Source organism: Cydia pomonella, chromosome 16 (assembly GCF_033807575.1).
Source record: "Cydia pomonella isolate Wapato2018A chromosome 16, ilCydPomo1, whole genome shotgun sequence".
NCBI lineage: Eukaryota > Metazoa > Arthropoda > Insecta > Lepidoptera > Tortricidae > Cydia > Cydia pomonella.
The window spans coordinates 10,910,074-10,982,162 of record NC_084718.1 but is presented as its reverse complement, the minus strand read 5'-3'; the positions used below and the strand labels follow the sequence as shown (position 1 = coordinate 10,982,162).

The following is a 72,089-nucleotide window of genomic DNA, read 5'->3' as shown; positions in this document are numbered from 1 at the left end:
TTTCTAAGTACGTTTTTAGGGTTCCGTAGCCAAATGGCAAAAAACGGAACCATTATAGATTCGTCATGTCCGTCTGTCTGTCCGATTATGTCACAGCCACTTTTTTTCTTATTTTTTTAATAAGCAATTCCAATTTTGGTTTGAAATGGGTTTGTTTTACAATCGATCAGAATGAATCTCATAATTAACTGCCCATTCCATAAAAAAACGATATTTTCAGCTAAATGTTTATAAAGGATTATATTCATTACCTAACGTTTTTTTTAATGCACATGTATTTTACTTTCCTCGTATTTGAAATGAAAAGTAGAGTGTTTAACTCGAGTGAAAGCCACCATTTTAGTCTCGAACTATTGGCGCTCTCATTGTGTTCGAGCACCAAACTACCTTGACAGGAATGGGTGATTTTAATCCCTTGGTTAACAAGCTACAATTTTACTTACGGTGTAAAGATCTACGCAGTCCTCAATCTTGAAGTTTTTGGCTATATCAACGATTTCTTTGTACATGCAGGGTTCCGTAACATGGTTCAGTAGCTTGAGAATCAACTTCTGTTTTTCTTTAATGTCGAATTTAACTGTGAAATACAATGATTGAAGATTAACTATATGCGTAAAAATGAGATGAAGTCTTATGTCATAAAATAAAAATAACTGAATCGCTCGCTGGCTAGTTGTTACCAACATTTATTTAGTAGTCCTTTCTCTACTACCGCTCGCTCAAACTAAGACCATAATATATAATCATGTACCAAGTTAGGAGTTGTAAAATAGAAGACAATATTGATAAATATCTGCATTAGTGAAGTTAACAGCAAAACATAATTAAAGAAAAAACATGGATTATTATCTGCGTAAACGCTGTACAAATATTGATGGTCATAGTTGTTTACATGTCACTTTCAATCGGTGTTAAAAATCGGCCAAGAGTATGTCGGGCCATGCACAGTGTAGAGTTTCGTAGTTGCCATTCTGTCTGAACAGGACAAACGGGGGCTATTAATTAATAAGTATCATGTGTACATAAACACAAGCATAAAGCTTTACCTTCGTAGCGCTTTGTACGTTTTTTATTAAAAGAGAACGTTTTTTACAAAAACGGCTGGACCAATTATGTTCGTTATAATTTTCATTGAATGTATTTACTAAGCTTTTGTTTCACGATTTTTTTTCATATTTTTCGGTTCCATGGTTCAAAAGTTAGACGAGGGGACACATTTTTTTTCTTTCGTACCAATTATTTGTAAAAATATTAACTTTATCACAAAACAGTATTAGGAGACCCTTATTCGTGAAAGACCTATCCAACGATACCCCACACTATTTGGTCAAAGCAAAAAATATCATTTTGTATGGGAGGTACCCTAAAATATATTTTTTTAAGTTTTCATTTTACCGTTCTGTCGCCATGTATGATTTATGTATCCATGCCAAATTGCAGCTTTCTAGCACTAACGATCACGGAGCAAAGCAGCGGACGGACGGACATGGCGAAACTATAAGGGTTTCTAGGTGACTACGAAACCCTAAAAAGGGACACTTATTTTATCACATGGATAAAGCCATCCATAATACGCATGCTGGTCTAGACGAACTGCATCCCGGCAACAATTTGTACGGAAGCTGTTCAATTAGAACGCAGTAAGCGTGGAGTTCCTATTAAATTTGCAGCCCTGATCCATTCGAGTCAAAACAATTAGCCCTATGCTAAAGAAATCTTATACATACAAATAATTAAGACGGAGGTGGAGGTGCCCTTCTACATACAAACGTAGTCCCCATTTTCCTCCCTGGATATTGACTTTATGAAAAATATTTTTACATAATTCATTATTCATCAGGCGGGCTGTATACTTATTTGCCATCTTGGAATATTTTATTATTATCATAGCTATTTTTAGGTTTTTTCTAGATATTAATTCATAAGACAAATTCCATATAAATAGTTAAAAGCTCGTAACTCTTAAATTAATTGAAAACCCGATAAAAATCGAACGTTGGGATAAGTATACACCAAATTTAGTAATAATATTTTCTATGATATTAATACCCAGAGAGGAAACGTTTTTATGGCGAAGCGATCACGTGACTCCGTCCTCTTTCCTCTTAAATTGAATTGTTTGAAGTGCTTACCCATCTTATGGTCGTCCTCTATCTCTCTAGCCATGGCCATAGCGGCCAGGCCGAGAACCAATAGTACGGTCGCCTTCATCGTACAGCCGACCCAGTGGGAACTCAACTGTGCTTTCTCTTAATGTTTCACCCCTTTTATACCGAGATAAAAGGTATTTCACTTTAGATAAGCAACAAAGTATTCTTTGACTGCCTACTTTTTAATATCTTTAGTTGTCAATAGAAGATATTCAAAGCAATAACGATGTACACCGTGTTTTTTTTATTTCCGTTAATTTCAACGGTGCAGTTCTGAGCTTATAAGTATTAAGTAACTTTCTCAAAGACACCGGTATTCCAATTACCTCCATTTCGGAGATAATCAATAATTTATTTATTTCTTAAGGGCCTTCCCTTACGAGCGTGTAAACTTGCTTTAGGGCCTGTGTACATATTGATTAGTGTTTAATACGAGTTTATTCATTTGCAACTAAAATTATGTTCTATCTCGGACGATTGATGTTCGAAATGACATCGATATGTTACAATGTTCAATTGTTTGGTTGAATTAAATGTAATGCCCGTGTTATAAATATTTGTTGTATTTTTTTTTAATTAACTATGCCATTTAGGTTCCTTAAACGTACTTACCCATACCCCGGAGTTAACGGAATTCAATAAAAAACACGGTGTATATTATCGATTCACCGTACATGTCGATAAGGTTATGTATTTTTTAAACACAAGTATAACAGTTTATGGTTATTGTAGAATCGATAATTATTGACGATAAACGTGTAGGTACTCGAACGTACATGTACAGTGGCGTAATACTCTTGTGTTAGAATGCAGGGCACTTTTCATATTAAAAATATTAAAATATTAAGGGTAAGGGATTAGTTAAGTATGTTAGTTTAGATGAGTCACTTGATAAAGAAATATCCACACAAGGTGACCCGTTTTCATAGTGTTTGGGCATATTAATTAGGTTAGACGGTATATGTAAGTATAAATTGGGTGTATTTCATTCGCCAACAAACTGTTTCGCAGTTTGACGATGTTTTGTAATAGTTATGTGTTTTTTGTTTATTAGCAACAAATTAAAAAACAAAAAACGAATAGTCCGGAGTCTCTTATTTTGTTATGGAACTCTTGTTGTGTCGACAAAGGGATTACGTGTTGCCTTTAGCGTATTATCATATTAGTTAGTTTGCCTGTCCCATACTTAGCACCCTTTCAGATACCATTGGATACTTCGATTGGATCTTAACAGAAATAGAACTTGGCCTATAAATACGAGTATGTCTTAACTTGGGCGGGTAAAAGATAACTTACCAAAAAATAAAGTGTTTTAAAACTAATAAAAGTTCTCAGGTATCGTTAATTTATGGCTTCAATTCAGTACTTTCAGATTTTTTTTGTAATGTACATAGGTATAACTCGTAGCAGAGTCAAGTAAATAAGGAAGACTGACAACCCCCATAGAACGCCGCGAGAACGGTTGTCGATAGATTTATACATGTCTGTAAAAAAATACACTTTAGTTATTTTCGTAGTCATAGTCACGAAAGTTGATTTAAATCATAATAAAGTATTAGATAAAGACTGTCTACGATAAAAAGTGGTCATGATCATGAATGATATGGTATATCTTTTCTAGCGAATATTATTTTTTAAGCAGTAGGTATGTTATTGTTTTTAATCATCTGTAGATATAAAACTATATACTAAAAATACAATCGTATTATCATGGGCCGAATATATTCATACCTCGAATTTCTTGTACAGCTAAAAAAAACAAAAAATATTATCTCTACGTTAAATATATACTCTACGACAAAGAAAAATCTTTTGCGGATTAGCAAAGTACTATTTTTTGTTTTAATTAGTATGGATTTCCGAGAAGTAACGCCTGATTCTATTCATCATTCTTGAACAGCGTTTTCTAATAAACTTACTCGCTTAGTGTTACGTTTTCACAATTGTATTTATATTTTTACAAGCGGTTTTACGCATATTAGAATGACATATTATCAAAAAAATACATTTTGAAACTCTTCTATTTGTGGTAGTTAGGAAGACTTTCTACACCAAGCACTCAAAGTTGTTTTTGTATAGATTTTTTTTGTCAAAAAGTCAAGTTGACCAAAGTTAAATAACCTCGGAAGAATCTCAATCTAAATACAATCAGAAAAATGTTTGCTATTGTGAAAAGAGAACGTAATAAGGGATATATTGGATTATCTAATTAAAAATTAAAAATATTTTTTTAACAGGAAAACTTGGTAATTTGGCAGGAAAACTTGGCAGTACCTACCTGCCAGAAGTTGCTGTACCTACAAAAAATTATGTTTGTATTTTTATTGTGTTTTAACACAAATTATTTAAAAAAGGGCTGCTTAAAAATTCACAGCGATCTAAAATATTTACCATATTAAGTGTGACCACTTATTTATCAATCATGGACAGTCTTTATGTTCTTATTTATTGACGCCTTGCAGTGTTCACTAGATGACGTAATTTAATAAGAAATATCTGAGAGACTGAGCTTTGCTCAGAAAAAGTATAAAAAATAAAAAAATCCCAGAGATAAGACCTAACCAGATCGATTTTTCGTCCCCGAAATCCCCACATAGCAAAAAATCACCGAAATCGTTAGAGCCGTTTCCGAGATCCCCGAAATATATAAGTATATCCAAGAATTGCTCGTTCAAAGATATAAAATATGTTTAAAATGATTTTGTTGCGATTTATTTGTATTTACGAACATAGTACAGCGTCCTAGAAAATCAGAGTTCACCATTTAGAAGTCAAAAATAGTGGTAGGTTTTACACCCGTAAATCTAAAATAGAATAAAAACCGTCACCTACAATGATGTAACAGGCGGGGGACGCTGCGTTGTATGGAGATCGCGCGTCTTAAATATTTTCTAGTCTCTGCGTAACATTACATTCATTCATGGTACACATTTTAACAAACAGCATGAAATCAACATTATTTTAATATTTCTTAATTTCTTGTTTATTTTCGTATTGCAAACGCCATCTAGCGTACAGTATAACAACAAACCAAGCGAGCTTTACCAAGCTTCCATCTTCTATCTTTTCTTTCTCATGGCTATACACTAGTTATACTTAAACTACTTGTCACTAGATGGCGTTTTTACGACACGTATTGTTACATTTACTTGCATTCGTATGATTTTGTTTGTCTTTCTCTATCAAGGAAAAATGGTGTTCCGGGCATTTGGGTGGAGTGCGCGGAGCCGAAGCCAAAACATAGATGTTATTTTACTATGAATCGTGATTTCATTGTTGAAAGTATTATGTCAATATTGTCAATTATTTATTATTTATATTATGTTTGGATTTGATTTGAATGTAGCCCTAGCTATAACGATGGTACTAACAATGTTTTATGAAATTTTGAAGGTTCTGAAATATTTTTATTTTTTATAGATAACTTTTCGATTCTTTCATTAAATGTACGTGAGACGCTAGCAGAGAGAGGCAGCATCCGACACCCTGGCGGATTTGAGATTAATGGAGTCTAAAATTAACTGGGCTATTGGGTGAAAGCGATGGACAAAATACTGGGCTATTAGACACCTGACTAATAAAATGGTGTGCAATTTAATTTATGTGTGGGTTAAATCTGGAAAACTTAATTACCCATAGAACCACTTCCTGTGTTTGAATAAAACATTATTATGTTCTAGTATACTCATGATCCCATGAAATAGCGGTAACAATGCAATAATATGAGGATATCGAGCTGATCGAAAGCAATATATACGATCCGAAAGTTGCCGCAGGAACTTGGTGATTCATAAAACAACACAAACCGACCGAGGAAACGCCAAGCGCTCCTAGGTGCATTCCTTTAAAAACTGCTTTTTTCACAATTTTGTGAGCAGGTTTTAAATAAATAATATGGATTTTTTTTCTCGACTCTGTTTTTGTCACTTTTTTAATGGCGATGGCATCAAGGTTTTCAAACCACAAAATCATTAGAGGCCCAGGTAGATTTATTGTATTTTCTAATCAACTGTCTCTAGAAGGAACGATATAAGTAGCTCATTATTTAAGTTTTAAATGTTTTGAGACTATTCTGATTAATCAAGCCTTTGTTGTTAAATATCTGAATTCCTCAATAGACCAATTAAAGTTGTCTCCGTTTCAGAAATTGAACTACCTACTAAATGTTTGACAAGCCCGGAGAACTATTCAAAAACATAAAAGTGATATGAGAACCAAGTTCAATATGAAGTACGAGTAAAATATGCGTTTCATTCAAGTTGTGAAGGGGTCAAAAGTAGCTCGAAATGGTTCGTTTAATATTGCACACGGTTGCTGTGTCGCCAGTTCCTTTTTCTTTGAACTTGGCTGGACTCGCTACCGTGTGTCTAGATGATGTCAGTCGCCCGTGTGTCTCGCTCGCGCCAATACATATATGGACAAGTACAAGCGAAATGCACACGCGACTGACATCATTTAGATATCATTTTGAGGTCACAATATGGGTACCTATTGAATTGGCCTCCGGCTTTGAGAAAGATTCACTGATATTCAAGATGACTTTTGACATTACATTTTAAATATTATTAAGTTATCTCTAGGTTAACGTTGCAGCGTCCACTGACTGCGTTAAATTGAAAATAATTAGATTTCTAATGGAAGGGACAAAGGGATACAACCGCAATCTGCTTTAATGCGTAAAATTTGAGGACGGTGGTTCCCGGTATTATGAAATTTATGAGGACTACAAATTGTACCAACCTATACATTTGCTGCTTCTTGCATTTTTATCCCTATTCACACACATCATGTCAGGAGGATGGAGCAACATATTCAAAGGTAAATAACAAACATGTTCTTGATCCGCCTAAATGGGGCTAAATATAAATTTGAAATTGATTCAGTTTGAACGACTATTTTGAGTTCTTGTAATAAAACACCTCTTTAATTGCTAATTATTTTAGGGTAATGGTGAACAATAGTAAGTATTGTCAATCTGGCAATATCCATGTGAACAAATCAAACACGATTGATAAGCTCAAGATATCATTACTTGTGTAATTCGGACAGAAACAGTGGAAGTAATTTAACTCTTAACCGTGCCTGAGTCAACTTAACAGCGATGTAATTTGTTTTTTTTTTTTTTTAATATTATTTCCACTTTGTTTTTCTTAATAATAAGCTCCCAGGGCAGCTTGTGGCGAGCTGAATGGGAAGTGACGTCCCTTGAGTCCCATATCCCCTAGAGTCGGTCAGGCCCCTCTCTCAGGGCACAGGAGCACTGAGCAGGGGCCGTAGGACTCCCACCTCTGGCTTGCCGTCCAGAGTGGGGTGTCAGAGCTATATGCTCGCAGGGTGGAAGTAAAATATGCATAAGACGACCGGTTTGGCCTAGTGGGAAGTGACCCTGCCTACGAAGCTGATGGTCCCGGGTTCAAATCCTGGTAAGGGCATTTATTCGTCTGATGAGCATGAAATTTGTTCCTGAGTCATGGGTGTTTTCTATGTATTTAAGTATTTATAAATATTTATATATTATATATATCGTTGTATAAGTACCCTCAACACAAGCCTTATTTAGCTTAATTTGTGTAATAATGTAGTATAATATTTATTTATTTATTTATTTATAAGACGCGAGTTGGTACAATGGTTATTGCGAGATGGTTGCTCTAAAAAATGGAATGCGCTCCCGCCATTTGTATTGATAAATATGACCTCTGTCTCTTTAAAGCAAGAGTGAATAGGCTACTACTGAACTGTTGAGCTCCATCTTAGGCCCTGTCTTCACTTTCCATAAGATGTGACTAGGGCCAATGGCCGATCAGTTTATTAAAAAAAAATACAATATTGTTACACTAGCTTCTGCCTGCAACTTCGTCTGAGTGGAATGATAATGATTATTAATAAAAACTATCCAATGTCCTTCCTCGGGCCTCACACTATCTCCATAGGTACCAAATTACAACTAAATCGTATTAGCGGTTTTGGCATGAAGAAGTAATAGACAGAAACACTTTCGCATTTATAATATTAAGTGTGGAGTGTGGATAAGTAGGGATACGCCCCCTGTTACTTTGGTAGGTACAATATAAGTGCTAGTATATCAGTTGGCAAACAAACACACGTATCTCTAGTCTCATTACACAATAAACATGTTTATAGGTACAGAGAAATTGTTTTGCATACCAATTTTTTATTTATCAAAACATTCTCTTATGACATTGACAGTGAATGTCATGTACGAAACTTTGCCTGACACAAGCCGTTGCCACGGCGGCTTATCCTGTGGGCTTATCGTTAGGTCAACGAATGTCAACTTTAGTGCACAATATTGTAAACACAGCAAGTAATTGGTATTTAAATAATTTGATTTTTTCTTGACAGCTAACAAAACTACGTTTATAGTTGGATGGTAGTAATGAAAACTTTAGACTTTGAAGTCAAAGCTTTTTTTGAACATGTGTAATGTATGTACCTACAGTATGTATAATAACTAAAACCATTTAATCAAACCCGTCAATGTTTAGATTAGAAATACCTGATAGTGGCACCTAATTTAAATAAATAAATAAATATTTGGGGACAATCTTACACAGATCGATCAACGGCCCGATTCCAAGAATGATTAAGACACGTTTAAGATCTTGGAAAGATCGATAACTAAACGACATGTCAAAATTGACGTTTATTTCGATTCCGCTGTTATCCCAATAAGATCTATCTATGATATTTCTAAGTAACATTCATGTCAAAGTGACATTGGTTGCCCGAATCGAGCTGCTTCTTTCAATTATACGACATACAAACGATATCTAAATGAAAACTTATCTAAACCAGAACTTATCGGTATCGTATCTCATTCTTTGAATCGGGCCGCTATTCCCAAACTAAGCAAAGCTTGTACTATGGGGACTAGGCGACGATTAACATACGTATATAGATAAATATAAACTTACTTATATACATAGAAAACACCCATGAACTCAAGAACAAATATCTCTGTTCATCACATAAATAAATGCCCTTACCGGGATACGAACCCCGGATCATCGGCTTCATATTTCAATCATTTAAATATTAGTTTGAAACAGCCCTCTGTTGTTTATTTACAATCTTATTACTTAATTACACGCGTGTCATTTCATGTCTAAGTGGGAATTTTCGCTTACTTAGAGTCTGTTCGGAAAGAGAAGAGTCGTGAAATGTATTGGGCTCTATAATATATTCCACGACTCTTCTCTTTCCGCGCAGACTATACAAATAAACAATAGGTACACTAAACGTATGCGCGTTGATTGACACTGGCCATTATTTAAATAATGGCCTAGGTTACTTATAAACAGTAGGTAGTCAAATCGCATGAACGTTATCAATAACAACGTAAGTAAATATTGATCAAGTGCCCCTAGTTACATATCAAAAGTTCACAGTAGGTGCGCATGCACTGTCACCAATCAAAAACGTAAACAAGCTTTACAGGTTGATACAAAGATCGATAGCTGTCAGGCCAATTCGAACGCGCGCTGATATCAAACCAATATTAGAATGATATTTGACTCATGTCAGTTAGCTGTCATTCGCGCGTTCATTTCTCTCAGACTTGTCCGCACTAGTATTAAAGCGAACGAGACGCCCGCCCGAATGACAGGTAGGTAGATATGCTTCTAATATCAGTTTAATATCAATGTACGTTCGAATTGGCCGTTGACTGGAAAAAGAAGCCATTTAAGAGGAAACATTAGTGGTAATTTTCCATATAAACGTTATCGACATTTTTCTTTTTGGATTTCGGCCCTAGATTTTTTTTTTTATAATTAGGTAATTACCATTACCTGTCTGTACGTTTTGCCTTTTTTGATATTCTGCTGCGACGGAGTCATTTTCCTAAAATTGTCAAATCTGGGAAGAGGCTCAGCTGGTATTTCCTCTTTAGAAATTTATAAATCGGTACATATTCTTAAAACCTTGCAAAGAGCATGTCATTACAATATAGGTCACTCCAAATTTTCCGTCAACCCATTTTAACCTTAGGTATGCTTAGGAGCAGATCTGCTCCACATATATTCAACCAAATTCAACTTAAATATGAAGATGTCATGGTTGCTGAATAAAATTGCAATTTTTTTACAGGCGCATACGAAAGGTAAAGAAATGGTTTTCGTAGATTGTATGAAGGTGACAGAGAGAAGGTACCTTATTTGAAAATGATTAGGTAATGCAATATGATTAAAATGTACATATATATGCTAGACTTCTGGTTTTGAATTTTGAATTCCGCTAGCTCAAGGTTGTCTGGAAAAGATCTCTTTTAAGCGATAAGACCGCCTGTTGTTTACATCTTCTTAATGTGTCGTATTATTTGTATTGTTTCTGTAATGAGGTGTGCAATAAAGAGCATTTGTATTGTATTGTATATGTGTTATATTACATATAATTAATATTCTATGTACTACGTAAAATAGTACGTAAGCGATTCGACAAGTTATAATAATATTAGTAGTAGTACCACAGCAATATCTACTACTGAGGTACTGCGAATAAATGAAATAACAACACCCTAACAACTTAGTTAATAAACCAATGAAATCACCAATAAACCAAATTACCATAAAAGGATATGAGTCACATGCTACGACAGTTACTTCCGGAGTCCCACAGGGATCCATTCTGGGTCCACTGCTGTTCGCAATATTTATAAATGACATAAGTTCCTGCTTTAACTATTGTAATATCTTACTCTATGGAGATGACCTCAAAATATATCATACTGTTAGTGATAACAATGACTGTGAGAAATTTCAGCAACACTTGGATCGCTTTTCGGACTATTGTTATGCCAATAAACTTAAACTCAATATGGATAAATGTAAACTCATCAAATTTACAAAAAAAAAGATTAACCCTAGATGACTCATATTACTTATGTAACACTAAACTAGCCATAGTCCATTCAATAAGAGATCTTGGAATCACATTTGATTCTAAGTTACACCTTGATCATCATGTAAATACAATAATCAATAAAGCGTTCAAGATGTATGGTTTTGTGATGCGCTCCAGTACCGAATTTCGTCATCCGAGCACATATTTGCACCTATTAAAATCACTAATTCGCTCTCAATTAGAACATAATGTATCTATTTGGAACCCTTATTACAATAAATATAACGAGGCCCTCGAGACCGTTCAGAAAATTTTTCTTAATACAATGTATTTTCGTTGTCATCGCAGTAGATTATCTTATCCAGAGTTATTAAAGAAATATTGTATGTTAGATCTTAGCTCTAGGCGCTCATTACTTGAAGCATTAGTATTACACGGCATTTGTAATAATCAGTTTGACTGTATTGCTCTTAACAATAAACTTAGTTATAGAGTACCCAGCCGCAGTAGACAGCGAGAGGCGCGCCCGCACCAACTGTTCGTAACCGGCCGCTGCCGCACGCACGCTGGTGAGCGCGCTCCTCTGCGCAGACTTGTCAGCACTTGCAATAAAAAATTTAATCACGTAGATATTTTTGATTGTAGTTTAAATGTTTATAAAAAACGTATTATTGATGTTTTAACACACCCTATAAACTAAGTACTTCTTCTAGTTTCTTGTACTGTATTTCATGTACCTACCAAATACATAACCAACCATTCTATGTTGTTGTTGACACCAAGAGTCCTTAAGACTGTCGGTGTTTAGCTTTCGCTCTGAATTAATATTATTTATATTAATTAGTGGTAATCGCTGTGGGCCACACATATTGTAAACAATATAGTAATTATTTTTGTAAGTATTACTTGTAGTGGCTGTTTGTTTACCCTAATAAAGAGAAAAAAAAGCAAAGTGAAAACATATATTTATCTGGAAGTCTCAGCTGACAAGTAACGTTTTGCATGTAGAAAGTATTTTTTTTTTAGATTAAGATACCATCCACAATCAACCGGAAAAGTGCATGGCGACTTTATCAATTAATTCATTCAAAATTTCTCCATGCAATTTAGCAGCTCACTGTACATAAAGCCTTTGCTCATTCGCTGCTCGTTTCAGTTTAATCAACGTCCAAAATCTGCTACAAAGCAGTGTATTACAATACTCGCACACTGTACCTATAGGTACATATTTACTTTGCATCGACATGTTAATTGTAGCTCGTTTCCAAAAACCCCACGTGCTACAATTGGCAGGTTTGAATCCCGACACCGGTGATTTAAAGTATCGTTTAAGTCCTCCCCTTCGTTGGCACCTCATTTAAAAGATATAAGACGGCTTTACTGCCAAGTGTGTGAAAAGTCAGTAAATAAACAAGATTTACGTACCTACCGTTACTATTACCTACCGTTAAACCTCTGCTCACAATAGTTATTTGCCAACCGCCAAAGATAAACAACTCTCCAATGATTTCGTTTGATAGGAATTTGTCAGACTAGGAAGCCAATTCGTACTTGCATTTTGATGTCTAAATGACGTCATTTTTTAGTTATTATTCAGTTGAATACAAGTATGTTAATAAAATTACATCTTTTTGATATTTAAACGTAAGGTCAATACGGTCTACGGGAAATTCCGTAGATATACGAGCGTATTTTTTTTTTCAGATTTAGAAAAACACCAATTTGCTTGGGACTGTTGAAACTAAAAGCAATCGCTGCTTTTTCGATGAGTTGACAATCGTGTACTATTGTTTTAAAAAAACGCTCGTGTATGTCCCGTAGACGGATTTGGCCATATTGACTTTCCATTTTGATGTGTTATTATCAAGCTTAAAAGCTGTCGATTTGCCTAATTTGTTCTGTTAACGTTATGATTTATGTAACTATACGTAAACACGTTTTATCCTTACGTCATTTAAATGAATAAAAACACATATTTTATGACCATGAGCGTATACTTATATTTCTGGATGAAGACATCATTACACATAACAGCATATTTTTTAATCATCTATTTTAATTTTATAAAACCATACTGCTATCGGGTTCTTCCTTACGGGTAAGTCTTTAACGTTAGGCCGAAGCCCACGTGTAATTATTTTGTACGTAATGATTTCATATGTTTATCTTATATATAAAATCTAGTCACTAGGTGTGGAGCAATGTCAATCGAAAACAAAAAAAAAATGACATTGAACGTTGAGTGTGTAAATTCCGTTCTGGCATGCACGTAATAATTATGTGCGGGATTAAATCCCAATTGGCGACGTGACTCATAACTAGATCCCATAACTCAAATAGATTTCAGCTTTGTTCAGACAGCTTAATGTATATTAGAGAGCTTAAACACTAGCCTATATGCGTCCTAGTAGCTGGGCAGTGGCCGCTTCCAGTGCTACAGGAGAGAGGGCTACAATTCAACGCTAATCCAATGCGGATTATACAGACACATCAAAATTTCCTAGAAATCGTCGGTATGCAGATTTCGTAACGATGTTTTCCTTCACCAAAAAGCATTTAGTAGGTACATGTCACATGAGTAGTAAGAAATATTTTTGTACAAACAGAGATCCAAAACAACATTTTTAGAATTGGAAATCGTATGACTTGTTTATTAGACTTATTAGTGCTATTAGACCTAAATATTAGTTAGAGATCGTGCTAAATTTATTGTTAAAAGAGCAAAATTGCATTTAACGGCTTTAATGATTTAAATTATGTGCCTTGTTTTATTAGGCCGAGTATATATTGTTCATGTTGTCTCATATTAATAACTATGTTCAACAAAACAAAAACACGTACAAAAAAATGACATTTTTCCTTTTTTGTGGTTAATGTCCTAAATGCATTAAAGACAGGTACAAGTGTCAAATTCACAAAGTCTACTTGATTGCTTCATCCTGTTCTAAATAAATACGACCATGAGACGTAGAGACTAATGGAGCTGACTCTTTTCAATTTATTTACCTGGCAATATAATATATTAAGGTGACGTTAGGTTTACTGATTGCTGAGTTGCGTTCTCGCGTGCGACTCTATACATCTTGCGCGACTTCAAGTATGGACATGGACTCGCGCGCGAGAACGCAACTCATGCTAGACGGTCAGGAGTTAGCGCGTTATTTTAACGAAACGTTCAACAATATACGAGTATACAAGTTTTATCTGTCCTGACGTGACAAACATCATGTAACATTCTTGATTGATTAAAGAATGACCTGCGTTCAGCGTAACAAAATACAATATAAGAACAAATAAATAAATGTACGTACTTAAGTGTCATTTCGTTACAATAATATGTTAAATACTGTAAAACATTTCTCTTTTATTAATACAATGTCGGTGGGAAACATGCATATGGCCCGCCTGATGGGTAGTTAGTTGCCTATAATTATATAGACGCTTGCAATCCGAACATTCAAATTTTGTAAACAGTTATTTATCCAATTTGTAAACTATTTTTATTCAATATTCAACAAATTTTCTACAATTATTAAAGAAAGAATTTTTGTTTCTGTTTTTTTTTTAATACAAATTGACTGTCTCACGGTATGCCAAGAAGGCTTTTGTTGTGGGTACTCAGACAACGATATATATCATATACAATTATTTCAATACCTACATTGAAAGCATCCAAGACTCAGGAACAAACATCTATACTCATCACACAAATAAATGCCCTTGCCGGGATTCGAACCCAGAACCATCGGCTTCATAAGCAGAGTCACTACCCCTAGGCCAGACTGGTCGCCAAGCAATAAAACGTCATATTATAAAACAGGCCAATTCGAACGTACACTGACATCTGAATGATGTTATTTAGTTATCGTACGTCTCGCCCGCGCCAATACATGTACGGACAAGTACGAGCGAAATGCACGATAAATGCAGATAAAAAATGTAAACATCGATCAAATCACGGTTTAGTCATAATAACGAATGATAAGAATGGAATCCTCGACCACCCGAGTTTTGTTATTAAGCTGACCTTATTGTTGCCGTTGTTGACTTCTACTGGTTATATTTTAGGTAATATATGTCTGAAAACTTCCATCAGAATAGTATAAAAATAGTAATTTTAAAATGTTTGAAAAACTTTAACCCAACTGTTTTTAGTTGGTATAGTTATTTCCTTTAAAAGTAGGTTAAATGCAACAAAAACATATGGTTTTGAAAATTATTAGAAAATATTGTCTTAGTACTTTTGACTCCAGGGTGGAACATTCGAAATAAATAAAAGAACCCAACCCCATACTAGGTATGTACATATATACGAGTACTAAATGAATTTCGGAAATTACGAGTTTTGGCTTTGCCGTAGTTGGTTAAATATAAAACTTTTTTGAAAGAAATACATACACTATAAAAAATATACAATAATAATTATGACAATAAGTTCATCTGATTTCATATATATATATATATATATATTGTGTTTATGTTTGTGTATTTATTATGATTGTATTGTGTTCGTACTGTACCTAATTGTATCACCTAGAGGTACCTCATGTTTTTGCACCGCCTACAACTTGTCTGCTTTGCCTAAAGGTTGACTGGTAGAGAATGCCTTACGGCATTAAGTTCGCCTATTGTACAGTGTGTTTTCTTATGTGCAATAAAGATTAAATAGCGAATTCGAAGCGAAGCGATTCGAACCCGAGACCTCCAGCTTCGCGGGGAGGGTCACTCCCGACTAGGCTAAGTACGTATGTATTGCAACCCTGCAAACTTGTTATTCGCATAATATTAAAAATTAATTAAATAGCGTTATAAACGCGAATAATTGGGTTATTATCCAATAACGAATCCAATTTTGCAATAGTTAACTAACCTCATGTCACAAACGACCGTCCATTCAACTATTCAATTATCTTCAAATTGAGTCTATGAACTTTTAGAAATAACCCTATAAATATAGAGGAGTAGCTTAAAAATTTAACAGTGTTCTAGCGAAAATGAAGGAGTTCACAGTAATATTAGTGATGGCGTTAGCCGCGGGAAGTTTAGGGTTCCTTATAAAGGTTCCGGATATACAAAAACCAACAACAGGGACAAGTAAGTATTTACATGTATTTTTTTATATATTTATAGATAGATAGATAGATAAAATCTTTATTCAACCACAACTTACATGCTTTTACACAATGCAATATACTGTTTGTATCGGCCCGATTCGAACTTTAAGATACGTCAAACATTTGCTAAATGACACGGTATGGATTAAAGGTCAGTGCCAAAAGTGACGTTTCTTCAAACGAAAACGTCACTTTTGACAATAACATATCCAATCAGCAGGTATACATGTAGATACAGTCAGCAAAATTATTATACTTTTTTAATACTACTTCGGTGGCAAACAAGCATACGGCCCAGATGGTAAGTCAGCCTATTCGTTGTGAACCTTGTGTTAAAAATTTTAATACGTGCAAAAACATATAATGAGCATAAGAGTACTTAATATCTAGCAATTAATTTGGCTGAAATTACGTCATCATATATGAGGTTTATCTCTGTCGTAGATACACGTAACAAACACACACGACACGTGTGTGTCACGATATATTTGGCCGCGTTGACCGCCACTATCTATTTGATTCTGACTGTACTTAATCTTTTCTGAACTGAAAGCTTTCTCTTCTTAGTGATTGATTAATAACATTTTAAAGTATAATTGTATAAACATTTACAGGTTCTATGGGATGGATTCATATGCAAAAGTTATTACTGCCATTATTTGACAATGTCTGCGAAGGAAGCACTGACCCAACCATTGTCCGCTTGGCTCAGGAGTTTACTTTAGATTCCATTGCTGATAAATATACGGTAAGCATAAATAGGTATCATTTATACTAACATACCTGTGTTTTTTTTAAATTTTCTATAAATAACTATTGAATTAGAGACCGAGTTAGCATACCAAAATTAGCTTGATCTTACATACGGCCCGATTCGAAGAATGATTAAGACATGTTTAAGATCTTGGAAAGATCTTTATAAGATCGATAACTAAACGACATGTCAAAATTGACGTTTATTTGCATTCCGCTGTGATCCCAATAAGATCTATCTACGATATTTCTAACGTCGAAGTGTCATTGGTTGCCGGAATCGAGCTGCTTCTGTCAATTATACGACATATCTAAATGAGAACTTATCAAAACCAGAACTTATCGTTGTTGTATTTCATTATTCGAATCGGGCCGATATTCTGTTAATAAAGTAATTGCTATTATTTAATAAAAAAATACATCCGATTCTCAATGTTTCTGCGTCCTTGCCTAGTCGATAGTGACCCTACCTAAGAAGAACGAGGTCCCCGTGTTAGAATCCTGGTAAGGGTAATTAATTTTGTGTTATAACAAATTTTTGTTCCCGAGTTAAAATAAAAGGGCCGTTTCTCCATGCAAACGTAGTCCCCATGTTGCTCCCTGGATATTAAAAATATTTTTACATAATTTGATGTACATGTATTAATCATTGCTATGCCTCTACGTTTGACTTATTTGGATTTTTTGATTATTGTAAAAATTAGGAGCGAATAACAGATTTCATACAAATTTTGAAATGCTCCTAACTCTTATAATAATTGAAAATTCGAAAAACATCAAACGTAAGATCATAGCTGTGGTTGATATTCAACAAATTGTGTCAATTTTTATTATTTACAAGCTTTTATACAGTCTCACCTTTCCCGTTGTCTGTCGGTTTGTAATCAAATCTTGCAAGTTACATTTAATCCAATTCCCGGTTTCCTATTGAGCTGAAATTTTGCATGCATATGTAAGTCGGGTGACAATGCAATATTATGGTACCATCGAGCTGATCTGATGATGGAGACAGGAGGGGGCCAGAGGCACTGTGATAAAACAACGCAACCTAATTGTGTTTGGGGTTTTTAGATGATTTTTTTGCCAAAAACTTTTTTTTATCGTTTTAATAGCCAGAGAGGAAAATGAGGAGTACGTTTGTATGAAAAGGCGATTTCGCACGGGTCCTCCACTTTCGTCTTAAGAATGTTTTCTATGTAGATACATATTTATATATAACTATACAATAAATATTTATATCGTCGTCTAAAACCCACAACATAAGTCGAACTGTGGGTCTAGGTCGACATGTGTAATATGGTCATATAAAAAAATCTTTGGACCCCAGGGCTCAAAAATATTACTCTCTATGGAGCATTTCACTATAATTTCAAACAATTTCTAAATTTAATTATTTTAAAAGAGTTACAAATTTAGTGTATATTGTTTTTCAGGATCCTGAAATGGTAATTAATCTTAAAAAACTTTATGCTGCTAATGGCCAGCTGCAGAAAGGTGTAATATTTACAGAACTGAATCAAGATCACATGTTTGAGTTCCAGTTACTTTACGATGTTCTATACAACGCTCAAACTTTTGACACTTTCTATAAGACAGCGGCATGGGCCCGCCAAAACGTGAACTGTGGACTCTTTGTAAATGCTATATACTTAGCAATTTTGAAAAGACGTGACACTGAAAAAATAACAGTTCCAGCTCCATATGAATTGTTGCCACACTACTTTATACGTCAGGATATTATTATCAAAGCGTCGTCTCTATTAGCTGGTGGAGATGTAGCAGTTACAGAGAGCATTGTTAATGAAGGCAACTCATATATATTAGATGCTAATTATACATGTAACATTGATGCTAGTGGTGAATCTAAACTAGCCTATTTCCACGAAGATGTCGGATTGAATACATATTATTTCTTGAGAAAGCTTCAATACGCTCCATGGTTTAACACTGAAGATGTGAATAGTAATCATGCAGAGTTCTTGTACCATGTCCTGAAACAATTAAGCGCTCGTTATAATTTGGAGCGGTATTCAAATGGACTGACGCTACTAGAGAGATTTGATTGGACAACATGCAATGTCGATTCTTATGATCCGATGCTTGTGTTTTCTGATGGACAAGGATTTACCCCGAGACTCAGTGGTTTAGATATAACAGGCCTAAATACATTACAGAACATTGAAGACAACATAATGAAAATGATTCCAACACTGGTACAATAATATAAATAGACTTTGCAATATTTTAACCTTTCAATTCTGCAAGAATACTTACTGACACCTCTTTTTATAGGTTCAAAATGGTTACACTAAATCGCAAATTATCAGCAACCTGATGAACCATCTGGTGACAAATTCAGAAAACTACGAATTGGATGCTCGCAGATTATTTGGAGGTGTTGCCACCGAAAATAGGTAGGTACCTAAAACAATTGTCATTAATTATACTCAATTAATTCTTAAAACGAATATAGCCACCATTGTTTAACTTGGATAGTTGTATTTTATTTACAATACTTTATATTTAAAGGTGTCGAACTGTGTTGGCGCACTATATGACGTCGCTGCGGGACCCAGTATCTTGGAAGATAAATAAAAAAATTGTGGACATTGTAGATGAAGCTCTTAAGTCCCTTCCTGGGTACACAAGGAATGAGTTATACTTCCCCGGGGTACAAGTTGTAAATGTAGAAGTCAAAAAACTCACAACTATGTTTGAACCATTCAAGTTTGACGTAACAGATGCCTTGAGAATATCGACAGATCGTCCAATGTTCGACGTTAATGTAGTTGAAAGCAGATTGAATCATAAACCATTTACTCTTAAGCTCAACATCTCTTCATTAGTGAGTCAGAAAGGATTAGTCAAAATTTATTTGGGACCAAAAATTTTACCCGGTGAATTTGCTACGAAAAAAGATTTATATATGTTACTAGATAACTTTGAATGTAATTTAAAAATTGGAAGTAACATGATATCTCGAACATCTAATGCAATCGAGAGAACATCTGATGATTTCGTTTCGCTTAAAGTCCTTCGCAAATTAGTAGAAGACGCAGAATTTGGATTAGACGTCCAACCACTAAACTCTCTTGAGAGTTTATCCGGTTTTCCATCACGTCTAGTACTTCCAAAAGGTACTCCAGAAGGTCTACCAATGCAATTACTTGTCTTCGTAGCACCTTTTATAAAAGTAACATCTGTAGGAATAAACGTTATGCCAAAAACAGAATATAATTCTGCAACCTTGTCTCCTGGGTATCCATTTGACTTAGATTTTGATGATAAACAATTTTTTTCATTACCAAATGTGTTAGTAAAAGATATCATTATAACACACAAAGATAGTAGTGGAGCAAACAAAAGCGAATATGACGGTTCAAAGAAATGGGGTGGAAGTGATAAAACAAATACTTACGGTCCAAAAAGAGAACCCTATGATTATAATTTGAAAAAGACTCAATATGGTAAACCCCAGGACTATGAAGTGAAAAAAGACGACCACGCTACTATTTCTCCGAAAGTAAATGATGAAGTTGTTACTGACAATATTCAAGTAATAAAGGATTATGAAGTTGATGGGCAAAGCAACCTTGACCCAGAAGCAGATTCCGGCTCATATTTTTCAGGCAAGGAACCTCATGTTCTCCTTTTAAGGAATAGTCCATACGAAAAATATGACTACGAGGCAAGGAGACAGAAGTATGATTACGAGGCAAAAAGAAACAAGTATAATAATGAAGCCAAAAGAACCAAGTACTATAACAAATATATAATTAAAGACAGAACTTCAAAACCAGAAAATAGTAAATTGGAAGATAAAATGCGTACTACTAACATTAAAGATGAGAAAAATAATATTGACGACATGGAAGAAATAGACGTGGAGATCATACCCAAAAATGGAGCTACATCTACTACTGAATTTTTAACGCCTGCAATTAAAACACTCCAGCGTGATGATTACATCTATGAGTGAAATGTACTCTTTTTGTAAGTCACAATATTATTTTACTGTTGTTATGTGTACTTAAGCTTTTTTATCAATAATAAAAAAAAATTGTATTTCTGTTTGGTATTTAAGATCCTAATTATAGATCCTCTGATATTAATAACAACATATTTGTGAGGTTTTCTTTTAAAATGCATTTGTCAACTAAGAACCAACACTTTTACCTAACACAAAAAAAAACTTCATAAAATAAAATATTTCTGAGACACAACTCATAAAAAATAGGTCAAGTTTGTGACAGACACATATTCCTTAGATATTTCGATACACATGGCACCAACAGAGGCAACAAAGACTAGAGTTTTACAACATATAAAGCACGGATTATTGTAGACGATCAACGGTAATTACCATATAGAATTTCATTAATCCGCTTACATAAACACAAGTCATCGTTAATGCACATTATTGCTATTTTACGCGGTTTTATGTCATTATATTTGGAAAGGATCCAAGTATTCTTCAACACCGTTTCGCTTTCCCTATTTTCATCTCTGAAAATTTAAAAACCATCGCTCACTAGAGTGACACGAGCTCACATACAAATAGAAATACATTTACAGTCGATTACAAGGTTTCGAAAAAGAAGTAAAATATTTTTGACGTGTTATTATGATAAGTTACTGGGAAGTCTCTGTGAAGTTGTTTTAAATAACGACATAAATATTTATTTTTATTTCGTAAATCCTCATCAAAGGAAAAAGGAAAAATATTATGAAAACAGTAAATAAAATTAACCCGCTTTTTTATGGACATACAGATACACTTAATGTTATGCCTTCTTTTAAACAATTTAAAGGCCGGCACACACCAGATGCGTTATGCAGCAATGCTCCTCTCTAAGTGTCTTTGTAAATATGCAAGACGTTGTGTTGTTGTTGTGTTGGATCTTAAAATATAAAAAACAAGTTTCTTTTGTCTATTACAATATTTCGTAACCGATGGATTTACTTCCAAATTCGCTACTAATTGAATCATATTTTTCTATTATGAGTATGACCTAACTAGGTACATAATTTTTTTGTAAATATTTTCGCTGAAAAAGCTCTATTCTTCACAAAAATTAAATACTTAGACCTGACTAACAAAATCAATTATAGTAATGGTATAAAATATTGCGATTATAATTGAGCGTTTCAAAGTAATCAAGGTGAGAGTACTTTATGTGCAAATATACAATGCAACAACATATAGGTACAACAAATACAAAAAACAATAATTATATAATAGGAATTAAAACGTAATAATTATAAGAAATGTAAATATGCAAGCACGACGACCAGTTTGGCCTAGTGGGTAGTGACCCTGCCTACGATGCCGATGGTTCTGGGTTCAAATCCTGGTAAGGGCATCTATTCGTGTGATGAGCATGGATATTTGTTCCTGAGTCATGGGTGTTTTCTATGTATTTAAATATTTATATATTATATACCTATATCGTTGTCTAAGTATCCTCAACACAAGCCTTATTGAGCTTACTGTGGGACTTAGTCAATTTGTGTAATAATGTCCTAATAATATTTATTTATTTATTATTTATTTATTTAAGCAATTATTAAGATATTATAAAAGATCAAAATATTATTTACTTATGTAAAATTTCTTTTGTTCGAGGATAAACGTTTGGTTACGTAGCTAATCATAAAAAAAATAGTAAATCATTTTAGTTCACGTGTACAACACATCAGTACTGCTAGCGTAATAAAATAAAATGAATGAAAGGTTATTATTATAATAAAACTTTAGTTATAAATTACACGTGTCAAATTTTATTCAAACATCGTTCGTTGTTTGAATTGTATAGTTTATTACTTGGTATATAAATCATCGTTAAATTTACCAAGCATCTGCCAAAATGCTATGCAACTAAATCTGACCAATGGAAGATCACGTGGGAATTCTAGAACGCCTTTGCAAGGTAATTATGGCATATTTGTTTTCAGATTTGACCGTTAATTTTAGATCAATGATTAGCATATCTTCGCAGCATTTGTATTACATCTGGCGTCTAGATATCACCATTGAATTCTGCAAGGAAAATAGTCCGTTCCGTGCCAAAATGAAGTTATATTTCCACTCCATTGACACCGATGATTCAGGGTCCAGTACCGATGTTGTGGGCATCTAAACGTTGCTTTTGGCTATGATAGCCAATTATTTTTGGTCAGGGAATGCTAAATCACAGTAAATTGCTCACACGTCAGTTACGGATCGACTAGCAAATTAATGAGAACCCGTTAGTGTCTGAGACTGCAGAATTACTAACGGGTTATAAGCTAAACAAGATTACTCCAATGAGCCGATTTAAAAAGCACGAAAGGATATTTTAAAACAATATGAGAACAATACAGTGCTTACATAAATAATGTCATTATCAATAAACATGCGAAGTATATAGAGGGAGTTACTTGAATCAGGCAAGCTCGACCTAATTCCTTTACAAATCCATGTCATCAATTCTTGTAATATGTGCCGGCGACACGAGACCGCAAATAGGAATGCAGAAGTGCCGACAAGCGGAAACGTAGGAAACTAAACAGCGTCAGTTTGCAGTGTTTGAGAGAGTAGCCAATGAAAATAGACAATTGTAGTGATTGAATGATCCCACAACTAGGTATGCGAGTTCATTCAGGAAGCGGCGAATCGGCTTTACCAGATTTCACTTTGATTCCCCAGTATTTTAGGAGACGATTTATTAATTTTATTGCCGAGTAAAAGATTTTTAAACTGTTATATTACAAACATAAACTGTTCTCGTGCACATTTACAGTGTTTCTGATTGAGACAAATGTTTGTACTAGATTATATAATGTTTAAATTAGAAAATAACTATGCAAAAAATTACCACTTGTTTTTTTTTTAAATACGTTATAACTATTATGATAGGTCCGTTCTTAAAAGTAGTATCGTCCTAGCGTGATCCCGGTCTTTCCTTAGGTAAAGAAGCAGACACTAGAAACTTAAGTGCGACCGTACCTTCCAAACTAGAGGAGCAAGTAGCCTTTATCGGGATTAGTCCAATTTCACGATATTTCATTAACCGAAAGTGACTGGCACTGTACTGGTACTTCGTGCCTTAACTCAATAGTTGTAAACATTTAAATATAAATAAAACTTAATATCACATCGTTAGCGCATAATTACCATCCGGTCATTAAATCAAACGCTGACCTAATTCTATTTCCGCGTCACACTGACGAATTCAGACTGGTATAGTTTTTCTCGTTGTGGTATTCGGTAGAGAATACAAAAATTATAGTCGATCACCGACATTCTATATCTGCGCCGTCTCGCCGTATAACCCGTTTCACGCGCCAGTGGTGGCCAATCGATGACGCATTCACTCACCATTGTGCGGATTTTGAATGCTGACTGAACGTTCGTTAAACGTTCATTAAGCATTCTTGTACTACTAGGTACGATACACGAAAACAAATAAACAAATTTATTACGACCCTCAATACAAAATGGGTTATTGAGGGTTACTAGTCTGAAAATTCTAAGAGAGACCTATAAAATGCTATGTAACTTGGACTTTTAAGCTTACTTACTTTAGAAACCTGATTTATAATTTTGACTTTGTGGGCACCAGATATAAGAATTTACTTTGCTGCAATTTGTAAAGGAATACTTTACCTCAAATACGATTCAACAAAAATACTTATTTTTATGGATAATGCCGTAAGATGATTAACCAGACATTAATAAAAAATAAAAATAAATCATTTATTTCAGACCGATAAGATCCATAAATTTTGTTAGTAACAGCAAAAAAATTCTTACACCCTACGTTAGTACCAATTAATTTACATAAAACTAAATTAAAATTAAATCATCCAGTTCATTTAGCCTTGCCTATCAACACGTCTACCCAGTAGCTCGCGAGATGGCAATCAAGGCGTTCAGCCAACGTCCTTAGGAGGCTGTTGCTACTGCCGCGCACGCGTGTCAGCAGAGACGCTATTCTTTTGCGCCTGATGGCATAAAAGTCATCCGTTCGCGCCTCCGCGAACATACCGATGCGCTACAGTACCTCGGCAGCTTCAACAGCATCCTCAGGACGTTATTATACTGAACCCTTAGTGTATTATAGGCTCGCTGCGTAAATGTTGCCCACAGACTGCACGTGTAAAAAGTTTGGCAGTATAAGAGGACAGTTTTATTTAAATTATTTTCTACATCAATAGAACCATTTACATCGGTATATTACGTCCACTGTAATAGAAAATAACTAACTCAATTAAAACTTCCTCCTTTTGTTGCACTAATTTTTATTTCACTAAAATTCGTATTGTGTGGAGCATTGTTTTCTGAAAAGAAATGATTTATGATTATTTTGAATTAAGAACTAATTTATCCATTTTTATTTATGATTCGTTTAATAAGTATTATATGAACTTAGCTACCTATATAGTTACAGGTAACATACAGCAAAGGTTTCAAATGTCTGGAAATCCCTTCCGTAGCCCGTGGCGGCGCGCACGCAATATTTTCACTGAGCTTGTTTTGTATCGCCACTCGCATCAAAGGAATTTCCTAACTAAGGAAACGAAATGTTGGAATATATTAGCGCTACGTATCGCTTCTGGAATGCTTTAGACTTGGCGTGGACGTTCGTATCTGTTACGATCAAGGACTGGGTGGTTTACGCGTGAAATGATTGTGTGTTGATTCAGTAAATATCACACTTCAGTTTACCTGGCAGAGTATATGAAATATGAATTCGTCAAGTAGAAGTTAAAGACTTTGCTTACAGCCTATGTTTTAGTAGCGATTAATAGCACACAATTTTGTTTATTTCAAAAATAAATCCAATAAGAATAGGAAATAATTATTTAATGGCGCCTTTCTTTTAGGTACCTAAACATAGTTCATACAACACATTATGTATTTCCTACTTACAAAAACCAAAAAGTCGAGCGAGGTAATTTTTGGCATGGCTGCCTGTGCCGGGAGCACTCCCTAATGACAAGATGAACAATCGAAAGAGTTTACCATTGGCTGTTGTTTAAGGAGATACTTATACAGGGTAAAAGTAGAATGGACTCCTTGGCGATATTTTCACAAGAGACTACAGTGTGGGGGGTACTTCAAAACAGGAGTGCACAGGTGCGCAAGTGATAGGTACTCCTGCCCGCGTATCCAATATGCCAATCCTTAACACTCCGTAGCGAACGAAATGCAACTGTCAATGTCGCATTAATATGGAAGAGTGATAGAGAGAAATACGGAGTGTTAACGATTGGTATGTTGGCAATGCGGGCTGAAGTTGCACCAACTTTTAGTGTTTCTGTATAGCCCTATGTTTGACTGGTAGAGAATTGCCTTTTGGCATTAAGTCCACCATTTGCACATAATTGTGCAATAAAGTTTAAATCAATAAATAAATAAGTTGCACGCTATCATGGGCTTGGGTGTCCGCTTACAATTAGTCTGGCCATACGATATTTTGATATTGTAAACCTAATTACTTTTTTTTAAAGCCTGGAAGCGAATAAACATATTTGTTGTAACTAATTATTTACATATATTTGTTAAATTGGTAATTAACGCAAATAACACTTACACTGTATCCATGAGATAAACATAGTGATATCTTATAAAAATACATGTTCCACCTTTCACTCAGTAACGTGGTTTCGTTCGTATTAGGTGCTTTTACAGATAAAACAATAATAGAACTCTGTTACCAATGACCAATATGAAGGTAAGTTTTTCTTACCAGGACTTGAACCAACCCCGGGACCATCAGCTTCATAGGCAGGGTCACTACCCAATAGGCCAGACAGGTCGTGCAGTTTGTTTATAAGTGTTGTTTGTTAATATATTGTTTAATTGTCTATAATATAACACTGCCTTTGCCTAGCCTCTCACTTATGGAAAAAAAGGGATCGGTTTTAATTCTCATACTCGTATCATCCCAATACAGTCTGTATACTTTATAACACTTTCATGGTATTTCATCTACAGGTAGCTATTTGAATATAAATAATAGGAAAACTTACATGACTATGAACTTAGTTAAGAAAACTTTATCCTAGATTTTAGCTATCTTATCATGAAAACTTTTATCCTTACCAATTATTGAATTACCAAAAAAAATGTTGAATTTACCATTTTACGGTTAACCTTAAGATCTTTTGATCTGAATAGAATTAAATTGCAATAATTCTATGAATCATTAAACAGTTAACAAAGTGAACCTAAAAACGCAGTTAGTAGTTAAAAACATTTTATAACAATCGTTCCATCAGGAACCTAGTTCAAGAGATATAAGTACTTCGGAATATTATTAGCTCTTACTAGGTACTCAAAATTACGTCAAATTTGGAAATACCATTTTTCCCTTACACCGAGTAAGTACGCTATAAGGAACTATAAAGTTGTTTTCATAGATCTCTACGTAAATTTACACTGCAACGAGTCAATAAACACGTCATAATCCCGCGTTGGATAGTGACAGAAGCGGATTAGTTTTTCACTTATTTTCGTATTCCAGAGTTTCTACGTTTGAGGGGATTTTCTATAAATAGGGGTACCACGCGGCCGAGAAATCCAGTGTAACAACACTCGCACTCGGATTCGGTTCTTGTTACATAAAGCTACCAACCCTACTGCCATGGTGAGGACGCATTTTGATACGCTTATAGTGATGTGAAGTTAGTGATGTGATTGAAAGTTGTGTCAAGTGTACAATTGCGCTGGGACTGCGATTGCCAATTACCAATACACCACAAAAGGCTCTCCTTTGTACAAAATAATACTATTTTCTTTAATATAGTGTTCCTCAGTCGGTAGAATGTCTTCTCTTTCTTTTTCTTCTTTTCTTCTTAACTTTACCTTCTTCGATAGGACACCGACGACGATCAGAAGATGGCGATGCTTCGCAAAGCCTTCCAGATGTTCGACACCACCAAGTCTGGCTACATCGACGTCCTCAAGATCTCCACCATCCTGAACACTATGGGTCAGCTGTTCGATGACTCTGAACTGCAGGCTCTCATTGATGAGAATGATCCAGAAAGTAAGTTATAGCCCGATAATAGTCCATTTCACTACATTGTTCCTTACCTAACGAGATTATTTTGATACGTTTAAAATTGATAAGTATATGTATGTAATTAAAAGCCGATTTTTGGCCTAGTATCGAAAACCAAGCTAACTTACCAAATACCACAATTTCTGGAATTTTCAAAAATAATTAATATGAAATTATAGAAACGGGACTTAATCCCGTTTTTATAATTTAATACTTATTGTGTAAAAATTGTGAACGTTAAATTCAGTGTTTTACTAAATATGAAGTACAAATATTAGTAAAAGAGTAGCGTTAGGAAAGCGACACTAGTGGAATGCTTTTGGCATTCGTACCCAGTGGCTTAAGTTATAGGTTCAAGCTTCATCGTGTCTTTAATTTCATTTCATTATTTTATTTAAATATAACTGTAAGTATATTTCTGCTGAAAACAATAGAATGTAATAATCTTAAGATGAAGTGATACATAATGTTAATCGATTAATTGAACTTGTTTGACTTGTAAATACGTTATATTTATAAATAAAAAAGAAAGAAAGAAGTGGTAACACTTCAGTGATTACAGGTTAAAGGCCCGTTAAACTTTTGGTAAAAAAAAATACTCGTATTTTACTTATGTTTTTACCATTTGTACGTATTTAACACTGGTAATCAATAATGTTTATTATTGATATTTTTTTATTAAAAATTTAAAATTTGACTTATAAATAAAATGCCATGAGTATGATTAATTAATCGTCATTTTTTTATATTTCTATTTATATGTCATATTATATTAATATATTATACATAATTATAATATTAAGAATGCAAAAGTAGCACTGTCTGTCTATCTGTTACCTCTTCACTAGCGACGACCGGTCTGGCCTCGTGGGTAGTGACCCTGCCTATGAAGCCGATGGTCACGGGTTCAAATCCTGGTAAGGGCATTTATTCGTATGATGAGCATGGATATTTGTCCCTGAGTCATGGGTGTTTTCTATGTATTTAAGTATTTATATATTATATATATCGTTGTCTAAGTACCCTCAACACAAGCCTTATTGAGCTTACTGTGGAACTTAGTCAATTTGTGAAATAATGTCCTATAATATTTATTTATTTATTTTAAAAATTTCACGCTTAAACCGTTGAACTGATCTAGATCAAATTTGGTATAGAGATCGTTTAAGGTCCAGGGCATAGGCGGGGGAACGATATAGGATAGTTTTGCAAACAAATGTTACAAATTGAAACCTTTAAAAATGTGACCAAAGAATGACACAGCGACATATACTGGAGCTATATTTTTAAAAATATTTGGTTTGATAGGAAAGTTACAAACCTTTAAAATGTATTAGGTATAAATATTTTTTTATAAATTTTAAATACCTACGATATGTTAATGCGCATGATATGCGTTTACCATGAAATCAAGCATCATGTTTCTCTCAAAACAATGTAGCAGTTCTCAATTTTAATTAACATGACACGAGAAATTATAGGCAAGGTGCTATTCTGTTATTTATTAATATGCAATATATTTTAAATAATTTTGAAAACTTAAATTCGAACACATTTGTGATAAAGTATAACGGCCAGTATTTTTAGATGTCGGACGCAACGTTTCCTATAAGCACGTGTAGCGTTGACGGTCGCACCTCTGCGCTACGAAATATTTTTACTCGTCGCCTCAACTCAACTGACGATGCTATTTCCGGATGACTCCTCAAGATCTTCGTTCCTTTGGTCGCCTCGGTTTACTTTTTACGCTGGAATCGTTAAGTGATGAAAGAAATTTATATTTGGCACTAGTAATTAAAAACGTACTACAAATAAACTTGGAGCTCAAAAATGTTATGAAACGCTAGAATGTTTAGTTTAATATTTTGTTGATGTGAACGAAAATTCGTATTTACATATAGCGATGTTTATTTAATATAACGATAAAAGATACGATAGTTAGTATAGATGAACAAGATTTGGTATCTATAGGCAAATCTCTATGTAAAGTAAATAATTTTGCTGCGATCTAGTTGTTGGGATATTAGTGAAGTTAAAAAGGAGCTAACGACGTATTGTTTATTTTTCTAGGCTCTGGCAAAATCAACTTTGATGGCTTCTGCAACATCGCATCTCACTTCTTGGAGGAGGAAGATGCTGAAGCTATGCAACAGGAACTGAAGGAAGCCTTCAGGTAAATAAACAAACAGTAACATTACTTGCAAAGACTTCTAAAAATTACGAGTTGAACCTCTTATTATGTTTTTGTATTGTATAAATATTTAAACAAGATATAAATCAACCAGGCTCCAGTTACATCCAGTAATATCATACCAATCCCTTTGAAATGTTTATTAGCAATTATTTTTTCATTTCCAGATTATACGATCGCGAAGGCAACGGCTACATCACCACGTCTACACTCAAGGAAATCCTGGCCGCCCTCGACGACAAGCTGAGCAACTCTGACCTCGACGGCATCATCGCTGAGATCGACACTGACGGCTCCGGAACCGTCGATTTCGATGGTACGTCGTTGTAATATTAAATTAATGAAATACTTACAGCAACGCGCCGAACGGCTGACCATCGGTGGGCCTTATATCTTTGCAATAAGGTTTATGAATTGACAGTTAATAGTGTTGACGATGGCAAGAAGTATAGATCCCACCGCCGACGATAAGCAACGAGCGTGTTTATTAATGGAACAAGGCTCTGCTTGCGGCTTGATAGACGCTTATATTTACACAAATTTTACGGTTTAGACTCGATTTTAAACACTCGCGCAACACAAAGACAACAACAACACACTTGTTTTGGAGAACCTAGGTCTCCTTTCTCAAGCACTAACAGTGCGAGCAGTGTTGAGTGTAAACCGTAAAATTAGTTTGATATTAGTATGTCTGACGACAGTTTAATATCGATTAAATGCTATACTCCGTTTTTTTAAGACTACAATTTTACTGACCTCAAAAGTATAGGTAATTATTTTAATATTCCGAAATGCTAGGGTTCCTAAGTATAATATCTAATATTGCGGTACAATAATATGTAAACGACACTGTAATTCAGACCATAGTTACTCAGATTTAATTTTGGTGGGATCTGATTGAGATCTACTTTTATTAATTACAATTTTTCTTCCTTTTCAGAATTCATGGAGATGATGACTGGCGACTAGGCGGATCAGCAATATTCCCATAGTATTATTATATTTAGTTACTATTTATACATAACTTAGAAGTTATATAGACTTCGATATTAGTACAAAACTTACTAATGCGGTATTAGCATGGTTCGTGACAAAAACAACTTTACATCATCTATCTTATAGATAGTGCGTTTTATTAGACAGTCTACATTGAGTAGGCCAAGTATCAGAGAGCGTTCTAAAGAATTATTTCCGGAATAATTTATATGAGATGTTCTTTCAGTTAAGAGACATTATATTATAATATTTATGGTTATATTTTTACACCTTGATTACAAGAGGAAACTATTTAATTTATTACATCTAAATAAATTCCTTTGTTAATAAATTAGTTTCGAATTTTTATTTATTAAAAAACCCTTAAAAGGAATTCCTAGTTGCGATTTTTCCATACAAACGCTCTCGACTGCTTCCTCACTGGATTTTTAACCTAGAGCAATGATCTTTTTCAGATAAGATCAATATCATCAATATCTGTGGCGCTATGTTTTGCTTATTTGGATTATTTTATTTTGAAGAAACATACAGCGCTTCGAAAATCGCAAAAACGGCTCGATTGAATTGGCTGCAAAAAAAGGCGCAGTATACAAATATGACAACAAATATCCAAAAAATCAAAACATAGCGGCATAGATTATTTCTTCCTTATGCAGTTTCTAATATTTCATAGTGATTGTATGCGGTTTGGAGGAGGAAACAGTCGAGAGCGAAACCTCGATTTTTGAGTTTTTTGCGTGGGAATTTTAGTCCGAGCTGCAGTTGTCCTTATCGCACGCATGCACTCCCCGCCCAGCGCAGCGCGACAGAAACATAGCTTCAAAAATCCGAGTTTTGAAAAGTTGCTCAGCTAGGAATTGCTCTTAACCATCATCTCAATTACTGTGAACTAAAAGTACACACTACCTATGCTTAGTATGTTTTTATATAAATGTGATAAACGTACACAATTTATACTCTATTTTACTTCCGTCTTTTACTAAATTCGACATTGAACTCATTCAAATATAACATGGCGCACATGAAAATATATTATGGTTTTCACTTAAAGGATACATTTTACACGCAGTCATATTTTAAAGCCAAGAATAAAGCTCCAAAGCCCTAACATTAAAACATAAGCGATCGATTTTCTATACAACCAAAGTATAAATCTTAATATTAGTGTGCACGTGTTTCTACAACATAATTTGCCTTGTTTCCGGTTTCTCGACTCCCATTTTGGATTCATCGCAATTCAAGTACATATTTAGCATTCAATTCCCAGGTCAGGTGTTATATTGTTTATATAAAAGCATTCTAAAACTTCCACTCCCCCCGTAATGGGCGTTTGAAAGTGAAGAATTGTCCCTTGTTTGACTAAAATTAGCCATCTTCCCACCGCTACAATTGGTCAATTTTCCAATTGCACTTAGTTTCCTGAGATGCGCGTATAGTTGGGTGCGTGAATGATTATTTTATATTCTCACCTGTCCTGTATATCCCACAAAATTGTAAAAGAAGATTTATAAATATGCTAATTCCTTCTGCTATAATCATCGCTGTATCTAATTATAATTTGCACGAATGTCGTAAAATAATTATTTGGGTATAGGTTTTCGAAATGTATTTCTGCAAATAAAATTACAAAATAATATGTTGAAAAAACAATTATTGTTTGTGTACTTGCCAATTTTAAGACACACGTAGTTGAATTCCTGCAGTTTGCATATTCAATTAAATCATCACTACAAGTAAATAGTGGCAATCCGTCTCTAGAGACTTTGTACAAAGTTGGCTAGCCTATTTTTGAAACAATGTAGAAAAATTGAAACAATTTAGGAAAATTGTTCTAAAGAAAATTTGTAGCCTGGCTAGCTTCTTGTGATGCGATAACACTGGATGATTACTATGAGTCACATAATAATTGACACCAGAAATCACATGTTACTTACACATTCATACGTACCTATTCCAAATTTCTAGATGGTTACATAACCAATAACTCACGTCGACTGTACAAAATTATGCCTATTAAAATGACCGCAAGTATCTCAATTGGATCAGCAGAAAGAGTTACGTGGTTCCAGCTACATATAGTCCATGTCTCTATCGAAGTGCTTAGTTGGGCTCAATGGTTCGCCGTGAATTCAATCAACAAGAGAAAATGTTTCTTTGGATTCTGTTTCTCGTGACTACCACTGCATCTGCTCCGGCGGAAGAATATCGAGCTATAGTCAACGAAGGAGGTATTAAAGCAAATAGAATATCGATTTCTTTACAAATATATTTGTATTCAATCCATTACTGCTACCTATCTTGATTTAAAAGCATGTCATGTATATGTAGATCCATTTTGTCATTTCATTGTGGCAATTTTAGTAATACAACAAGTTAGGTGTCATTATAAGATTTTTAGGTTAAATTCTAATTGCGACTCCTGCAGCGTTGCAGTAGTGGGCAATGGGAAAGTCGAACGTTCGTTTATTTAAGATTAGAAAAAAAGGTGAACAATCTTGACATGTCTTTTTAATGAAAAACGCTGTTTAAAAATCAAAAATTATTAGTTATGAAAGAAAAAGAATGTAAATTATCGTATAAGATTTATAATTCTTACATATTTGCTGTTACTTATTTTTCAAAAGTGTTTTTCTAGAAAAAGACACATCAAAATCGCTTGCCTTCTTTCTAATGCTAAAAAAAAACAAATATATTCATGAGAGAAATGCAGCAAGTTGTTGCCATCGAGAAACGCATATCAAGTTCATTCAAGGTACAAACGATTTTAGAGTTTATCCTTTCGGTTGCTTTCGTTATTTAATTACTCTAATCTAAAATAGTGCGATTATAAACAAACGACCATATTATAATTGTATTATAAAAAACTTTATAAACCGGAATGTTTGTTGACAACTCATTGGCTATTTATGTGTAGTACGTAGAGCGAGGATAGACTAGCTAAAAACTCCTTAATTTGTCTACGTAAACAATCCGATGCCCAAATAAAAGTAATGTCAATTTACAGAATTCGTTGATGATGCTTCAGTTATGAAGATCGTACCTTCGGGCTTTTCGCCTCAGAAGAATGATTATTTTATTAAACCTGCTTTGGCTGAAGTTGTAAATAAGGTGAGCTTTAGGTATAAGTAATATTTTAATATTTAGATCACTTGATATACATTTTGTACAAGTTAACCCGTTTTGATTGCCTTTAAAATATATAACAGATAAAAAGTTATGTACGAGTTTCATGTATAACATACAATATTATTTTTCGGTCTCATTTATAGGATAAATCAAGCTACAAGCGTATGCTCGACATTTTGAAAAAAGGTCATACAAAACTTGGGTTGACCTTCAATATTTATGATGATAACATGAGAGAGGCTACCGTTGCATTATATCGCCTGCTGCTGGATGTAGATGATGACAAGTTTGACGCCATTGAACGATGGGCCAGAGTTAACATCAATAAAGACATGTTTGACTACGCTTGGCGATTAGCATCTCTCTACGGTAACAAATTTAAGAAAGAAGAAATGTTACCTCCATTTATTAAGAAACCTAACTATTTTATTAACAGTGAAGCAATGTGGAAAGCAATGCACTTAAAACTAGGCAACGGTATGTTTAACGATGAAGACGCCAAACTTAACCAATACTATAGAACTGATGATGTACTATCGATTAATACTAACTATTCCGGTTGGAACTTGCCGCAAAATGGTTGTGATCGAGAAATAAATTATTTCAAGGAAGATATTGCTCTTAATAGCTACTATTACGGAGTACATTTATTGCATCCATTTTGGATGAGCAACGATGAATTAGATTTGCTTAACCCACGCCACGCTGAACATTATTATTTTACACACAAACAACTGATGGCACGTTACCAACTTGAAAAGGAGCATCTCAATAAGGATTGTAATGAAACGTGCGATATAAACTTAAATAGTTACGATTCCTACCTCATGCATGACTATGGCCTACCATTCCCTATTAAATCATCTACTAAGGTATGGAATGACGGCAGAGCTCGCCTGAAGTCGATTGACATTGCGATAAGAGAATGCATTTCTCGAGGACTATTAGTGGTATGTTTTTTACGTAATTATATTCATAAACATAAATCATTTATATATTCCTGTTGAAATTGTCATTATAAATAAAACCTTGTAAAGTAGTTCTAATGCGAACTTGATCTTTACAGGATAGTAATGGTACAAGCGTTTCCATAGCGGGAGAGTACAACATAGATCTATTATCCAAATTGGTTCGTGCTAATCTAGATAGCCTCAAATCTGTGAAGATCATCCGATCGATTTATGGTTACGGCGGCAATGGATACCCCATCGACTGGTAAATTTTAATATAAGCCAACATACTTATGTAGAAATTTAGTGTGCTAGATTTTGCTATTATTTTAATTATTTATTATAAAAAATGGAAATTCTTGTTTTAAACTGGTTTTATGGAAACTAATTAAATAAAATGCTTAAAATACTTTAAGGGAATATGAATTTTGGTTTGTTTGCACGAACTTACATTTAATGGGCCTATTAAGGTGACTGTACTGCTCAGTTGACTTAACAATGAAACTTCCCTTATCGTATAATTTTAACAAATGTAATACCTAACGCTTAAGTGCTAGGGGCAAAACGCTCTTAAATTTTTTTTAACTAGATCTTTTGACGGTAAACTTTAAACTTACGGTAAACTTAATATTTGTATTTCAGGTATAACCCAGCCCCGTCAGTGATGCACTTTCCCCATACCTCACTGAGAGACCACACGTACTGGCATCTTATTAAAAGCCTGTTGGAATATTTTACGGAATACAGGAAAACGTTAGACAACTTCGACTTAGCTCAATACCAGAACAAAAATTTAGCTATAATTGATAATCATTTCACAAACATTACAACATACTTCGATTACTACAAATTCAGTTTAAATAGGGGATTAGGAGGTGGCAATTTACAATCACCCCTAGTAATTACCGCGAGGCAAAGGAGATTGAATCATTTGCCATTCATGCTCAACTTTACGCTTGACTCAACAATCGAATCGGAAGTTATTGTACGGCTTTTCCTAGGTCCTTTGTGTAACGCTAAAGATTGCTGGCAAATTTATGACAGATTTTTTGAGTTAGACGCTTATAGAACACTAGTTAAACAAGGACTTAATACTTTAAGTTGGTCCTCTGACGCGTCGAATAGATTTTCTTCTGATGAATATTATAATATGGAAACATCAGACAGCAAAACTAATAAGTTTAACCTATTCAAATTTCCTAAAAACCTTGTAATACCTAAAGGGTTAGAACAAGGTCTCAATTTAACTCTTTTTATTATGGTAACACAAACTAAAAAGAATTCGTATGATGAAGTGCCGCCTATAAGCAATTATTACAACCAAGTTTCAAATGAAGTTGATAAGGAACCTTTAGGATTCCCCTTCCATAGACAAGTAACAGTTCAAGATGAATGTTTTGAAAACTGTAAATTTTATAATTTATCGATTTATCACGAAGCACGACCAGTTGATTCTAGCGGTTACTTTTCATCAAATTTATATTAAGTACATTAGCTTTTAGTAATAGGTTCGACAAAATTTGCAAAATAAAATACAATTGTGAATGAGACTCGGTTTCATTCGGATGCTGAATATCCTCATATATATTTCGGGTTCAAATTAGGGCAAGGGTAAGGCCATTTATTTGTATGATGGGCACGGATATTTGTATCTGAGTCATGGATGTTTTTTATTTACCTATTAGAGTATTTTATATAATATTTATTTGGTTGTATCTCCTTGGATTTTACGGGCCTATAAATCCCGGTATGTTTTATAGAATTGCGTGGGAATATAGATCCGACACGTAGAGGACCCTTGGAGAGCTTTAATGGCATGTAGAACGCCTGCTGGAACCTGTTCACAGGCGCAAAAATAGATACCCATTAACCGGTCGTAGCAGGCATTGGGACTATTGTAAAAGAAGTGAACAATGTCTTCACTAGTTATTGAGGTAGGCGGTGACGCCGCCCACTAGATGGGCCCCTAAAAGTGCCATTGTGAAGACGACCAGGAGCAACACTGATGTGAGCGCCTAGAGGTGGCGTGAGGTGTACGCTGCTTTTTACCAAGTGCATGCCAACGCCAGACGCGTCTTATGCATGTTGCACTTCCACCCATGGAGCATATAGCACTAACCTTTAACACTCCTTCCTGAACGGGCAATGAAGGCAAGTCAGAGTTGAGCCTTGTGGGTCTCTAAGGATCCAATCCGATCGACAAAGATACGCTGGAGACGGAGAACCTGACCGACTCTCCCGGTCCGTGAGGTCATTACTCCCCAACAGCTCGCCGCAAGCTGCGCTGCGGTTGCTCGCCAAAAGCTATATTTATTTATTTATTAGTATTATATGTGACATAGTTTTACCCTCGTATTGCTGTTATGTAAATCAATTGGGTTACGTTTTTGTTATTAGCAAGTAGCAAAATAAATATATTTTTATAATACGTATAAGTTTTATTTTGATAGCAGTACTTTTGATATAATATATATATATATTTACAAACATTATCTAAAATATTATCTAATAAAAAAACATGTATCAATAATAACTCATTTATTTGAAAATAAACTTCTATGAGTATAAACGAGTTCTAAGTAACATTATAGCCTGGACACCTTAATAACCTTCCTTTTCAGTCGGGTGTCAGGTGGCTATAGAAGCTATTTTTCAACGGACATAACTACAGTGCTACCTTCAGGTGTGACTCTCTGAATGGACCAGTCTAGTTCGACGAAGTTCACCCAGTTGTCTTCAATTGACTGAGGATCACCATTGCTGTCGTATTTGGGGTCCAAGAAAAATCTAAAGACGGCTGAGGGGATTGCGGGTCGCTTCAGCTTGTCGGACGTTGAATACCGCAGTTTCAAGGTTCTCAAATATGAGCTTGGGGCTGTCAGAGTTGTAGAATAGCAAAATGGAGCTCATTTCTTCCACCCGGATATCGATGATCTAGATCCTGAAAATAAACGGGATACTCGTATTATAATTCTAAGATGGTGATCAACGATATAAATACATACTACATCACTCAAACCTTAACAACATATGGCATTACACATCATTTATCAAAATGTCCTGAGTAGTTTTGACAGTACTGTCCAATACGAAACTTTAGTTTTACTATGCTATAAAAAAAAATAGAAAAAAAATATATTTTCAGACACTTAATCCAGTCCATATTTATTAGTATCATTATTTTTATTTATTATTATTGTAATATATTATTATTTAATATAATTTCTAGAGTAAGTCAAACTAACACTGTATGGACCAAGGTCTGAAATAAATGATTTTTATTTTATTTTATTTTATTTTTATTTTATTAGTAGTATTATGCTTTACTGTTAAATCATTTGTATAACCGCGTCTATCGCGAATTTATTTTGTTACTATTACTTTTATTTAAAACCAAATAAAAAAAAAGATAAAGGTAGCAAAATAAATTCACTATACCCCCGTTTATAAAATATGCCTAATATGTGTTGAAACCGCGAAAGTTTTAAATATCGTATGCTTTACTATGCTTAGAAAATGGTTTCCCATTTTCACGGTCTTGGGTGAGACCAGAACTCGTGACTCCGGGATACCAGCCCACCGCTCTACCAACTGAGCTACCGAGACTTACCCGTTGACGGCGAATATAACTACTTTTACTTTTCTTATAGTAGAGCCAAAATAGTTACATAATCTGGGCAGCACCTGAGGGACTCTTGTCGCCGTCTTGGCTGACGTCAACATAACAAGAGATATTACAATAGTATTCATTGTTCTTCCAAACGATCACAACTGTGCCGGATCTTCAACTAATGTGGTAATTTATAGTATGTAATCCCTTTGTCTCAGCCATATCCTACAAGGATATCAATAATAATTAGGTAATAAGATGTATTTATTTATTTAATCTTTATTGCACATAAGAAACACACTGTACAATAGGCGAACTTAATTCCGTAAGGCATTCTCTACCAGTCAACCTTTAGGCTAAGCAGATAAGTTGTAAGTGGTGCAAAAACATGAGGTATAGGTGATAGAATTGGGTACATGTACGAACACAATACAATCATAAGAAATACACAAACAGACATACATGTATAAAAATAATATTAAAATAAAATAATAAAGATTAAGATTAACCGATAATTGAAAAAAAAATAAAACAAAGAACGCATAAATAAAAAATAAACAGATTAAGACTCAGATTGTGGTAGCTACAAATGTGCATCCAATGAATGCAGACTAGACTCTAGAGTTGATTGTAAATTAGAACTATGGGTAGTTTAAGAGGCTAATAAGCATTTTAGATAACCCCTCTTGTAAGAAAAACTATCCTATAAAAACCTGTACAAGAAAAGGTAAAATAATAATTCCTACCTAGTCATATTCTTAAATATATATTAGGCGTATGCCTAGTTTAATAATTTGGAGAGATAATTGGCTTGTGTTCTTACAAGAACAGTTGTCAACAATGTTGTTAGCGCCCTCTATGAGAGAGTAGCGTAGCTTAATGCTGGACCGAATACCGTGCGCTGTTCTAGCAAAGACACGTGCAGCGCCATCTATACTTTTTTTGCTAAACTCGTTTTAGTAAGTATGTGCGCTAAGAGATGTCACCAAGTGCCAAACAGGCTGAAATATTTTTACAGGGAGTAAGAAGTTGCACATTTTGGTATATTTTAATATTATTTATATACTTAAAATTGGGAAAGGTGCCACTACCGCTACATAATATGTATTAGGTACGTACCTATACCATCGCAAGTTAAATTCACAAAATTGATAAAGAAAGGTTTGTTTCTAGAAAAGTACGTAACTATTTTTAGTTTTTGAATCCTCATTGGGCATTTTTATCTCCTTCTAACTTTCAATTTGTCCATTTAGACTCTCTTAGCGTTTTTTTTTATTCTGAACGTTTCAAAGATAAGCCTTAGAGTCAGACCAAGCTAAACTTAGCTTGGTCAATGATTTTGATAGGCCAGACTGTGAAAGTGTTATTTAAGACGTCAAACTTCTATGAAATTATGACGTTTACTTAACACTTGCACAGTCTAGGGTATCAAAATCGATACCAACTTAGCTTAGTCTGACTCTACCTACCTAAAACTGCTCTTAATTTACTATTATTTATTAGATACTAATATTACTCAGCACTATTATTATGAGCCTCAAATAAAATATTTACTCAAAATTAATAAATGTTTAACTACAAGTACTTATTATGTACAACAGGTTATCATATAGAATAGACGCATAATTTATTTAAATATTTGCTTCATGTGCAGAAGGACCCTTCCCTGATTGAAAGCCACATATGTATATGTACCTGGAAAGCTAATATAGTACTAACTACATCATTAAGCTTGTGTCTGTGCTTAGCTCTTTAATAAGTCGTATTAGACAAATCCGAAATTAGGATGAGTTCACAAATCCTCATTAGATGCTGTTTTTTTCGTAAAAATAGTAATAATGATATCAGAGCATAGAGTATTATTGGAGTTGTTAAAGTGAATAGTTTACAATAGAACTAGGTATTTTGTTGTATTTATATTACCCAGTCTACTATTTAATCCAAGTAATCACCCAGTTGAATATTTTTCTGTATTCTGAATAATAAATTAAGTTGAACAATATATTTTTTTCTACTTATGTCATTATTTCCTGCTTTTTCTCTTTCGCATTAGTAAATCTTTAGGGTCTCCCCAAACTAGTCGACGCCGTTTCGGCAAATCGCGTACGGAAAAAGCTTTATGTCAACGCAATAAGAGCGAATAAGTCGTAAATCGGCTCGGCCCACGCGAAACGACGTCTTTCGACGGGAAAACAGCGTTTTGCCGTAAAGCTGCTCGCATTCGTACGACGCTGTTTGCAGCCTACCGCACACGTTCGCATTCATAAATCTCCTTATACCGCCGTACGGTGCCGGAAAGAGTTGAACGGCTCCGATCACGGCCGAGTACCTACGATAAGGACCGGTCAGAGCTGGCGGAAGTCGTTCAGCGTCTTCGACGGCCGAACATAGCTGACGACGGCCGAACAGAGCCGATGACGGCCGAAGTAGCTACTGATGCGTTTGTATTTGTTCATTTGAATTATTACAAAATATTTTTGGATCGAGTCTCAAACGAGGATATCGTAAATTAAATTCACCTTCACTTAATCTATATTGCCACAAAGAATCAACCCACGGTCGCCTCCGCTTTTGCTGCTGTTCTAGCTCTTCCAACAAGTAGGCTACGATAAAAATGCTGGTAAGCCTTTTTTTTCCATGCCCGTCTACGTAAAATATCCATCATCACAGGTTATTATATAATATGTAACAATTACCAAGGAAAATAATCTTACAGGTCTGTTCAATTTCAAACTCAGGTTGTTACTAACAACCAGTCTCCAAAAATGAGATTTACGATTGCCGATCACACGCTGTCCTACATCTGTTCGTCGGACTCAACGGCTGTACGTGTGCTGTCTGACGTCTCGACGGCAGGACGGAGCACGGGAGAGCCGACCGTCGCTTTACAACTGTTGCGATAGCAAGTCGCAGGCGATCGGGCGTCTCTACGGCCGCAAGGAGGATGAGACTGCTAAACGCAGGTGTCCAACCGCGGAGACGGTCGATCGGCTAAATGCGAATAGTGTGGTGTAAAACACTCGGCGAAAGCCGACTCCGCGTCGACTGGTTTGGGGAGACCCTAAGATAGCTATAAAGCTGCGTGCGAAGTTTGTGGTTGTCCGTAAAAACATAACTTATTAGCTCTTAGCTTATTCCATATCTGAACTTTCGTCGTTATAATAAATGAAAAAAAAACATAGTATTCATTTGTTTATTTAATGGTTTAAATATAAATGCAATGTGAATTATATGAGAGATCGTGAAGCTAATAGATATATTATATAACATTTATAAACAAAATTACTATTTAGAATATCGACATGGTGGGTCATTTTATACATACTATTACGATACCTATTAGTAATTAGATACTAAATATTATTAAATAACAAAATACGTAAACCACCTAAATATAAATAATCGATAGATTGGTAACTATATTGCTTTAACAGCCTACAGGCATTTATTAATAAAATAAATGTAACATAAATATATATTGACTCGTATAATTCATCTATATTTATACTATTATATATACAATTAACGGTTTCTATATAAATCATCACAAAATAAGGTAACAAATAAATATTATAAATATATAACACAACACATATTCACGCGCACAAAACTATTTACATCAGATTAGTGATATTCGCTACTCAACAATACAATGTTTCTTGACTAAAATCATTAAAGACTAAACTGTAACAGTCACAGTCGATAAATCCGATACAACAGTTGATTAATGGTTTAAACCATAGTAATATAGGTACGTTTAGTTAGCGGTGTCGGTGTGAGGCACGTAAACCTCGGGGGTGGGCTTATGGTAGATCAAGACATCCTGCACCATGATGTTGTGCAGGTTCTCGATCTGCCACTGGTGCAGAGGGCGGTCGAGGGGGAAGCCGATCGGGTCATCGCTCATGCGGCGAGCTCCGCTGCCATAGCCAGGAGACACCACGTGGTCGAACCCAGTGCCCTGTTGGACCCTGGGCGCGCGGTACTCGGAGATGTAAGTCAGCAGGACGAAGGGCATACCACCGACGCGACCTGGAAAATAGCACAGTTTAGTTACACATCCCTAAGAACCAGTAATAAGGATAAAATGCCTACATATAATATGGCAAATATTATGATGCTTATTTCAATAGAATTTTATCCCACTTCGGAAAGGGTTTTTTTTTTAAAGATAATAAGCTGTTTATTACAATTATAACGATGTAAATAATAATTATTCAATTTAATTCAGCATAACCATACCCTTCGGAAGCAGCAGACGCTCAGGGAATCCTTCAATCATCTGAGCCTGGCTCAAGACGAATTGTCCCTTGCCATGCAGGGCGTTCTCAGCCCTCTCGTAGACCTCACGAGCGCTGGTCCAATCGTCAATGGTCCATGTGTTCTGGGTGGAATCGCGCCTGATGACGTGCTCACCAACAGGCACTGTACAAATAAATGTAAATGAATAAATATCGCAAATATTAAGGGAGCCAAGTTTGTAATTATGCATTATGTTATACATTTTACTTACAGTCGTAAGTGAACTGGTCGATTTGGAAGAAATTTTCGGTGTTGAGGTGAAGAGGGATTTCGTAGCCGTGACTGTCGTATTTGGGAGCCAAGAATAACCTCACGAGAACAGTCTTGGCGACTTCACTCCTGACGTTCATGCGAACCTGGAAGACCTTATGGTTCAGGCGAGGGATCTGAACGAGGACACTGACGTCATCAACGACCATCTTCCCTGTTAATTAAATATTGAATTAGTGAGTATCATATGTATATTAAATAGCAGCACTAAAACAAACGTAGTTTTTTACTTTAACGTACTTTCAAAATCGTTCATGTGCAGGTGGTTGGTAACGTTCACGTAGGTGTTTTCGAAGTAGGTGACCAACTTGTCGGTCTCAATTTTCTGGATAGTAACAGCAGGGAAAGCAAGTTCTTCAGGCCTGTAGAGAGGCAGCTGCTGGTGCCACAGGTTGAAGAGGTTCAACACACGCTTCCAGATCATGTAGAATGCGGGGTCACGGAGAGCGGTCTGGTAGTGCTCCAGAGCGGAAGGCAGGACCAGGGGCACAGTACTGGAAAATATAAAAAATACATAAAATGCTATTGCTTATGTAATAAGTACCTACTGTAGTAAATTATTTCATAAAAGCATTTCATATTTACTTCTGGTTGTAGGCGTGCTCGTGAACAATAGAGTTTCCGAGGAGTTCTTTCCACAGGCTAATGAAGTCCCTGTAGTAACCGGTGTTCGGAGAGTCAGCGTTGGCTTCAATCAGGCGTCCGAGAACATCGATGGATTCAGGAGTGCGCAGGCTGACGTGCTCACCCAAGTTCTGAGAAAGTAATGAAACATTTTAAGTAAAAAAAATGCAAACTTATACAATAGGAATAATAGAGAACGATTTATAGAAAGTCTTACGTTAATGTAGTATCCAGCGTCGATAGCGTCACGAATACGACGCTCATAGTCCTCAATAGCCCTAATTTCATTAATGAAGTCTTCTTGATAAATATGGAAGTGGTTAGGCCTAACCGGGAATGGGATTCCATTGTGGTACAGAAGACCAGGGGTATAACCTTCCATAACAGTACCGTGTAGTTCAAGATCAGGGATCTCACCAAGACCATTCGACAGTCTCTCCATGTAGTAGCGAGACAGGAGCTGCTTGTGCCAGTACCAGAACCATTCACCACGGTAGTCCTTCACCAAGGGGCAGGTTTCGCTTCCGAGCCACTGTGGGTAAGCCACTTGGAGGTTATAGTACCATGTGTTAAGAGCATAATCGTGAGTCCAGTAGAAGACAGGGGAATCGACAGAAAAGTAAGGCCAGACGGTCTCGTTCCACCTAATTACTACATTGTCGTTCCAGATGTAAGTCGTCGGGTAGTGCTCGACTAAGTGCATGCCGTGAGTATTGATCCTCTGGGCAGTGGTCATAACTTCGCCATTATGGAAGTAAGAGGGGAAGATTTCGTAGAGCGGTGGGACCACAAATCCTTGAGTGTCGTGGCGGTGAACAATGGCGGTGGTGAGCACGTAGACGTACAGGCCCTCGTTAACACGGTCTCTCAGGTACACGGCAGTTCTGTAGAACGTATCGTAGTCCTTAGCGGAGAACAGAACGTGGAAGAGAGTCTCAGCCTCGAACTGATGATATTCTTCAAGAATAGAGAAAGGTACCGCACGTGGCAGAAGACCATACTCCATAAGATCCACGTAAATCTTCACAGCAGTTACATTCTGAAAAGAAAACGTACCATTGAATAATAATATTATAATACATTCATTTATTTCGCCCAACTTAGAACCATCCTTTTAATCATTCATACTAAAGGAGTGTACAGGTTTTTAAAGGGTCGGCAACGTGCATGTAATACCTCTGATGTTGCAGGCGTCCATAGGCTATGGTGACTGCTTACCATCAGGCGGGCCGTGTGCTTGTTTGCCACCGTCGTGGTATTAAAAAAACATTTTATCCATACTAGTTGACCCGTTTTATTAGTCTTGAGTGAAATTATGAGTAGGTATGTATTTAGTTCATGACTTACGCTGTAGTGCTCGATGTTTTTCTCGATTTCCCAAGTACTGGCAATGGTCATAAGTGGCTCGTCGTGAAGGGGCTCATGGATATGGTAGAAGAGGGATGACAGGTCAACCTGACGCCTGAGGGAAGCCTGGTCAGCTAGAACATATGTTTAGTGTTATTACTCTGAGATATATCGACTTATTACACAGAAAAATCACAAATTCCAAGAAGCGGGACGGATAGCTAATGGAACTATTAACAGTTTAGTTCAAGTTTCAGCTAAATGTATTAGCCAGGTAGACCTAATCAACTTTTAGCAAAGTTAAATTATTAATTTTAAATTTAAAAGAAAAATGAGCTTTCGACTGATTCAATTACGCTGATTTATTCACGCCTATGTAATGTCATTATTATATAGCAATGCCAAATCATCTCACTAAAATCTAAATAAATCACTGATGAGAGAATGGTGGTGACTTACCAGGCTTCTGGGGCCAGATCTTCATGAGGGGGTCGCAAGACCCGCCGGCCATTAGGAGCGCCAAAGCACACAACACGAGACGAGCCATGTTTGCCTGTGATGAATTGACTACCAGTACCCCCTTTTATACTACCACTGGACTGATAACGAAGAAACGAAATGAATGCATTTTGTTATCATATAGGTCAGACACCTTCATAAAAACTATGAATTACATCACTTTAGATCCGCGTTTTTCAGCGACATTGTTATCTTTTGACAAATATTGATGCTTTCAAATCCGCATGCTATCTGTTAAGGGTCAAAGGCGCTAGGATTGAGAGCAAAAATATAATATGTAGACTAATATAAAATGTGTAGCTATACCGTCTTATATCTAACATACAAGCACAAAATGTTGTGTCTCACAGCTACATGTTATTAATATTTAAATATTAATATACACCGTTAGCTTGAACATGTCATGCTCGCTTAAAAGTCTTTGCTTACAGTGCCGTCGTTGATCGGGTCGCCACTTTCCCAAATGAAGGTTGAGGGAGGCGATGGCTAAGATACGCGTCATACTCGTGAACGGGTGCTGTTTGTGGAGACTGATCTGTTTAAGTTAACTTTATTTTTGAGTATAATTACAGTGAGACACCTCATTCGGTTCTCGTATGTTTCTTGTATCTTAATGAATGTTCTAATTATACAGAATTTTGACTCTTACAAACTCTATACATCTCTGAGGATAATTTGATAAAAATCATTTAGTTCTGACAGAGATATTTACAACTCTAAATAATTTTAGATTTTTTTTTGTCTGTTTGTGTTTTTTTTTTACATTTAGAGACTTTATACATCTCTAAGTAATAGGACATTATCACACAAATTGACCAAGTCCCACAGTAAGCTTAATAAGGCTTGTGTTAAGGGTACCCAGACAACGATATACACAACACATAAATACTTAAATACATAGAAAACGCCCATGACTCAGGAACAAATATCCATGCTCATCACACGAATACATGCCCTTACCAGGATTTGAACCCGGGACCATCAGCTTCGTAGGCAGGGTCACAGCCCACTAGACCAAACCGGTCGTCCAAAAATACATAAGTAGTAATAATAATACATTACTTACTTTTACTTTAAATAATAATACTTTTAGCACAATCGGATTAGGACCAACCTCGAAATCTCTGGAACAGTTATAAAATTTGGTATGTATAAGTCCCCTTTTTCATGCCCACACCATTTGACATTTGGGGACATCGAGGAATCGCAGCCATCTTGGAAAATGTGTACCATCCAGAAGAAAACTCGCGTTTTACTCTAAATTTACACTCTTTATGAAAATATCGTGTAAGGCAACATTCAAGCTTATTAAATTCTACACAAAATAGTCCGAAACATCTTTGCAGAAAAAATACATCTTGCTATAAAAATACTTGCTGAACCCAGATTTAGCGCTTATACCCTTTCAGGGGATATTCTCTTAATAGGAAACTCGGAGGAATATGAATTCCACTTTTAACTATACATTTGTACGTGATCTACCCCAATATTAACATTTTACTCGACTGTAACCTAATGAGAAAGTGGGGTTATGGGTTTAAGTACTGATGATTCAGTACACCCTGTAGCTTAGGATATTGGACGGATATTTTAAAATTACATATCGGTAGATTCCTCTTATCCTTCACAACTTGTTTACACTTGTATTATTGCAGAAATATTAACCAATCCCCTTGAGAGGACTCCGAATATTAAATCATATTTTTTCTTCTGGCATCTAAACTATTAAGCGGATTTCAATAAAATAGACATCAGTAGATCCATAATTAGTACACAAGTGCTATGCAATACAAAGTTACTAAAAAATCCGTCCAGTATCCTAAGCTACAGGGTGTGCTGAATCATCAGTACTTAAACCCATAACCCTACTTTCTGATTAAGTCATAGTCAAGTAAAATGTTAATATTGGGGTAGATCACGTACAAATGTATAGTTAAAAATGGAATTCATATTCCTCCGAGTTTCTTATTAAGAGAATGTCTCCTGGAAGTATAATTATAAACGTTAAACTTAGATTCTGCAAGTATATTCTATGTATGTATTTTTTCCGCAATGATATTGAGGACTTTTTTTGTATAATTTAATAAGATTTAATGTTGCCTTACACTATATTTTCATAAAGAATGTAGATTTAAAGTAAAACGCGAATTTCTCCTGGATGGTACACATTTTCCAAGATGGCTGCGATTCCTCGAGGTCCTCAAATGTACTTATAGGATCAATATTTTGCGAAATATGTATGGTTTTTGTTAATATATATATTTATATATTCAAGACAAAAGTAGGTTTTAAACATCAAAAACAATTGAAAAACTTATATTTATTCATTTAATCTTTATTGCTTAAAGGAAATTACCATCGTACAAAAGATGGAGCATAAGGCATTCTTCGGCATGCATGCATGGCTGAGATACGCGTCATACTCGTGACCGGGTGCTGTTTGTGGAGGGAGACTGGTCTGTTTAAGCTAACTTTATTTTTGAGTATAATTACCGTGAGACACCTCATTTGGTTCTCGTATATTTCTTTTATCTTAATGAATGTTTTAATTATACAGATTTTGACTCTTAGAGACTCTATACAACTCTAAGGATAATTTGATAAAAATCATTTACATTATAAATGACATTTAGAGATATTTACACCTCTAACTAATTTTAGTTTTTTTTTTTTGTTTGTGTTTTTTTTTTATTTATTTTTTTAAATTTTTTTTTTAATTCGACATTTAGAGACTTTATACATCGTTACGTAATAAAAATATTTGACTTATTTTTTCTTTAAACAATAATACTTTAGTTTGCATTAATATTTTCAATGAATTGTATTTTATAATTGTTGATGTGCTTGTTTTTGCTTGTATGTAAATTCCTTGTTTCCATGTTGACATGTAAAAGTACCCTTGTGGCATATTTGCTGAATAAATGTTGAAGTTGAAGTTCACCAATCACCCTTTGGACGAAGCAGATAGTTAGTAGGCGGTGCAATATCATGCTGTAATAACAAATCAAAAACATACTTTAATTACACTAGTCATTTATTTGTAGCATGAGCACGAATATTTGTTGCCGAGTAATGGGTGTTTTCTATGTATTTAAGTACCTTTGTATTATATATATATATATATATATATATATATATATTTTTTTTTATAACTGCTTCCATAACTATTATTTCGGTATCAAATGAGTTAAATCAGCCCCCTTTGTCGCACTGGAAGTGGCCTTGTTTTTTTAACTTTCGGCAAGTTCCGCCGTGGCAGACTATTAAATTCGGACTTAGCATCACGTTTATAGGTAACCATTGTGCATTTCATCACGGTATCAAGTCGGTACCAAATTTTGCAGTCAGCTCTTCTACCATTACCATTCACGCATTCGTTCATGTCAGTATCTATATAAAGGCGGTTTCACTGCATTTCTTGTGCTAAATGGCACGAGGATCCTAACCCTAATGATTACTTATTTCGTACAACAGATTATTTTATAAAACAGACGCATTATTTATTAAATATATGCTTCATGTGCATATAAGGACCCTTCTCTGATAAAAAGCCACATATATCAACCTGGCAAGCTACATTTATTATGTACCTATGTATATAAGATCTAAATATAGTACTAATCAGATCACTAAGCGTTTGTCTGTGCTAAGCTCCTAAATAAGTCATATAAGACGAATCCGAAATTAGGATGAGTTCGCCAATCATCATTAGAAGCTTGCTTTTTTTTTTGTAAAAACAGAAATAATGGTATCAAAGTTATTAAAGTGATTAGTTTACAATAGTAGTAGTAGTAGAATATTTTTCATCACACTTGCTCGAAAAAGATCTTACTTCATGCGGGTGTACTGAAGGACAAATACCCATATTGTTCCCTCGGGAGTTATGGATTGTAAAAAAAAAGCTTTTTTTTTTTTAATTTTGCTAGGTACTACTTCATACGAATTAACTAGGTATAAATGAGTTTTACTTTTAAAATATTTACGTGTATAATTAAGTATTTTAGTTCATATTTTAAAATTTTACTTTGATTAATTTAATAGCCGTTTAAATATTTTTACACAATTTTCAATTGTGGCTGAACGTCGGATAGAAACATGACATAATGGCGGACGAATGCTTGAAATGTCACCGTATTTAAGAATAATTTCGCTTAAAATGTAGTTTTTTCTTCGCAAGAGTGATGAAAAACATTGTGTGTAACTCCGGGGGTAAGAATATTGTTACTCAAGTCTTTAATTCACTCCAGCCTGCGGCTGTCGATATTTTACTTACCGCCCCGCCCTTGTTACAATGTGGTATTTCTGTATTAGTAATTAATATCTTTTTCGCCTATATTTTGACAAAAATAAATGAAGTGGAACATTCTTTTTCTTCAGGTATGTCATTTTTTTTAGCTTTTTTTTCTTTTTCATTAGTAAATCTAACTAAACACTACTGGTAACCATACAGCTGGGTGAGAATTTTCCGGTTGTCCGTGTTAACGTCTATCGCTGGCCACTTTGTAAAAAAACATTACTTATTAGCTAGCTATTTCTATATTTGAATTTTTGTCGTAATAATAAAAGAAAAAACATACTATTAATTTGTTTATTTAATGGTTTAAACATAAATGCAATATGAATTATATGAGAGATCGTGAAGCTAATAGATATACTATATAACATTTATAACAAAAAATACTATTTAGAATATCAGCATGGTGGGTCAATTGTATACATACTATTACGATACCTATTGGTAATTATATACTAAATATAATTAAGTAACAAAATTCGTAAACCAACAAAATGTAAATATTCCGTAGACTCGTAACTATTGCTTTACCAGCCAACAGGCATTTATTAATAAAATAAATGTAACATATATATTGACTCGTATAATTCATCTATATTCATATTATTATACATACAATCATCGGTTTCTACATGAATAAACACGAAATAGGTAATAAATAAATATTATAAATATATAAAACAACACCTATTCACGCGCACAAACTATTTACATCAGATTAGCGATATTCGTTACTCAACAATACCTGTAATGTTTCTTGACTAAAATCACTAAAGACTAAACTGTAACAGTCACAGTCGATACATCCGATGCAACAGTTGATCAATGGTTTAAGCCATAGTAATATATGTAGGTACGTTTAGTTAGCGGTGTCGGTGTGAGGCACGTAAACCTCGGGGGTGGGCTTATGGTGGATCAAGACATCCTGCACCATGATGTTGTGCAGGTTCTCGATCTGCCACTGGTGCAGAGGGCGGTCGAGGGGGAAGCCGATCGGGTCATCGCTCATGCGGCGAGCTCCGCTGCCATAGCCAGGAGACACCACGTGGTCGAACCCAGTGCCCTGTTGGACCCTGGGCGCGCGGTACTCGGAGATGTAAGTCAGCAGGACGAAGGGCATACCACCGACGCGACCTGGAAAATAGCACAGTTTAGTTACACATTCCTAAGAACCAGTAATAAGGATAAAATTCCTACATATAATATGGCAAATATAATGATGCTTACTTCAATAGGATTTTATCCCACTTCGGAAAGGGTTTTTTTTTACAGATAATAAGCTGTTTATTAAAATTATAACGATGTAAATAATAATTATTCAATTTAATTCAGCATAACTATACCCTTCGGAAGCAGCAGACGCTCAGGGAATCCTTCAATCATCTGAGCCTGGCTCAAGACAAATTGTCCCTTGCCATGCAGGGCGTTCTCAGCCCTCTCGTAAACCTCATGAGCGCTGGTCCAGTCGTCAATGGTCCATATGTTCTGTGTGGAATCGCGCTTGATGACGTGCTCACCAACGGGCACTACAAATAAATGTAGATGAATGAATATTGCAAATATTAATGGAGCCAAATATGTATTTCTGCATTATGTTATACATTTTACTTACAGTCGTAAGTGAATTGGTCGATTTGGAAGAAGTTTTCGGTGTTGAGGTGAAGAGGGATTTCGTAGCCGTGGCTGTCGTATTTGGGAGCCAAGAAGAACTTCACGAGAACAGTCTTGGCGACTTCACTCTTGACGTTCACGCGAACCTGGAAGACCTTGTGGTTCAGACGAGGGATCTGTACGAGGACACTGACGTCATCAGCGACCACCTTCCCTGTTAATTAAATATTGAGTTAGTAAGTAACATATATAGCAGCACTAAATTAAAAGTGTTTTTTTTTATTCTAACGTACTTTCCAAATCGTTCATGTGCAGATGGTTGGTAACGTTCACGTAGGTATTCTCGAAGTAGGTGACCAATTTGTCAGTCTCAACATTCTGGATAGTAACAGCAGGGAAAGCAAGTTCTTCGGGCTTGTAGAGAGGCAGCTGCTGATGCCACAGGTCGAAGAGGTTCAACACACGCTTCCAGATCATGTAGAATGCGGGGTCGCGGAGAGCGGTCTGGTAATGCTCCAGAGCGGAAGGCAGGACCAGGGGCACAGTACTGGAAAATATAAAAAATACATAAAATGCTATTGCTTATGTAATAAGTACCTACTGTAGTAAATAATTTCATAAAAGGATTTCATATTTACTTCTGGTTATAGGCGTGCTCGTGAACAATAGAGTTTCCGAGGAGTTCTTTCCAGAGGCTAATGAAGTCCCTGTAGTAACCGTTGTTGGGAGAGTCAGCGTTGGCTTCAATCAGGCGTCCGAGAACATCGATCGATTCAGGATTGCGTAGGCTGACGTGCTCGCCTAAGTTCTGAGAAAGTAATGATACATTTTAAGTAAAAATTTTACCTTATACAAAATAAATAATAGAGAACGATTTCTAGAAATACTAACGTTAATGTAGTATCCGGCGTCGATAGCGTCACGAATACGACGCTCATAGTCCTCAATAGCCTTAATTTCATGAATGAAGTCTTCTTGATAAAGGTGGAAGTGGTTAGGCCTAACCGGGAATGGGATTCCGTTGTGGTACAGGAGACCAGGGGTATAACCTTCCTCAACAGTGCCATGCAGTTCAAGATCAGGGATCTCACCAAGACCGTTTGACAGTCTCTCCATGTAGTAACGAGACAGGAGCTGCTTGTGCCAGTACCAGAACCATTCACCACGGTAGTCCTTCACCAAGGGGCAGGTTTCGCTTCCGAGCCACTGTGGGTAAGCCACTTGGAGGTTATAGTACCATGTGTTGAGAGCATAATCGTGAGTCCAGTAGAAGACAGGGGAATCGACAGAGAAGTAAGGCCAAACGGTCTCGTTCCACCTAATTACTACATTGTCGTTCCAGATGTAAGTCGTCGGGTAGTGCTCGACTAAGTGCATGCCGTGAGTGTTGATCCTCTGGGCAGTGGTCATAACTTCTCCATTATGGAAGTAAGAGGGGAAGATTTCGTAGAGGGGCGGGACAACGAATCCTTGAGTGTCGTGGCGGTGAACAATGGCGGTTGTGAGCACGTAGACGTACAGGCCCTCGTTAACACGGTCTCTCAGGTACACGGCAGTCTTATAGAACGTATCGTAGTCCTTAGCAGAGAACAGAACGTGGAAGAGAGTCTCAGCCTCGAACTGATGATGTTCTTCAAGAATAGAGAAAGGCATCGCACGTGGCAGAAGACCATACTCCATGAGGTCCACGTAAATCTTGACAGCAGTTACATTCTGAAAAGGCAAGGTACTATTTAACACTAACAGCATGGTTATCCTTTTAATAGTTCATACTCAAGGGCTATCATCAAATGTCTTAGTATGGGCCACTTTATAGTGAGCAGTAGTTGACCCACACTATAACATTTTATCCATACTAGGTGACCCGTTTCATTTTTCTTGAGTGAAATTATGGGTATTTGGTTGATGACTTACGCTGTAGTGCTCAATGTTCTTCTCTATTTCCCAAGTACTGGCAATGATCTTAAGTGGCTCGTAGTGAAGGGGCTCATGGATATGGTAGAAGAGGGATGACAGGTCAACCTGACGCCGAAGGGAAGCCTGGTCAGCTAGAACAAATAATTATTGTTAATACTCAGATATATAACTAGGTACTTATTATACACAATAATGCCCTACCTAGGGGATATGGGACTTTTAGTCGCACACCATAATTTAACACTATAATTTTGAAATCACTAATTCATATGCAAGAAGTGGAACGGATAGTTTATGGAACTATTAAATTAACAGTTAAACGTAATAGCCAGGTAAACCTAATGAGCTTTTAGCAAAGTAAAATTATTTATTTAAAATGTAAATTCGGTTCTTGTCTGTTTTAATTTTTTGTCTTTTAATTATTTATATAAGAATTCAAGCCTTGGAGACCCTCTACATCTCTAAGGATATATCTTTTTTTATATTTTATCTCTGACACTTAGAGACTTAGACATCTCTAAAAAAATTTAGTAATTGTTGGTTTTATTTTTTTATCATAGTTTTTTTTTATTTGACATTTAGAGACAGTATCCATCTCTAATAAAGTATTTATTATTTCATCGATTCCATATTTGTAATTGTTTTTTTTGTAATTTTTATTGTTTGTAAAAATGGACTTGTAAAAGTGCCCCTGTGGCCTATTTGCTGAATAAATGTTTGATATTTAATATTTGTTTGAAAAGAAAATTGAGCTTTCGACTGATTTAATTAATCCATGCTTAAGTAAAGTCATTATGGTATATCAATGCCAAATCATTTCACGAAAAACTGAATAAATCGCTGATGAGAAAATAGTGGTGACTTACCAGGTTTCTGGGGCCAGATCTTCTTGAGGGGGTCGCAAGACCCGCCGGCCATTAGGAGCGCCAAAGCACACAACACGAGACGAGCCATGTTTGCCAGTGATGAATTGACTACCAGTTCCCCCTTTTATACTGCCACTGAACTGATAACGGAGACACCAAATGAATGCAATTCGTTATCATAGGTCAGGCACCGGTAATGTCACCTTGATAAAAACTATGAATTACACTTTAGAACCGCGTGTCAGCAACATTGTCACCTTTTGATAAATATTGATTCAATCAAATCAACGTGCTATCTGTCAAGGGTCAAAGAAGCTAGTATTCAGTGCAAAAATATAATTTTAACAGCCGTTAAGGGTCGACTACCAAAACCAACCGACGGCATCGTTGCCACTTCTTGTTTTCGACAAAGCGTCACCGACTTGCACACGGTGCAGATGGATCGCAGTCCGTCTGTGATCAACCGATTATGGGGGCCTAGCCAAGATGACAATCATACATCAACAAGCGTCAGGTGAAAAGAAAAATATATCAGGATGACTGACAAAAGTTACGAGACTACTTGCACACATTATTTAAGTTTAGAATTGCGTTTTCTATCATCGATAGTCATCTTCGCTAAGCCCCCGGAGTATTAATTGCGTCGCACTCTCACATACCTATACAGAACTAGGAAGCACTTCAACACACAATTTAAATCTGATATCAATACGCTTTTTAGCGACTATTCCTTGTTGACCAAGCGATCTCGAAGTAAGAGCGAAGCAACTCCGTTTCACCTTGAGCAGAAATTATTTTTGCATGTCTGTTCTGTTTGTCCTTTATAGGTCGCTTTTCGTGGGATTTTGTGAACTGGTTCGTTTATAATTATTATAATTACGGATTTTTTGTCGGTACACAGTGTTTGGAAAATTTTGAATTAGCTAAGAGGTTCACGAGTTCTATAGCTCACAGAGCCACTATTTAAATACAGAGCTCATTCATCAAATCCATCCTTCATGATTTGCTCCTCTTCACTTGCATACTTTTGTTTGTTTTACTGCGATGTTGTCCGTTATAGCCGTACATAAGGGGGTTTCTTATGTAAGGCCATAATTGGGAATACCCTATAACCAAACATGTAATATCTCTGGTGTTGTAGGCGTCCATAGGCTACGGTGACTACTTACCATCAGGCGGGTCGTATGTTTGTTTGCCACCGACGTGGTATTAAAAAAAACTAGACTATTTGTCATATTATATGTTGTATTCTGATGTGGCTTAAAAATACAATAGAGTAGAATCGTTTACTGCGAACCATGGTGCATATAGTTGTTACAGTCATTTTTGTAAAAACACAACGCCATATCATGGCGTCTATATAGAGCATGGCAATTAAATCTTATATCAATCTTAAGGCTCCTCTACATGATGGCACAGCGTAGGCCAGTCCTAGGGACGCATTTATGCGTTAGAGGGAGCAAGTGATATTGCTATCTCATTTCACCGCATAGCTGCGTCCCTTGGACTGGCCTACGCTGGGCCATCGTGTAGAGGAGCCCTTACATTACAGGTACTTAGTTTAATAAGGAAATATTTAGGACTAGTGTGTATAAAATATAAACAACATTATCTTAAGTTATTTCTAGTAACAAACTTTATGTGTATACTCGGATACACGGGCAAATCGCATTAAATATAGGTACTCAAAAACGAAGATATAATTTTAATCAGTAATAAAATAAATAAAATAAAAATAAAATAAAATTTTATTTATTCGTTAGCATACATGCTTTTTACAATAACAGGGTAGATGTCTCTTTTTAAGTATTCAGAGATACTTGTGATATAATGTACTTAGTAATTAGCGTTATAAACTGAAATATATTTCTTACACTAAAAAAAGTGACCAAGTCCACCTGTGGCCTAGGCGGGAATCGAACCCGCGTCTTCAGCTTACGCGACTTATGTCCTGACTGCTACCGCCTGCGTTATTTCTAGTACCTAGTAAAACTAAGTAAATAGGCGTATCAGTATTACGATACACCGAGGAAATGCCACCAGGATCCTTGGTACAATCCAAATCAACAAATCTAAAATAGCTCAAGGGGCTATTTTAGATTTAAGCTAGTTATAGTAATCCTCTGTATGTATCCAATAAATTGTTGATCAAATAGGCGTAAATTAATACTTACACAAGGGGTAAATGATTTAATATAAATGTAACATTCAAGGGCCGATTTTTGAATTTCGATCGCTCGATTTCGTGTTCTCCCATTAATAATTATCTCCACTACTAGGCATTTAAATTCTACTAATAGAATTGAAAACGAATGGTATTTTTTTTTATATACTACGTCGGTGGCAAACAAGCATACGGCCCGCCTGATGGTAAGCAGTCTCCGTAGCCTATGTACGCCTGCAACTCCAGAGGAGTTACATGCGCGTTGCCGACCCTAAACCCGCCCCCCCTCGTTGAGCTCTGGCAACCACTGAATTCACAATTTCTATCGCTCCTAATTTAAAAATATAATTTCGCCGTTTTCTACAGATTTTCGAGTGACGAAATCGAGCGCTCGAAATTAAAAAATCGCCCCGGGCCTGTATTCGCAAAAGCTGACAATCACAAAAAACTGGTAGAACCTAATCAGTGGGCCCCTTTAGAATCCATATATGATAAAAACAAATATGTTTTTTTTTTTACATTAATCCTAACCAAAAGAGACTGTCTGAAGAAACTGTCATAGGGATCAACATTCAACGCAAGATGTATAATTAACCCTTTTTAGGATGTTACACCATTGTAATAGATGACCCCATAACCGTCCCAAAACTCCAAACGAGTTACTCCAAGCTAACAAATAACTCATTCATTCAATTTAAGAGCTGGGCTCTTGTCGGTGCAGCCAGATAAAGTTGAATAAATAACTACAAATAAGTATCAATAGGCCAATCCTAAGATAGGAATTATGAATCCGAGTTTTAGTTACTGGATCACTTCACTTCTTAAAAAATAAATGGCTTCAGTCCGGTGGGACTATTTCGCCAGTATCAAGGCATTAGGAGCTTTGTACGGTTAATACAAGTGTACGGTGATTTTATTATCTTCTTCTTTTTCTTCTATTATAATTCGCCAGTATCAATGTATGAGCTTCAGATACGACTAAAATTGTACGGTTAGTACAAGACAGTGTACGGTGATTTCATCAGCGTACACTGTCTTCAGCTTAAAGGCTCGTCTACACGATGGCCCAGCGTAGGCCAGTCCAAGGGACGCATTTATGCGTTAGGGGGAGCAAGTGATATTGCTATCTCAATCCACTGCATAGCTGCGTCCCTTAGACAGGCGTACGATGGGCCATCGTGTAGAGAAGCCCTTACAAGTAGCACGTATACTACCGGCCGTTGACTCCAAAATGGTGGTTAAACGTGTTTCAAGATTAATACTTCATTCACTGCACACTGCCACATTAGTTTACTGTATAATAAGCTATCGATATTACACTTTAAACAATATTAACGAGCAAAAAACAAAGTAATTAGTCACGAAGCGTGACTATCAAGATGGAGCTCAAACCGGAAGTCCAACAACATCTGATCAGTTACTGGATTAGTATCCGATATGATACTGATCTGTCAGTGTCAAAGGTGACGTTTTTGGTTGAAGAAATGTCACTTTAGACACTGGCAGATCAACAAACAGGTTGACAAACAGGTTGAATAAATAAAACTCGAATAGGCCATTATTCGGTTTATTACTATTCTCTCCCGGATACGCTATCGGATGTTATTTTCGCGTAATTAGTGACAGATATGAATAATAAAAACAGTAATATTGGGTAAGTAACTGCACTACAGTAATAAATATTATCTCAACACAAACGATAAAGTTGTGAAAAATATCTGCCTTTAGAGAAGAGAGCGAAGTTACGAGTACGTTCCCATAGAGTCTGGCTAGCCAAATATTGTTGACAGATTTTTCCTTGTTGTATCACCAATTGTCTATGATTAAAAAAAACTAAAAGCTGTTGTCAATTTATGTCATTCATTAAATTGTTCGCGGTTTGTAAGGGGTTTATTTAAAATAATATTAAAAATGAATATACCGAATGGGGTCCGCAAACTATTATTTAAGCTCGTAAATAATTACGACAATGTGCAAAGTTGACGTGAAGCGTTGTATAACGAAAAACTGCTATGTTTACAAGTCGTAAACAATTTAGTAGGTTGGTGCTCTATTACTATTTTGATACTTTAAGTACAAGTTCTAACATTTGCCTATAACTTTAATTAAGTACGTGAATTTATTAATACCTGAATCTCATGAAAGTGTGTAAAGAAACGGATAAACTAGAAGTTCTGGAAAATATCGATAAAATCCAAACATTGGAACGTAACGAGTTAGTGAAAACCAATATTTAAAGAAATCTGTGGAGTGAAGTGACTGGTCAGTAGTAATTTGATTTAACAATATAAAATATATAAAAATATCTTGGCGAAACATGTCTATATATGTCTTTGTATTTTACATAGTCGTAGAAATTATGTGAGCTGACTTTGAGTGCACGTCAACGTTTTCTTACGTACCATACGTGTGCACAGAAAATGTAAAATATGTTCTAGTATCAAAACTATAATTCCTACTACACAAAGTGTGACCAGCCCAAGATTTTTTTATATTCCCGCCAAAAATTTGTGTAATATTTCGGTAGCCAGACTCTATTAAAAAGACATTCGGATTTAAAACTTCTACTCGCTCTAATTTATTTGTACCTATTATACATTTAAGAAACGAAAACTAGTATCCGACGAAGATATAACAATATATTAAATAAATGTTGATGGCAAGTTTCATATAATTTAAATATCTATGTTTCAAAATGAGAGCGTAACTTCGATTTCGATTGTGTGAGGGCGGCTTTTCTTATTAGTATTACTTTTGAAGAAGTACGCATGCAAGTTACCTTAGCTAATTACAAGGAATTCCTTAAAATACAATAAAACATGACTACTTACAGTAGTCAGCATCAAAATTTATTGGATGTCAAAAACAAGTTATTAAGGTGGTACATATTATGAAATAAGTATACCTATGTGACGCCCTGCATAATATATTCTAGGCTACCAGAAAGAAAGACAGGCGGACATGGCTAAAATATAAGTGTTTCTAAAACCAGCACTTTTAAATTTTTTTGTTCGACATTTGTTATCGGATCGGACAATTGTGAAAATGGTGTAACATTGCAGCTTTAATCGTGTACTTATACTGTGGATATAAAAGGTTGAGTTTTTAACAGCCAGTAGGTAAGATTTCAGTTTCCCGAGAATAGATATTCTATATATATATCTTCATTTACTCTTTAATTTAAAATTTACATTGATAAGGGGTTAACGTACCATATCACACCATTGGAGTTGCAAGTGTGCATAGGTAAATATTTCTACCACTTTTTTTTGCTTAATTACGGGTTTTAAAAAATTTAAAAAAATCATTTATTGCAGATCAATGATCCATAAGATGTTAGTAACAATTCTGACTAAGTTATTAACTAAGTTAGTAGCTACAGAAAATATACAAGAAGGAGAAACACGGCAAATTGGCTCACGATTGGTCGCGGCCTCATCCTATTTGGCCCTTCCGATGGCCACTTCGACCCAGTATTTAGTTATAGGGCAGCCAAGACTCTCCGACAATACTCTGAGGAGGCCGTTGCGTCTGCCACCCACTCGCCTGGAAGTGACTAGTGATCCCTCACGCTTGCGTCTGATTGCGAAAAAGTCGTCCGTTCGCACTTCTGAAAACATGCTGGACGCACTACAGTGCCTCGGCAGCCGCAATAGCATCCTCAAAATATTGTTATATTAGACTTTCAGTACATTGTATGCCCTCTGTGTAAAACCTTCCCACAGGCTCCAAGTAAGTATTAAGTATTCGACTCTTAGCTAAATCTACCGTAAGCACATTTACTGCCAGCGACTCGCTAGGCGGGTTCTCTGTTCATAAGTTCGTATGCGCTTTTCCGCTTCAAATTGGAAAAACCATGATATAAGCTACGCTCGTAGTACGTAGCTCGCGCTGGCGGTGTGTTAGAGTAAACAGCATTTTCATAAAGACATCTTAGATTTCAGGCAAGCTTAGGTAGTTCAGTTGGTTATCGGAGCGACGGCGCCACCTCCTAAAAAGTTGTGGGTTCTAAATTACTCTGAACCCCCTATACGTAATGAAGTTGGTTTTTGTACTTTTAATTAAAACTGTAGGTAATTTATTTATCAGGAGTTTCAGTTTCGTTCAAAAACTAATTTGTATTGAAATTACTTATTGATTTGCACACTTTGAAAAACCATTTATAATGCCGCAAACGTTCGGTTATCTCATGCCCTGAACCCTGCCATTCTCGCACAATATAGGCATTCAAAGCTAAAACATCAAAGTGCATGAGGGTATGCAAAGATGCCTGATACTATCCCGTTGGGTTAAAGCCAGCTTACTGAGCAAAGGAAGATATGGGAACTAATCCACTGCGTTCGCAGAGGCTTCATTTATACGCTTATACAGGAACGTAAAGCTCTAGTGGCCTAGCGGTAAGAGCGTGCGACATTCAATCCGGAAGTCGCGGGTTCAAACCCCAGCTCATACCAATGAGTTTTTCGGAACTTATGTATGTACGAAATATCATTTGATATTTTCCATTCGCTTTTCGGTAAAGGAAAACATCGTAAGGAAACCGGACTAATCCCATTAAGGCCTAGTTTACCCTCTGGGTTGGAAGATCAGATGGCAGTCGCTTTCGAAAAAACTAGTGCCTACGCCAATTCTTGGGATTAGTTGCCAAGCGAACTCCAGGCTCTCATGAGCTGTGGCAAAAATGCCGGGACAACGCAAGCAAGGTGAAAACAGGAACGTAAAGCTGTGATGATATCTTTCAATTCAATTTCAAGATTATGATAAGTAATTGATTTTAGCATCTAATTGATGTCCGATGATACGTTTCTAAATTTACTTTCAGATTTTTCAAATTACCCACCAGCACCAGTATTAGTATTTAAGTATTACTTATATAAGCGTATTACGAATACCTACTCTTATACTGTTATACTGTAATAAATATAAAAAAATGGTTTAGAAAAGTAAACATAAAATACAAAATCTTAATAAAAAATAAAATAAAATAAATACATATTATAAGGACATTATTAAACAAATTGACTAAGTCCCACAGTAATCTCAATTAAGGCTTGTGTTGTAGGTACTTAGACAACGATATATATAATATATAAATACGTAAATATATAGAAAACAGTCTTGACTCGGGAACAAATATCCATGCTCATCACATCAATAAATGCCCTTACCAGGATTCGAACCCGGGACCATCGGCTTCATATGCAGGGTCACTACCCATTAGGCCAGGCCGGTTGTGAATCTTGTAAGCAAAAATTATAAGTATGACCGGCACTAAAATATTTATTTATTTAATTATTTCTTATTATTTATATGAATGATTTAAGCTAGTTTAAATAAATGTTTAATTTATTTAAATAAATGCATACCAGTAACTTAAAACTTGTATCTTCGGTATTTCGTGTTAGAAGGCAAAGTTTGCCTCATGCATTATTTTATGTATCCTTTGGAAGTTATGTAAAATACGCTAATGATATATGTATAGATTTCAAACATCAGATAGATCAGTAATCGGCAAATAATTTATAAAGAAGTTGGTCTTTAGATAAGAACAGAACACGACACGCAAGTTTGTTAATTTAATTATACTTAAAAGCAGCCATATCTTTAGTTTACACGGAACTTGCTACAAAATAGTAGTTTAATGAATCCAGTGGGTATCTACATATTAAAAATGTGTAGGAAAGCACAATGCTATGACAAGACCAATATATCACGCAGTCCGCGCCTCGCCAAGCGTCCAAAGTTTTGACATTTGAGTTATTTATAGGGTAAAAAAATAAATTACTGGAATGCCCACACAATCGTTTTGCTCAAGGTGGTTGATTTGGGTAACGCAAAAAATGATAGCCCTTAGCTGTTTAGGACTGAAATTAGGCAAGAATCCTACTATAATAATATTTTGACAAAAGTTTTCTTATACGTTTGGATGCTTGGATGTCTGTTCCTCATTCACGTACGAGTATTTAACTAAATATATTGATTGCAATTTGGTATTCGACAATTTATAAATAACTAATGCCTCGAAGGTAGTAAAGTTTTTTATTTATTTAGACTTACTAGAAATATTTCGATCTCGTGGATCTCGGGGCAGTGGAAGACCAAAACTAAGATGGTGCACACAGGCGGATTTTCATAAATTTCTGGCCAAAAGTCCAATGTACCAAATCAACGATAATAGTCACGTGACTTTATTTTTTGTATCTGTATCGTTCCTAAGATTGAATGACAACCCTCATAACAATTTAAACGAACGTTTTCATAACTACCCACATTAACGAAGTATCGACTTCTGACCAAAGGTTAATTACTTGTTAAAACTAAGTGTATTTATATAACATATTCTATTGTTTTGAAGTTGTTTGGTGTGATTTATATAATGGATTGTGAAGCTGGAGGTATGTAACTATATATTTAACATGAATGTTCATACTTTTCAGTTTGTTTATACACAGGAAAAAAAAAGTTAATTTACAATCGAATTTTTACCTGTTGGTTACTTATATTAGTGTATAAAGTTCAATATTCAATAGAATCTGACTACTGAATGAATATTATAGTAAAGACAAACATATTAGCTAAACTATTTAGATAGTTTAGGTTGCTAATACGTGCTTATCTGTTTTTTATTAGACAATTATCAGTTGGAAGTAAAAATCACGATAAAAGTTTTTTTTTATTTTTCTTTGTTTTTAGGTTCATCTTCTGAGAATATCATTATAAGTCGTCGACAATTGCTTGAATATTATAGAACGTGCAATTCGAAAGATAATAATGAAAAACTTAACAATCTTTTTAACCAAGTAGCAAGTTTCTTAGGTGTTGAGGATGGTCTCACAAATGACTCAAAACAATTATTACCTAAGTTCGTATTCGACTACAAAGAATTTTTTCATTGTTTCGAAGATTCAGGTGAAATTACTGGCATAAACAAAAATATTATATATCGCTTTCTTATAATCCTTTTGGCACTTACAAGTGCGTTTCTAGTTAATCCAAATAAATTTAAAATTTATTGCTGCAAGACAGCTGTTGTCTTTATCAAACATTATCCATGGTACCCCCTACCAACAAGTGTACATAAAATCTTATTTCATGGCCATGAAATAATGAAAAATTGTATAGTGCCTTTGGGGTTACTTTCAGAAGAAGCTCAAGAATCCAGAAATAAAGACATAAAAATGTACAGAGAAAGTTATTCGAGAAAATTTAGTCGGATCCAAAATGTAGAGGATGTGTTTAATAACCTTCTTGTATCATCTGATCCTTACATAACAGATTTTCTTTAAAACATTACAAGAAGGATTCAAAAGTAAATGATTATCCAAAAGAACTTAAGTATTTACTGGACATGTAAGAAAAAAAACTAATAAAATAAATATAGAAACAGTGAATTGACCTTACATAAAGCTGTAGTTTAATTTAAATATGTTTTTATTTGATTCCTAAAGTGTTTCTAACTTTTAATTCATTCCATTAGTTTTGGCCAGAAATTTAGGAAAATCCGCCTGTGTGTGGTGGGACAACCTTGATACATTTTGCAAAGAGTGGCGGAATTGTGCATTGGATAGCACCAAATGGCGAGAAAGAGGGGAGGCCTTTGCCCAGCAGTGGGACACTCTTATAGGCTAAATAAAATAACTAGAAATAAGATTTTTCCTTATTTAAACTTTGATTAGCAAAGTAGCGGTTGCAATATATGGGATATACCTATATGAGAACAGCCTTCAGATAAAGGAATGATGGATAGTAGTGTAAGATTAAAGTCACTTCTGGAATGTCCGCAGTCTTAGATCATTCAACGTCTATCCAGTGTTATCCGTTAGTTAATGTGTTTGAATGGGGAAATAGAGCAAATTATTAGAATTTCATATTCAAAGAAATTTGTATTATGGTACATTTTATATTGCATTCGAATTATTTCAGTTTTCCGAGTTTTTATGAAGAACATTGGCTTATAGGTAGTATTTTGTTGTACCTACTTAAAAGTACGAGTGAAAAACTGGAAAGTAAAGTAACATGTATAACAAATCGGGTAAGTAATAAATACCACATTTTCCATGTGTTGAGTTACCGTATTAAGAGGCTGTCAACACCCAATGTCCTTGAAATTGATGTTACTTAAACAGTTTTTCTTTGAACGAAATCGGCTCGATAGAAAATAATTGCAAAGATTGGTCTTAAAATCACAATTAAACGGTTTTATGTCTTTATTGTTTTGACTTATGGGTCTGCAATTATAATCACAATTTCAAAACATTTATATCTAAACCGCTATTGAGTAAAATATTACACTAATAATCCACTTTTTTTTATTTAAATATTTTTCTTATTATTCCCTTGCCCAGGCCCAGTAACATGCGACAGTGCTATCTCATTTACTCCAATACAAATAGACAGTGTGCGCGCTTTAGGTATTGAGAGCCTCTTAACTAATTATACACCGTGTTTTTATTGAATTCCGTTAACTTCGGGGTATCAGTAAGAACGTTAAGGGCAACAAAATTTTTATTTTTATAAAAGTTATTAAATAATGCATATAGCGTTTTTGTAACACGGGCATTACACTTAACTCAACAAAACAATTGAAAACTGTGACATATCAATGTCATTTCGAACATCAATCGTCCGAGATAGTATTTACGTTTAGTAGCAAATGTAGTATCTCATACTAAACACTAATCAATATGTAAATAGGCCATAAGGCAAGTGTACACGCTCGTAAGGGCCTTATAAAATAAAAGTTAAATATTGATTATCTCCGAAATGGAGTTAATTAGAATACCGGTGTCTTTGAGAAAGTTACTTAATTTAAGCTCAGGGATGCACCCTTGAAATTAACGGAAATAAAAAAACCACGGTGTATAAAGTCCACTCCATATAAAATTTAATCTAGAACTTGTATGATCTATCGCTATAAATATAATATCTGCTTTGGTGCACTGTTTAATAATGGCAACTCTGAAAATCGCAAATGATTTGATAGATTCGTTTTACTAAATATATTTCTAATAAAAAAATGCAACTAACCGATTTGCAAGACCAAAGTGTGACGACCTGCCTGGCCTAGTCAGTAGGTATTAGTGATAACCCTGCCTATGAAGCCAATGGTCCTAGGTTCAAATCTCGATAAGGGCATTTATTTGTGTGATGAGTACGAATATTTTTTCCTGAGTCATGGGTGTCTTTTGTGTATTTAAGTATTTTGTGTATTTGTAATACCGGGAGGGGCCTGTAACATAAGCAAATAACTTAAACATAGATTTTACTCCTCAAATGAGACACTTTTGTAATTTGTTTAATAACTTTTAAATATTATGAAGTCTTTAGACTTCGCATTTTTCTAACTAATTAAATAGTATCTTCAATGTACTCTGTCATCAGTGTAATTGGTTTAGCTTGTTACGCATTAAACATAACAAAATTCGCAACACATTGCGTCTTACAATAAACTTTAAAGAGTGCTAATTATCAAAACACAAGTTATTTTTAAAAGTTGTTAGATAATTATGTTGGTCTGATTGACAAGTACAGTCGTACAGGAGTACAGTTTAATTTTTTGCTCCTGTTACAGGCCACACTCGGTATAGGTACCTATATCGTTGTCTAATTACCCACAAAACAAGCCTTATAGAGCTTACTGTACTTGGTGAATCTGTGCAATAATGTCCCATAATATTTATTTATTTACATAAAGCAATCAGTAAACAAAGTTTTGTACGGAGCACTAAAACTATCAATTATACACCTCTTTAGATATTTCTCATTCGCATTAAATTACGAATTTCGTAATTCATAAATTCATAAATAGAATTCATATGTCGGGAAAAAATATACTACTTATCCTTAAAATAAATTTGAAATTACCAGCCACTTTATAACGAAGAAGTACCTAATGAGGGCACTACGATAGAAGTAAAAAAAATTAAACTCCTCCCCGTTTACAACTTGTCTAGTATACATACTATGAAATTGAGATACTTCGATGTTGTTAAACTCCCTCGCCTTACTTTGAACAATATAAAGTATCCTTACACTGTTTGCGTTTAAGCTCAGATTTTATACCCACTACAGATTCGTCGAGCTAGTAATATCTTGTTTAATATTCATATATTTGTTTTAGAAGTTGTTTCGCTCTGACACTTTACCGATTACTATATATTAATTATTCCATGCATGAGCACGCATTCATTGAACTGTGGCACTCGTCTACATTGTTCTCCCTTAGTAAATAACGAGATCCTCTTTTATTTGCCATGCTTTCAAACTTGTGGATGAGAGAGAGAAAAATTGGGCGTAAAAATATTTAGCTCTTTAGTAGGCTTCTGATAAATCCATAGCAGCATCGATATGGTCTCTTTTACTTGTTAGGATGAATATCACTATTTTGCGTTGGCCGTTCTTTTGAAATCATAATAATAAGGAAAACCTCTGTTGCGTTGTCAAACATATCCGCTTGGCAAGCCGGAGTCAATTTTGGCTTGCTTATTTTACAAAACCTCTAAGACAAATTCAGTAAAAATCGAGTTTTAGGTATGGACGTTCCTACGCTATATAGGTACCTATTTGTTGGTATTAGTACCTTAAATTTTACTTAATAATTTATATGATTTATATGATATGTTAACTTCGGCGCATGGGTAAGTATGTTTGCGAACGCAGCCGGCAAAACGTCGCTTGCCATAAAGACGATATTTGCTTGTATCTTTATACGAATAACCTATCAAGGCGTCATTATTGGCAAGAGACAACGTGGGACATTTTGCCAGCTGCGGTCACGTTTTTTAATGAAACTGAATTATGTCATAGTTAATTCTTTTCTCGTTCAAATTATTTAAATGCTGCATATATCGATGTTGTAACACTGGGGTTATATTCAGTTCCACCAAACAATTTAAAACTATGACATCAATGTCATTTCGAACATCGGTAGCCCGAGATTATATTTCCATTTGGTAGGATGGGTATGAACTCGTTATAAACACAAATCAATGTAATATCAGGTCCTAAGGCAAGTGTACACGCTCGTCAGGGTCTTATTAGATACAAATTAATTATTAATTATTTTCAAAATGGAGTAAGTAGTCTTTCCTCGCACAACGTATCAGTATCGCGATACAACGAGGAAATGCCGCCAGCATCCTTGGTACAATGCCTCAAGGGCCTATTTTTGATATAAGCTAGTTATAGTAATCATCAGTAGTCTTTAGTTAGTTAAGTGTCTTTGAGAAATAATTTAAGCTCATTAATACAGTCTTGAAATAAACGGAATTTAAAAAAAAACACGGTGTGTACAATTACTTTAGTAGATAGGTAAAAATTTAATATCAGAAAACCTACTTACTAGTTTAGCAAAATATTATCTAGCAAATAAATTACCACCATCTTCGCTGATTTATTTGCTCGCATCCTTCAAAAGTAATCGGATGTCAGAAAGTAAATTCTATGAAATCTACTCTCACTCGATGGTCAATAAGATTTCAAACAAAAACCCACAAAAACACCTGAGAACAATCAACTTAATCTCCTTAGGACTAAGATTAGTGAAGGTGACAAACAAACGAAATCCGCAAAATATTTTGTCAAAATCATGTCACAACTGGTGGTCTTATCTCGTAGTCTCATTGTTGCATTTTGTCACTTTCTTTTTCAATAGTTTAGTTTGTTTGGGGGTGACGGACTTAGCGAAAATTAGAATGTCAACATGACGCACTCCAAACGGATTATCTATTTTACTATATAAATTCTAAAACGGTGTAAGTGAAAACAATGTGTTGAGAATGAATTCTTAACACGAGTATTGTAAGTAGATAATATTGATGTTATTTAAAGTTAAGTAATTTCGACTGATCTGTGATTCCGACAAAAGTTAAGTTGTCAAGAGCCCTTTATTGGCTTTATTAACTGCAGCGGTTGTAAAAAATCTCAGGTTTTGGACATAAACTAAATATTTCCGTTATTTTTGTTTTAATAAAGAAGTCTTTATTTACAATAACAATATACATAATCCGTTATTTTTAGTTATTAATCAAAGTACAATAGTACGTTAACCTACTGTACCAAGTAGTTACAATAACTGCAACAGATAGCAAACAGTTATTTACGAAGTGTTAATTTATTTATCTATTAATAGTACGAATGTAACTTATTATCTTTGTATTCCTTAATGTTTGTTACTTTTTGAGGTAACTCGGAAACGGAATAGCTATTCCGTTTGTTTTGAGTGGAATTTTTCAAGACTTTAAAATGAAGAAATGCTTGCTTTAACTATCCGGGAGTAATGGAGGTGAAATGCCATATGCCTACTTTTACACGGGCGCGGGCGGAGCTAATAAATACTTTGAATTTTTGCACTAACCGAAGTAACCTATTTGCAATAAAAGTTCTGATCCAATCGTGTCGGCCACACATAAAGATTTACTATAAAATAAAAATAACGGGACGCATTCAAAACGCTCCAGCATGATTCCGTGCTATATGACCATAATACTCCGAAATCGTTTATTGCCCGAATTAAGTATTATAAAGAAAAGAATCGCATTCACAATTAAACTAAAGTAATCGCTTTTTGTTAATTATCTTTAACAGCGGTCACCTCCGCGGCGAGGATCGAAACAAAAACATATCGTATGTTACGTTTAAGAGAAAAAGAACGTATGTGCTCAACGGCTCAGTATTGACTTTTGACATTTTGGTAAAACATACCTCGAAAGTTCGAGACATTTTATAAAATGATAACGAGTACCTATTAATTTGTTAACAATCAGTTTACGTTTAGTTAACTGTGATGCAATAATGCTCAGTTTTATAATTAACTGACCCTGTGAACCGGGCGGGCCAGTTGCATGATGTTGATGGCAGATTAACTTATCAATATAAATCATCCTAATCACACGTAGGTATATAGTAAGATTTCACTAAATGAGAATGAGAAACTAAATTTATGATTAGTTCATACAATTTCAATTTTTAATCTCAGATTCCTATAATTATGCAACTTACATAAAAATACAACCATTTTAGGTTAAATTGGCGTTCCCTATTTGTTATGCTATGTAACTAGCTAAAAAGGTACCTACATTTTTATTATGTATTTAACCGGACAAATAAAAACAGTAAATTAAATACGTTTATTTGGATTTTAATTCAAGATAATATCAATTTGCTTAAACATTTTATTTCCTACATTATTTCAATATAATTGTGAAAACTACGGCACCACGGTTGCACTTTAATAATGTCCCTACTTAGGTCAGTTAGGTACGATAATTCTGAGTCTCTGCCATATGTTCTGGACAAATTAATGCTCAATTATTTGTACCCTATCGTCGTAGTTATTTTATTACTAATTTTAAACGAAAATAGGCAGGTAATAATTGTGGAAGTATGTACTATTATTTTGTCACCAGACAAGCTATTTTCTTAAATGAACCGATAACAATTATTTATATTCCTGGTTTCTGCACTAGACAAGGTTATTACCTTGTAAAGTTACTATTATTTTGAATTCTTTAATAGTTACCACAGGAGAATATTGCAGGTATTTCAAATATAACACGCACTTTTAAAACGTACCTGTGACGTATTGGCTCCGTTGTATGACAAGGTGGTAAATAAAATATAGATTCTGATCGTGTGCTTTGCGACCCAGCTGCTCGCTCGGCACTTGACAACGGAGTGTCGACTTGCAGGGAGTTGTACAAACATTATTTCATTGTGTAAACGTCACAGTACGTGTAGTTATAGTAAAATTCTATCTCCAAAGTAATTTATACATAGGTAAGTACGTATTTTACATTATTCTGGATTTAAACTAAACCGAGTATTTTACTCTTGGGAGTATTCTAAATAGTTATGCGGCTGGAGGTTCCTACAAGATTTTATCATGTATAAAAATATAGTTAACTAACAGTTTATGCACCGAGTGTAACCGGCCTCCATAAGACCGCGATGGACGCATCACACCTATGCCGGCGGCATCAAACGCGCCGCCCCCCACCCCTCACTTGACGATCCCTCCAACCTGCAACAGAGCAACTCGTATGATATCCCATGAGAACTAAAAACGCGACCGATATATTGTAAAAAAATACTGGAAATGGTATCTAAGCGTAGTTAGTAAATTACAGAATTAGAAATAGATATATTTATTACCTAATACAAAATAACGATATCAATTTCTTGGCATACTGATTGTTGCTTATCTTGCAAAATATCAGTTACGAATGTTGCAGCTCTAAAGATATACATTTTGATGAAATTGCTTGTTATTTTAAAATAAATATTATGGTTAAAATATGTCGTGCTATTTTCAACTTTAATACACACTGGATTTAATTTTATAAAGATATTTTGTTTTTTCATTTGGGAATGCAAATAATTCATAAATAGGTAGTTTATAAGTATTCTATATTATGTAAAGTTAGCCTACGAAGAGTAACATTTGGTTAAACTCTAACGTCACTTCCAGCAACCATAGCTAGTGTATGGCAAACTAATACGGCCTTTTTTAAGATTTTTATTGATTCGAAATACCTAATGGGTTGATTGATTTCTTTATTGCCGGGCGATGCCGCGCGGCTCTCGTTCCTCCTATTGATGCTTGTCTAGGCTTTAATTGAGATAATTGCCCATATTAATGATGTTCACGCATTGTTCAGGACTTGTTATGACACCTGGTTAACTGCCATGTGAACATTATTATGTTATTAGATGGGATGCGTGAGAGTTTTCGATTTGACATTGTTTATATGAAATTCTTGTGAAGTTAGTACTGTGACGAGTTACGACTTGTACGTGGAGTGATTTCATTATTTTATTCATGTAGAGAGTAAAAAAGTGAGGTAAAAAATTATTCTAAAACAAAGTAAGCCTTTTCCAGAAATGAGGCAAAGAAGAATATTTTAAGATATAGTTATATAAAACCAAACCACTGATGTGATTTGATCATATAGCATATATCTGGAATATATTCCTTTTATGAAAAAAACATCATGTATGTATGATATAAAACAGGACAGTACAGTCGCCTGTAATAATATTTTACACAACGAAGACCATAAAAATATCTGACACGATCTTATTTCTAGAACCATATATATATATATATCCGCTATAGTTTTCATTTAATGTCTTTCTTAAGCTCTACTTCCAAGATTTTTTTCATATTTTTTGGACCTATGGTTCAAATTTAGAGGAGAGGGACACTTTTTTTTTCTTTCGGAGCAATTATATCCGAATATATTCACTTTATCAAGAAATGTTTGTTGAAGACCCCTATTAGTTTTGAAAGACCTTTCCAACGATATCCCACACTGCAGGGTTGAAGCAAAAAAAAAATCACCCCCACTTTACTTGTACCCACCCGCATAA

At 35.1% G+C, this 72,089-nt stretch overlaps 5 protein-coding genes across 5 annotated transcripts in view; 3 read left to right on the top strand and 2 right to left on the bottom strand.

Moving 5' to 3' along the window:
* Positions 1 to 2,257, bottom strand: part of LOC133526669 (basic juvenile hormone-suppressible protein 2-like) — a 5,527-nt gene extending 3,270 nt beyond the window's left edge. The window contains exons 1-2 of the mRNA XM_061863374.1: positions 2,133 to 2,257; positions 444 to 577 (exon numbers count right to left, since the gene is read on the bottom strand). Coding sequence (XP_061719358.1) covers positions 444 to 577; positions 2,133 to 2,211 — 213 coding nt within the window. The 5' untranslated portion in view covers positions 2,212 to 2,257. The remainder of the gene's footprint in view (positions 1 to 443; positions 578 to 2,132) is intronic.
* A 13,721-nt stretch (positions 2,258 to 15,978) lies between these two features.
* On the top strand, positions 15,979 to 20,947 carry LOC133526666 (hexamerin-like). The gene is made up of 5 exons (XM_061863362.1): positions 15,979 to 16,109; positions 16,744 to 16,877; positions 18,316 to 19,095; positions 19,175 to 19,296; positions 19,412 to 20,947. Exons 1-5 carry the CDS (start codon positions 16,010 to 16,012, stop codon positions 20,859 to 20,861), a joined length of 2,586 nt encoding a protein of 861 aa, XP_061719346.1. The 5' UTR covers positions 15,979 to 16,009; the 3' UTR covers positions 20,862 to 20,947.
* Positions 20,948 to 27,359: 6,412 nt separating this feature from the next.
* Positions 27,360 to 31,454, top strand: LOC133526674 (troponin C). Its single transcript, XM_061863382.1, has 5 exons — positions 27,360 to 27,516; positions 27,747 to 27,918; positions 30,004 to 30,106; positions 30,292 to 30,440; positions 31,065 to 31,454. The coding sequence occupies exons 1-5, from the start codon at positions 27,514 to 27,516 to the stop codon at positions 31,091 to 31,093; spliced, it is 456 nt and encodes a 151-aa protein (XP_061719366.1). The 5' UTR covers positions 27,360 to 27,513; the 3' UTR covers positions 31,094 to 31,454.
* Positions 31,455 to 33,187: 1,733 nt separating this feature from the next.
* Positions 33,188 to 37,624, top strand: LOC133526671 (arylphorin-like). Its single transcript, XM_061863376.1, has 5 exons — positions 33,188 to 33,348; positions 34,125 to 34,228; positions 34,390 to 35,196; positions 35,313 to 35,461; positions 35,839 to 37,624. The coding sequence occupies exons 1-5, from the start codon at positions 33,234 to 33,236 to the stop codon at positions 36,680 to 36,682; spliced, it is 2,019 nt and encodes a 672-aa protein (XP_061719360.1). The 5' UTR covers positions 33,188 to 33,233; the 3' UTR covers positions 36,683 to 37,624.
* Positions 37,625 to 42,261: 4,637 nt separating this feature from the next.
* Positions 42,262 to 54,668, bottom strand: LOC133526628 (uncharacterized). Its single transcript, XM_061863319.1, has 16 exons — positions 54,557 to 54,668; positions 53,688 to 53,821; positions 52,665 to 53,486; positions 52,412 to 52,581; positions 52,067 to 52,320; positions 51,775 to 51,987; positions 51,506 to 51,688; positions 51,031 to 51,296; positions 45,809 to 45,929; positions 45,350 to 45,483; positions 44,220 to 45,041; positions 43,964 to 44,133; positions 43,619 to 43,872; positions 43,320 to 43,532; positions 43,049 to 43,231; positions 42,262 to 42,838 (listed from the first exon to the last, which is right to left on the bottom strand). The coding sequence occupies exons 1-16, from the start codon at positions 54,642 to 54,644 to the stop codon at positions 42,564 to 42,566; spliced, it is 4,302 nt and encodes a 1,433-aa protein (XP_061719303.1). The 5' UTR covers positions 54,645 to 54,668; the 3' UTR covers positions 42,262 to 42,563.
* Positions 54,669 to 72,089: the final 17,421 nt, after the last annotated feature.

What these genes read in the sequence shown, in the direction of transcription:
- LOC133526666 (XM_061863362.1), top strand. Translation starts at nt 16,010, where the DNA reads ATGAAGGAGTTCACAGTAATATTAGTGATGGCGTTAGCCGCGGGAAGT. An exon ending in TGAAAATGATTCCAACACTG is followed by an intron (nt 19,096 to 19,174) that starts GTACAATAATAT and finishes CTCTTTTTATAG; the next exon opens with GTTCAAAATGGTTACACTAA. An exon ending in GGTGTTGCCACCGAAAATAG is followed by an intron (nt 19,297 to 19,411) that starts GTAGGTACCTAA and finishes TTATATTTAAAG; the next exon opens with GTGTCGAACTGTGTTGGCGC.
- LOC133526674 (XM_061863382.1), top strand. An exon ending in TGATGAGAATGATCCAGAAA is followed by an intron (nt 27,919 to 30,003) that starts GTAAGTTATAGC and finishes TTATTTTTCTAG; the next exon opens with GCTCTGGCAAAATCAACTTT. An exon ending in GAACTGAAGGAAGCCTTCAG is followed by an intron (nt 30,107 to 30,291) that starts GTAAATAAACAA and finishes TTTCATTTCCAG; the next exon opens with ATTATACGATCGCGAAGGCA.
- LOC133526671 (XM_061863376.1), top strand. Translation starts at nt 33,234, where the DNA reads ATGGTTCGCCGTGAATTCAATCAACAAGAGAAAATGTTTCTTTGGATT. An exon ending in TGGCTGAAGTTGTAAATAAG is followed by an intron (nt 34,229 to 34,389) that starts GTGAGCTTTAGG and finishes TCTCATTTATAG; the next exon opens with GATAAATCAAGCTACAAGCG. An exon ending in TTTCTCGAGGACTATTAGTG is followed by an intron (nt 35,197 to 35,312) that starts GTATGTTTTTTA and finishes TGATCTTTACAG; the next exon opens with GATAGTAATGGTACAAGCGT.
- LOC133526628 (XM_061863319.1), bottom strand. Translation starts at nt 54,644, where the DNA reads ATGGCTCGTCTCGTGTTGTGTGCTTTGGCGCTCCTAATGGCCGGCGGG. An exon ending in ACGCCGGATACTACATTAAC is followed by an intron (nt 52,582 to 52,664) that starts GTTAGTATTTCT and finishes TTACTTTCTCAG; the next exon opens with AACTTAGGCGAGCACGTCAG. An exon ending in CGACCAATTCACTTACGACT is followed by an intron (nt 51,689 to 51,774) that starts GTAAGTAAAATG and finishes ATTTATTTGTAG; the next exon opens with TGCCCGTTGGTGAGCACGTC.